Raw genomic sequence first — 71,279 nt, 5'->3', positions numbered from 1 at the left:
GAAACCCACCCACCACCCACTTTGTAGCCACTGTCGATGATTTAACCGACATGCTCGACTTTGACGCCGAAGACATCGACGGTATGGACGCCGATGAAGGAGACGACCAAGAACCAGCACCTATAGGGAACTGGAAAGCCACCTCATCACACGATATATACACGGTGGACACACCCAAAAGAGATAACAACGAGGATCAAAAGGGCGCAAACAGGGATCGTTCTCTCGAAAAACAATCAAAGCAGCGACGTAAGCGCCACGCAAAGCCCCACCTTGACAAAGACCCAGCCATAGAGCAGGATGAATCAACGGAAGACGAACATGCCATTGAGCAACCGTCCAAGCAGGACAGGCAATCCAAACAACCAATCCCCGGAAAAGATAATAGTCCGGACGACCTCACGCCGGACAAATTGCTGGAACATCAGAACCTCCACCAAAGGCTCGTCGCCACTGCACGTAGCCTGAAAAGCAGAAGCGGAGGCTCAAAACAGCAGAAGATGCACTCAGGATCAGATGGAACAAAGTACTCAATACTGCACACAAGTACGGCAACAGTCGTCACAAAAAGAGCTATCCAAAGCGGAAACTACTACCGGAATTTGATGAAGAGGTCATAAAGCCCCCACAGCCGAAAAACAAGGAAGCCACCAGATCGGATAGACAACCCAACGATCGATCTAAAGCGACAGAGGGCGCCGCACTCAATACGGCGAGCGATCCGCCTAAGGATTCGCATCAAACAACCGGCCCAACCAGATCCATCTATGGCCCAAGAAAGCAAGCTCCAGCAAGCAATACAATGCAAAAAAAATTTGAACATCGCGGCACACCTGCATACAGGGGCGCTGCACATCCCTTATGTTTTACCGATGAGGTGTTGGATCACGAATTTCCAGTAGGATTCAAGCCCGTGAACATAGAAGCATATGACGGAACAACAAACCCCGGAGTCTGGATAGAGGATTATATCCTCCACATACACATGGCCAGAGGAGATGACCATCATGCCATCAAATACTTACCCCTTAAGCTCAAAGGGCCAGCCCGGCATTGGCTTAAAAGCCTTCCCGAAAACACCATGGGAAGTCGGGAAGCGCTCGAGGAGGCTTTCCGGGCAAATTTTCAAGGGACCTATGTCCGACCTCCGGATGTAGATGATTTGAGCCATATAACTCAACAACCCGGAGAGTCAACCCAGAAACTCTGGAACAGATTCCTCACTAAAAAGAATCAGATAGTCGACTGTCCGGACGCTGAGGCCCTAGCAGCTTTCAAACATAGCATCCGAGACAAATGGCTCGCTAAACACCTCGGCCAAGAAAACCAAGAACGATGGCCGCATTAACAAGCCTCATGACCCACTTTTGCGCAGGAGAGGATAGCTGGTTGGCAAGAAGCAGCACCAACGACCCGAGTACATCCGAACCCAGAGACGGAAACGGGAAACCGCGCCGTAACAAAGAACAGCACCGAATCAAGGACAACAGCCCAACGAGCACGGCAGTCAACGCCGGATTCAAAAGCTCTCGGCAAAATCAGAAAAAGCCGCCGCCCAAAGATGACAGGGACGAGCTATCTAACCTCAACAAAATCCTGGATAAAATATGTCAAATCCACAGCACCATGGGAGGCCTGCAAACCATACCCATAGAGATTGTTGGGTTTTCAAGTAGTCCGGCAAAATCAATGCCAAACACAAGGGGCTCGACACACCAAGCGAGGATGACGATGCACCCCACAAGCAGAACACCAGAGAACAAAAGAAGTTCCCACAAGAAGTCAAAACAGTAAATTCACTTCATATGACAAAAGGGCAAAACAGAACGGCGCTTATGAAGACACGCGCCATACAGCCAGCCCCAGAGGAGCACCGCCACTGGTTGTTACAACCAATCACCTTTGACCATCGGGATTACTCCAGAGGGGCCCGGAACGCAGGCTGGACTGCCTTGGTCTTGAATCCGGTTATTGACGGACTACAATTTACACGAGTCCTTATGGACGGCGGCAGTGACTTAAACCTGTTATATCAGGACACAATCCACAAACTAGGGGTAAACCCAGCGATAATCCGCCGTGGCAAAACTTCCTTTCGAGGAGCCACGCCGGGTCCAGATACCCAGACTATGCGTTCCCTTTCGTTAGAAGTCAAGTTCGGCTCACCCGACAACTTCCGAAGCGAAAAGTTAACCTTCCACATCACCCCATTTGTAAGTCGCTATCAAGCGCTACTGGGACGTGAAGCTTTCGCCCGCTTTAACGCAATACCGCATTATGCATCCCTTACACTTAAAATGCCCGGCCCACGAGGCATCATCTCATCACAAGGGAATGACAATTGACCCCCAAAATACGGGTAAGGGTGCGGCCGCCTGGACAGCCGCACACTAATCTAGCCCTACTATTCCGGACACGGCTAGACAAGTCTGGCGTCAACACACCTGGACTTAATAGACGCACAACCCTGTACAAGGGGATCCGCGTGTTTACGCCAGGAGACAATGTGGCTCCCTTCTTGCTCCAACTATATATTGTTTATTCTAACATAGATCTCTCGCACGCTTATTTACTAAAGTTCCTCTTTTTCGCAGACGAACACCATGCTACGCCCGTCCAAGATACGGCACAACGGAGACACAGGCGCAGACATGCAGTAGGGACCCGTTCCAAGAATTCTTTTCAGATTAAGACCCTGCATAAACCTTTTTTATTGTCTCTTGTTGAAAACATCCCCCGGTTTCGTCATAACCGAGGAGTAGGCTGGCGTTTTGGCATGTGGCCACGCCAGAATTTTGCGCGTACCTGGACACCAGGGGCTTTTTTACCAAGGGCTCTGTTTCGGCCCATCTTCATAAAGACCGAATACCTTAGGAGTGTTCGGCGTCGCGAGTTAGGCCTTATATGCATCAGCTCCGAATCATGTCTTTGGTCAAATGTTGGGTTTGCTCGGCTCCTGTGTTTTGCTGCCTTATGTTCCGTTATATCAGCTAACGGGGCACCAGGAGAACTACTGCGATTGTGCCCCGGTTCGGCCAGGCGAGCACCTCAGTAGAGAAAGCCGAAAACTGACTGTCATGATATAGTGAGAGACTGGTCAACCACTCGATGACTCTCGGAATCTCTAGGATTCCTCCGCATTAACGAAGGACCACTTCCCGGTCAGGCACACACCCGCCCCGGATTCGGGAGAGCGAGGTGCATCCAGGGGCTATTGAGTAGCCCCAATGTCAAACTCCTATGGCTAAGTGAAAGTGATAAAGCATTATAGTCCGGTTGCCTCGTTCGCCGCACCATCACCTCCTTTGTAGGACCAAGACGTTGGATTAAGTGTGAAAAGGCGCATTTTTTGCGAACACCCCCGCATTATATGCGTGGGGGCTGAAGCCAACGACTGCCATCTTTCAGGTTATATACACATATACATTAACGGCTGCACAGGAGGCGTTATAATTCTTGCAAGCACAAGTATAAAAAGCTTTTATATTCTATCAAAATATTTCTTTTACAATAGCACATGCTATTCGAACAAAACATCCTTCGAGAACTGCGCTTCTATTAAACGAGCGCCCGGAAGAACTTCCTCAAGGTAGTGCTTGGCAGGTACCCGGCCTTCGTCCGAATCCGGGGATGCGACAACACTGGCTTGCATATCCGCCCAGTACGTCTTGACACGGGCAAGAGCCATTTGTGCACCCTCTATACACGCCGACCTCTTCATTTCATCGACATGCGGCACAGAACCAAGGAACTGCTGCACCAATCCAAAATAACTTTTTGGCTCTGGCTCCCCCGGCCACAAACGACTCGCAACATACTTCATGGCAAGTCCGAATAACCTATGCAGCTCCGCAAAGGCGGCCAAACGGTCGGGTACCGAAAGTGGGCGCTCTGGCTTGTGGAATTGCGACCAAAACAGTTCTTCCAAATTATGGTCGCCCCGACCTCGGAAGTGTTCGGTTGCGTCCGCCGCACTCGCTTCCAGATCCAGATAAGTGTTTTCCGCACTCCACTGCCGGTCTAATGGAGCATACCTAGGATCCCCGAACTTCATCCACAGCATATAGGGCTTTCCAGATGTGATATCCCCGGCCTGACGCAGCTCCTCCTTCATAGCTCTCATCGCAGAGCGAGCATCCTTGGCCTCGGTAGTGATCTTCTCAAGGTCCTTCTGAGCCGCCCTTTCTTCTTGTTCGAGGAATTTACAGCGGTCGGCAGCATCCTTCAATTTTACAGCCATCTCGGCTATTGCCTTCTTACTCTGGCAGTGAGCAGCCTGTTCGGCTTTCAGCTCTTCAGTCGCCTTAACGGCCGCTGTCGGTGTCAAAACCGGCAGATCTCAGGTAGGGGGTCCCGAACTGTGCGTCTAGGCGGATGGTAACAGGAGACAAGGGACACGATGTTTTACCCAGGTTCGGGCCCTCTTGATGGAGGTAAAACCCTATGTCATGCTTGATTAATATTGATGATGTGTGTTACAAGAGTGGATCTACCACGAGATCAAGGAGGCTAAACCCTAGAAGCTAGCCTATGGTATGATTGTTGTTCGTCCTATGGACTAAGGCCATCTAGTTTATATAGACAACGGAGAGGGCTAGGGTTACACAGAGTCGGTTACAATGGTAGGAAATCTACATATCCGTATCGCCAAGCTTGCCTTCCACGCCAAGGAAAGTCCCATCCGAACACGGGACGAAGTCTTCAATCTTGTATCTTCATAGTCTTGGAGTCCGGCCGATGATGATAGTTCGGCTATCCGGACACCCCCTAGTCCGGGACTCCCTCAGTAGCCCCTGAACCAGGCTTCAATGACGACGAGTCCGGCGCGCATGTTGTCTTCGGCATTGCAAGGCGGTTTCTTCCTCCGAATAATTTATAGAAGATTGTGAACACCAGGATAGTGTCCGGCTCTGCAAAAATAAATTCCACGTACCACCATAGAGAGAATAACATTACACAAGTTCAATCTGCTGACGTATTTTGTGGCATAATGTCACACCACTACCAAGCTTTTACTCAAATTGTTTCTATTGTTCCACCTCAGCGCGTTTAGCGAAGCGGTTTCCTTGGCACGTCTTGTCGAAGCAGAGATCGTGTTCCCCTTATTCCGGGATTCCCATTAATACGGACGTGGGTAACCCAACCGCGCCATTGATTGTGACAATTGGGAGATAAGCGAGTTTTACCAGGCCGGTGGGGACACATGTTTTTGTCCGCCCATATAAGGGGATAAAGATCCAACCCTTTTACCTGCGCCTTCTTCCTCCTTGGCTTATCCATCTCCGCGAACTCGAGCTCCAGCGCCCAAGTCCGCACTTCTCACCTCAACCTTCTCCAACTATGTCCGGAGCGGGAGGCAAGTGGATGGCCTCCTCCGTCACGGAGGGGCAGATCCAGAAGCTGCGCGACGCCGGATATTTGTCCAGCGACATCGCGCATCGGCTCCCCGACGAGGGAGAGCTCATCCCCACCCCCAGGCCCCATGAGAGGGTAGTATTTCTTCCCCATTTCCTCCGCGGACTGGGCTTCCCACTTCATCCCTTTGTCCGGGGGCTCATGTTCTACTACGACCTAGATTTCCATGATCTGGCCCCGAATTTCATCCTCAACATCTCGGCGTTTATCGTCGTGCGCGAGGCCTTCCTCTGCATCCAGCCCCACTTCGGCTTGTGGCTCAAGACCTTCATTGTCAAGCCGAAGGTTGTGAAGGGCAGCCAAGCGGAGTGCGGAGGCACCATGGTGGGCAGGATGTCCCACGTTACGTGGCTGGAGGGCACTTTCGTGGAAACCATTAAGGGGTGGCAATCGGGGTGGTTCTACATCACCGAGCCGCGTGACCCTGATTGGGCAGCGGCCCCCGAATTCAGATCCGGCGTCCCTACACGGCTCACCTCCTGGAAAGAGAGTGGCCGGATCTGGGGGAATTCGGAGGAGCTGACCGGACTCCAAGCCTGTATCCAGAAGCTAGTGGACAAGAAGCTCAAGCTTGTCAACATAGTCCAGGTCATGCTCATCCGCCGGATTCTCCCGTGCCAACGACGGGGTTTCAACATGTGGGAGTTTGATCCGGCGCAGCACCAGACCCTGAGCGGGCTCTTCGACACTACGTACGAAGATGTCTGGAAGGTGCTGTTCAAGGGCACCGAGGCTCCCGCATCCGCTACCGAAGATCGCGGATTCCGCTCGCAGCGTCCAGCTGACGAGGTAAGTGATTATGCCACTTGTTTTCCATAGTTTGACTCTATGCGGGATATAAGCTCCCTTTACCTTTGACAGGACTGGCTGGCGAAGGCCGAACAGACTGTCTGTCCGGCCCCATTGCCAGAGGACCTAGCGGACGCCCGCCTAACGGGGCTGCTGGCTCCGGCACCCCACGTGGTGCCGGAGAAGAAGGCCAAGAAGAAGGCCACGGGGACTCAGAAGAGTTCCTGTTTTCAGGTGCTATCGGATGATGAATCCGATGCCGACTCCTCCCACCAAGGCGAGGAGGAGAAGAAGAAAGCCTCTCCCCCAGTGGGGGGAGGGAAGAAAAGGAAGGCCTCCCCAACAAGGGAGGCCGAAGGGTCCAAGAAGGGAAAAACTCTTCCCCCGGACTGCTCCGCCAATGCCAGTGACGACGACGAGGACTGGCCTCCATGGGCCAAGCCCCTGGCGAGATCGTAAGTATCCAGACTCCCGAATAACTTGAAGGTTTTTTTCTTTTCGCCACATAATGTCTTTCTAATGTCGCATACAACCCTGCAGTCCGCCCAAGGATGATCTTCCCGCTTCGTCGAGCGGGTCCTTAGGTGCGTTGGATATGGATTCTCTTCCGACTGCCTCCACCCCTCGTGATGCGGACGATGCCGAGGTGGGATCCCAGGAAAGGACCCACCAGGAGGGGGAGGCCCCGGAGGTGTCGCAGGACAACCTCCCAGACTTTGCACCGGACTCAGCCCCGGAGGCCACAGTGGCTCCGGAGTCCGGCGGGCGACCCCTTCGTAAGAAGGGCAAGACCGTGATGCCGGCTGCCTCCATCCAACTAGAGGCATCGGATAATTTGCTGGAGGCGCTCAATGGCGCCTCCATTGAAGAGGAACACCGCACTATTATGAGTGCGGTGATTCAGAAGGTTCAGCTTGCCAAGAGCGGACTAACCGAAGCCTGCAGCAGCCTTCTAACAGGCTTTGAGGTAAGAATTTCAATATATGTAAAATGGTACCGCATAGACAGTAGCCCCTGATGCTCGGTTCGGTGTTCGGAAAGAAAAGCCGGACTGAGGATCTTTAAAAAGATATTCGCAGGAGTCATAAAAAATATGTCAATATGGGATTGCAGGCTGCACTTCTGACCTCTGCCGCACTGACTGCGGAGGTCAATAATTTGAAGGAAAGCCTCGAGCGGTCCAAGAACAAGCTCGGCCGTGCCAAGAAGCAGCTCGAGGACAAGGAAGGTGAGTAACACCTTATTAAAATTGTACCCTACAGAAAAGGAATTTGGTTGCAAAAAGAATGACAAGGATAACGTGGGTATTGCAGGGGCCAGAAACGACGTGGCGACCCTGAAAGAGGCGGTGGCCGCGGCCAAACACAATGCGGCCACGGAGCGCACCGAGCGAGAGAAGCAGGAGGCGCGGGTGGCGGAGGTACAGCCAGAGCTCCCAGATCTCGTGAAAAAACATGAGAGCTTGGAGCGTGACTCGAAGACTCGAGAGTCTGAGCTTGCAACGGCTCTCGAGAGTGCCAAAGCCGCTAAGGCCAAAGCCTACAAGGCCCTCCAGGAGATTGAGGCAGTGAAGTAAATAGCAGCGGGTAAGGCATTTTTCATGCAAAGTAAGCATGTGAGTGTTAATTACCTGTTGCTTACCCGAATTCGAAGCTCTCCAGGAGCGCTCACAGATCTTCCTCGCAGCGTGTCCGATGCTGCCACATTCTACCATGCCGAGGAGGGGAGCTCGACGGAGAAGGTCTTCTGGTCTCAGTATGCTGAGGCCGGACATCCGGTGCCCCTTAGCGACCAGCTGAAGCAGCTGGTCGAGCTCCACAAGGCGGCCGAACAGGCAATGAAGGGCCTCATAGTTCGGCTGTGGCCTAAGGAGGCCATGCCTGGGAGCTACTTCGGCCTGGTGCGGCGGCTGGTGGATGCGTCCCCGTGGGTTGAAGTCATCAAGCACTCCGCTTGCATTGAGGGTGCCCGTCGGGCCCTTGCCCGCGCAAAGGTGCACTGGGGCAAGATTGATGTCCAGAAGCTCGTGACGGACCCGCCACCAGAGGGCAAGGAGCATCGCACACCCGAGATGTATTATAAGAGTGTGCTGGAGGGCGCCCGCACTATTGCGGGTGAGTGCTCCAAAGATGAAATATTTGAGTAGACTCGCATTTTGTTATCCTGTGCGCTGAAAACTTAGTTCATATGCGCTAAGCAACACTTGTTAATTTAAAATATTACCTTCTGTGCGGTTGTTTATCAAATCTGAGAGATGGCAAGTCATCGGCTTCAGCCCCCATGCCACGAGTGCTGGGGTGTTCGGGATAACTTGAGCACTCTTGTTCCCATTTTTGGGTCCATCTAGGGAGGCGCTTAACACAGCGAACAAGGCAACCAGACTTATAATGCTTGAACACTCACTTAGCCATAGAATTCTATAATTTTAAATTTCGGCGAAGCCCCTAGTCTTCGGAAGGCCGAATTTGTGGCGCTATCCACGCCCGGGCCGGACAGGATCCGGCTCCTCGCTCTAAGCGGCATAAGTCTTTAAGGACTCGCAAAAAACCTCTCGAACAGCGACCGGCTCTCGCCTCATCATGACGGTCAGTTTTAGCTTTCTCCACTGAGGCATTAACCCAGCTCAACTGGGGCGCAATCGCAGTGGTTATCCCAGTGCTACCTTAGCCGATATAACAGAACGTAAGGTACCAAAACATGGGAGCCGGGCAAACCCAACTATTGACCCAAGACATGATTCGGAGCCGATGCATATAGTGCTATAAGTTTGGGGTGCCGCACTTGTGAAAGTGTTCGGACTTATCACACCATAATGCGGGAAACATAAGCCCCTGGTGTATATTAGCCGTACCAAAGTGTACGGATGCAACATGCCGTAAATGAACATATGTAGAAAAAAGAAATGCAATTATAAGCAAGAAGGTGTTGCATTGTTTTATTCAATAAGTGCTGCTATGAATGCAGAACGATACAAATAGTGCGATAAGCAAGGGGTGGGACTGTTAAACATGTCCCCCTCCAGGGGTAGGCTGCGGATTGGTGTATAAAAATGCTCGTAATGGAGACCACCTGGATATTCGTTGTAGCCTTTATCCTTCCCTGGCTGTTGCATCGTGAGTTCGGCAGTTCTGCTGCCGGACAGGGCCTCTGACGAACGGAGTCTTGTGGGTAAAAAAGAAAAGGTAAAAAGAAAAAAAGAACGACACACTTGAGAGCCCCTGGTGTGGTTGAGCCGCCATCTGGGCTTATCATGGTTGTGCCCCTTTCCCCATGCCCATGGTATCTTCAGAGCGTAATGGTGTACGCGAAGGACCTGCTTTGCCGTTTTGGAGGGGCTAGGGTTGGGGCCGCACTGCTACGCGTGCTCGGAACGTGCCAGGTGGTCTTGTTGTAGGTTACTCCGGGCGTGCTTAGCTATGTCCGGCCGCTTAACGGCCGGACTCGAGAATTGCCTTAAGAGGCTGCATTGTACTTCTGCCGCGAGAGCCGCTGTATGTTCCTCCGTTCGGAGAGAACATTCAGTGTTTCCGTTGACCGTGATGACTCCTCGAGGGCCTGGCATCTTGAGCTTGAGGTATGCGTAGTGCGGCACCGCGTTGAACTTTGCAAATGCGGTACGTCCGAGCAAGGCATGATAGCCGCTGCGGAACGGGACTATGTCGAAGATTAACTCCTCGCTTCGGAAGTTATCCGGGGATCTGAAGACCACTTCCAGTGTAATTGAGCCTGTACAATTGGCTTATACACCTGGTATGACGCCTTTAAAGGTCGTCTTGGTAGGTTTAATCCTTGAGGGGTCTATGCCCATTTTGCACACTGTATCCTGATAAAGCAGGTTCAGGCTACTGCCGCCGTCCATCAGGACTCTGGTTAGGTGAAATCCATCAACGATTGGGTCTAAGACCAATGCGGTGCATCCATCGTGGCGGATGCTGGTGGGGTGGTCCCTTCGGTTAAAAGTGATCGGGCAGGAGGACCATGGATTGAACTTCGGGGCAACTGGCTCCATCGCGTAGACATCCCTGAGTGCACGCTTCCGCTCCCTTTTGGGTATGTGCATTGCGTATATCATGTTCACCGTCCGCACCTGTGGGGGGAAACCCTTCTGTCCTCTATTGTTCGGCGGCCGGGTCTCTTCCTTGTCATCGCTATGCAGCCCCTTGTCATTGTTTTCGGCAATTAACTTTCCTGCCTGCTTGAATACCCAACAGTCCCTGTTGGTGTGGTTAGCTGGCTTTTCGGGGGTGCCGTGTATTTGGCACAAGCGGTCGAGTATTCGGTCCAAATTGGACGGACCCGGAGTAGTTCTTTTGAATGCCTTTTTCCGCTGACCGGGTTTAGAGCCTCTGAATCCGGCATTGACTGCCGTATCCTCACTATTGTCGCCGTTAATGCGGCGTTTGTTTTTGTTACGACGCGGCCTGCCATTTCGGTCCTTGAAATCCGGACTGCCAGAATTTTTGCTGAGGTTGTTGCTGCGTGCTAGCCAGCTGTCCTCACCCGCGCAGAAGCGGGTCATGAGTGATGTGAGGGCTGCCATGGATTCCGGCTTTTCCTGTCCCAGGTGCCGGGCAAACCACTCGTCGCGGATATTATGCTTGAAGGCCGCGAGGGCCTCCGCATCCGGACAGTCGACGATTTGGTTTTTCTTGGTTAAGAACCGTGTCCAGAATTGTCTGGCCGATTCGTCTGGCTGCTGAATTATGTGGCTTAGGTCATCGGCATCTGGTGGTCGCACATACGTGCCTTGGAAGTTATCGAGGAATGCGGCTTCCAAGTCTTCCCAACTCCCAATTGACTCTGCTGGCAAGCTATTAAGCCAATGCTGGGTTGGTCCTTTAAGCTTGAGGGGGAGGTATTTGATGGCGTGAAGATCGTCACCGCGGGCCATGTGGATGTGAAGGAGATAGTCTTCGATCCAAACCACGGGGTATGTTGTGCCATCATAGGATTCAATATTGACAGGTTTAAACCCTTCGGGGATTTAATGATCCATTACTTCATCTGTGAAGCATAGTGGGTGTGCGGCGCCTCTGTACTGGGCGATATCACGACGGAGCTCAAGGGAGCTTGGTCTATTTTGTTCGGCCCGGCCGGACTTACTGTGTCCGGTGCGACGGTTGTCATCACGTATCATGGGGCGCCCACGCGATCCATAGATCGATCTTGATTGTCTTGCCTTATCCTCCAATATATCTCGCAAGTCTGGAGCGTTCCCTGTGGCCTTGTGCTTTTCGAGCGATGCCGGAGTATGGGTCTAGTGAAGGGCCTAGAGGCCTCTCTGTCGCGACCACGGGGTGGTCGGTCAGCCGTATTGTCTCCTGGTGATGCGGGTTCATACGCCTCCTCCTCTAATCGGGGGAGCAGCTTGCGTTTAGGGTAGCTTTTGGAGGGGCTTTCGAGCTCATGCTCTTCGGCCGCGAGGACTTCAGTCCATCTGTCGGCTAGCAGATCTTGATCAGCTCTAAGCTGTTGCTGCTTTTTCTTGAGGCTGTTCGCCGTGGCCATAAGCCTACGTTTAAAACGCTCTTGTTTGACGGGATCCTCAGGCACGACGAATTTGTTGTCGTCGAGGCTTGCCTCGTCTCTGGAGGGAGGCATATAATCCTCTACCTCTTCCTCTGCCGCTCTTTCATAAGGGATGGCGTCAACGTCCTCCTGCGCTGCATCTTGCTGGAGTGGGTTGTCTTCGGCACTGTCCGGTGTATTATTATCTCCGGTGCCAGAGTCTTCATTCTTGCTGTGGCGGGATTTAGAGCGGCGCCGCTGACGCTGGCGCTTGGGCTGATTTTTGGAGGGGTCATCCTCCTCTGTTCCTTCGCCATTCTCATCTTTTGGGATATCCACCATGTATATGTCGTATGATGAGGTGGTTGTCCAGTGCCCAGTAGGCGCTGGTTCTTGGTCGTCTCCGGCATTGTCGTCCATACCGTCGATGTCTTCGGAGTCGTAGTCTAGCATGTCGGTTAGATCGTTGACAGCGGCTACCAAGTGGGTGGTGGGTGGGCTTTGAATTTCTTCGTCGTCCGCATCCCAACCGTCCTGACCGCAGTACGGCCAGGGCTCTCCTGATAATGAGAGATACTTTAGCGAACTCAAGATGTCGCCGAAAGGTGAGTGTTGAAAGATGTCCGCTGCGGTGAACTCCATGATCGGTGCCCAATCGGATTCGATCGAGGAGGGCGCAGGAGGTTCAGAGTCCGGCAAGGAGTCCGGCGCCTCGGAGTCACGAGCTTTATGAGGGACAAGGTCAGTGTTCAGCTCTATCGCCGCAGAGGTTGCAGCCCCCGAGGCGGTGTCTAGGCATCCATCCTCGATCTGCGCAGCTGGCTCCGAATTGAAGATCGGAGCGGGTTCGAGTGCGGCCTCCAGGGTACTGTCCGGTTGCAGAGCTAAATCATGCTCGCCGTGACAGTGTGACACGCTCGGCTGTGGCTCGAATCCATCGAGGATCAAGTTCCCGCGGATGTCAGTCGTGAAGTTCAAACCTCCAAATCTGACCTGACGGCCAGGGGCGTAGCTTTCGATCTGCTCCAGTTGGCCAAGCGAATTGGCCCGCAGTGCGAAGCCGCCGAATACGAACATCTGTCCGGGGAGGAAGGTCTCACCCTGGACTACGTCGTTGATGATGATCGAAGAAGCCATCAAGCCTATCGGTGACGGCACAGAGGAACTCTCAATGAAAGCACCAATGTCGGTGTCAAAACCGGCGGATCTCGGGTAGGGGGTCCCGAACTGTGCATCTAGGCGGATGGTAACAGGAGACAAGGGACACGATGTTTTACCTAGGTTCGAGCCCTCTTGATGGAGGTAAAACCCTACGTCCTGCTTGATTAATATTGATGATGTGTGTTACAAGAGTGGATCTACCACGAGATCAAGGAGGCTAAACCCTAGAAGCTAGCCTATGGTATGATTGTTGTTCGTCCTATGGACTAAGGCCATCCGGTTTATATAGACACCGGAGAGGGCTAGGGTTACACAGAGTCGGTTACAATGGTAGGAAATCTACATATCCGTATCGCCAAGCTTGCCTTCCACGCCAAGGAAAGTCCCATCCGGACACGGGACGAAGTCTTCAATCTTGTATCTTCATAGTCTTGGAGTCCGGCCGATGATGATAGTTCGGCTATCCGGACACCCCCTAGTCCGGGACTCCTTCAGCCGCCGCATCACTTTTTCGTGCTTACTCCTTGGCTCAGGCAAGTTCCGCACAAAGGTTCTCCACGGAAGCAGCACTATCTGCAATAAGCATATATATATATATATATATATATATATATATATATATATATATATATATATATATATATATATTGTGAGAAATGAGCATCGAACTCCTCTTATCAGATATCTGTGGAGTATACCTTGTGCCTTGTCTAGCCGCTTATCTACAAGCACAATGTCGGCATCTGCCACGTCCAGTTGCCGCTTTAACTTGGCAGGTTCATTAGTCGGGCTAGCCACCGAACACCTCGCCACCTTCATAAAAAGGTAACATTTTATACCTGGGGTTTTGATCCTCTGTGCGCCATCAATCTTGACGACACACAGAGTCTCAGGGGCTACTATTTATACAGGGCGCATTCTATGCGGCTCTACCAATAGGTACACCTTTTCACGTACCTCAAAGTCTGTCAGTAAACTCCTGGCGGCCTCATACAATCCGCTTTCCGCGGATGCAACCCTTCCTATCACCATGTTTATCAACATACGGTGTTCTTCTGAGACGGATGCACGCCCGAGCAGATCCCTCAGCCTCTCCGACCGCGCACCAGAGGGCACCGGACGAGCCCGACGACCTTTTTCAGGATCCGGACTTGGAGAAACCCGCCGGGACGACACCTCGGGGTCGCCTGCCTCGTAAGTCAGTGCAGCTAGGGGAGGCGTTTCGCTCTCTATCATCTCCGGACGGAGATCCCCTGAAGACGAGCTCTGCTGAGAAGGGTTAATATCCGAACTGCAAGGTAATATTTCGGTTATCTTCCTCAGAAATAAAACATGGATGCCACTAATTTTTGAGCCCCTCTCTTTACTTACGCCTCGGAGGAAAACTGATCCCTTTGAGGGTGCAATGCGGCCGGGGCAGTCTCCGGCGCCGGATCCTCTGACAAAGATTTCTTCCCCCGTTTCGAGGTCATCTCCTCCGGGTCTTCAGAGGCACTCCTTTTCTTTCCCGGGTTGGGGGAATTCTCGATTCCTCCCTTCTTGACAGTCTCCTTCGTGGAGGCGGTAGCTCCTTGGTTCCCCTCTTTGCCCTCTGCCGAAAGCATAATCTGCAGCATCCTGGTTAACACAGGATCCGGCACGGTCTCGGGCAGGGGGCTGGACACCTGATAAGCTTTGCCTTCGCTATCCACTCCTATTCAAAGGATAGCTCTGTTAAAGGGCCGCTTTATGATAAAAATACGGATGGTGTGTCCAAATATGGGGCTGCTTACCTTAACATCTTGGCGATTGCAGCTCAGACCTGCGTCCTCGGATAAGTCCGGACACCTTGCTTGTGGTCCGAAGAACAATTTGTACATCTCCATGGGCGTTGCACCCATAAAATGCTGGAGGACTCGCGGTCCCTCCGGATTAAATTCCCACAGGCAGAGAGGGCGACGTTTGCAGGGCAGCGTGCGGTGAATCAGCATAACTTGCGCCATTACGGTCAGGTTAATATCACTTGCTAGGAGATCTCGAATGCGGTCCTGCAGTAGGGGCACGTCTTTGGACGGCCCCCAAATAAGCCCTTCATTGACCCATGACGCTCGCCGTGGTGGGGGACCCGAGAGAAAGGCAGGAGGCGCCACCCATGTGGTGCCCCTGGGGGCTGTGATATAAAACCAGTCCCGTTGCCATAAGCCGAACTCTTCTTGGAAAGTGCCCTCGGGCCATGGAGCGCCGGCTATCTTGCTTATGATAGCTCCTCCGCACTCAGCGCGCTGCCCCTCGATCGTCTTCGGCTCTACTTTGAAGGTTTTAAGCCACAATCCGAAGTGAGGGGTGATATGCAGGAAGGCTTCGCACACTACGATAAACAATGAAATTTGGAGGATGGACTCAGGAGCTAGGTCGTGAAATTCCAGCCCGTAATAGAACATCAGCCCCCTCACAAAGGGATCAATTGGGAAACCTAACCCCCGAAGGAAGTGAGATGTGAACACCACGCTCTCACCGGGCTGAGGAGAAGGAATGGCTTGCCCTTGAACAGGCAGCCTATGTGAGATTACGCCGGTTAGATACCTGGCATCTCTCCACTTTCGCATGTCTTCTTCCGTAACGGAGGAAGGCACCCACCAACCTTGAAGGTCCGAGCCGCACATCGTCGGAGGTCCGAAGCGCCTAAAACTAGAAATCTTGAGTGTTGGAACTCGAGGCGAGGGGCGGATTCGATTGGATTGAAAGAAGAGGGGATCGAGCCTTGGTCTCTTTATAAAGGAGTTGAATACCATGAGCCCTCCCCGTAACCATTTGGGACTCGCTTTCAATTAGAGAGTCATACCAAAAGGCGCGGTTGGGTTACCCACGCCCGTATTAATGAGAATCCCAGAATAAGGGGACACGATCTCTGCTTTGACAAGACGTGCCAAGGAAGCCGCCTCGCTAAACGCGCTGAGGTGGAACAGTAAAATGAATAAAAGCCTGGCCGTGGCGTGAGGTCACGCTACGGAATGCGTCAGCAGATTAGATTGGTGCAAATGTTATTCTCTCTATGGTGGCATGTGGAAATTATTTTGCAGAGCCGGACACTATCCTAGTGTTCAACATCTTCTATGAAGTATTCGGAGGAGGAACCCGCCTTGCAATGCCGAAGACAACTTGTGCGTTGGACTCGTCGTCATTGAAGCCTGGTTCAGGGGCTACTGAGGGAGTCCTGGATTAGGGGGTGTCAGGATGGCCGGACTATGACCTTTGGCCAGACTCCCGGACTATGAAGATACAAGATTGAAGACTTCGTCCCGTGTCCGGATAGGGACTTTCCTTGGCGTGGAAGGCAAGCTTGGCGATACGATATGAAGATCTCCTCCCATTGTAACCGACTCTGTGTAACCCTAGCCCTCTCTGGTGTCTATATAAACCGGAGAGTTTTAGTCCGTAGGACAAACAACAATCATACCATAGGCTAGCTTCTAGGGTTTAGCCTCTCTGATCTCGTGGTAGATCAACTCTTGTAATACCCATACCATCAATATTAATCAAGCAGGAGTAGGGTTTTACCTCCACTGAGAGGGCCTGAACCTGGGTAAAAATATCGTGACCCTTGTCTCATGTTACCATCCGCCTAGACGCACAGTTCGGGACCCCCTACCCGAGATCCGCCGGTTTTGACACCGACACTCCGCATCAGCATGAGCCATGAGCCAGTAAAAACCATGACGGAAAGCCTTGGCCACAAGAGATTTTGAGCCGGCATGATGACCACAATCTCCTTCATGAATCTCACGAAGTATCTCTTGTCCCTCTGCAGGCGACACACAGCGTTGAAACGCCCCTGTTACACTGCAATGATGCAACTCACCGTTAACAATTGTCATGGATTTGGATCGTCTGACAATTTTTCTTGCCAAAGTTTCATCCTCCGGTAACTCTCCCCGGGTCATGTAGGCCAAATATGGCACTGTCCAATCCGGATAACATGAAGAGCTGCCACCAGCTCGGCCTCCGGGTCTGGCACCGCTAGTTCTTCCTCGGTAGGCACCTTGACAGAAGGGTTATGCAAAACATCAAGAAAGGTGTTAGGTGGCACCGGCTTACGTTGAGATCCCAGCCGGCTTAAAGCATCAGCCACCTCATTCTTCCTTCGATCAATGTGCTCCACTTGATAACCCTTGAAATGTCCAGCCACAGCATCTACTTCACGTCGATAAGCCTCCATGAGAGGATCCTTGGAATCCCACTTGCCAGACACCTGTTGAGCCACGAGATCTGAGTCGCCCAGACACCTTACCCGGCTTAAGTTCATCTCCTTGGTCATCCGGAGACCATGGAGTAAGGCCTCGTACTCATCTGCATTGTTAGTACATGGGAACATAAGCCGGAGTACATAACGAAATTTGTCACCTCGAGGGGAAGTTAAAACAATTCCAGCCCCCGAGCCTTCTAGCTGCCTGGACCCATCAAAGTGAATAGTCCAATATGTGTTATCTGGCTTCTCCTCAGGTGCCTGCAACTCTGCCCAGTCATTGATAAAGTCCACCAAGGCCTAAGATTTAATAGCAGTACGTGGCATGTACTTCAAACCATGAGGCCCAAGCTCGATAGCCCACTTGGCGACTCGTCCTGTGGCCTCCCTATTCTGGATGATGTCTCCCAAAGGGGCAGAACTTACCACAGTTATAGGATGACTTTGAAAGTACTGCTTCAACTTCCGGTTGGCCATGAACACTCCGTAAAGGAGTTTCTACCAATGTGGATACCTTTGTTTAGACTCAATGAGCACCTCACTGATATAATAAACTGGCCATTGAACCGGATGCTCCTTGCCACCTTCCTTACGCTCCACCACGATGGCAACACTGACCGCTCGTGAATTAGCAGCCACATATAACAGCAACGGCTCTCTGTCAATGGGAGCCGCAAGAACCGGTGGTTCAGACAATTGCCTCTTCAAGTCTTCAAAGGCAGCATCTGCAGCCTCACTCCAGACAAAAGTGTCAGTTTTCTTCATCATCTGATATAATGGAAGGGCCTTCTCACCTAAACGGCTTATGAACCGGCTTAAAGCGGCAACACGACCCGCCAGTCGCTGAACATCATTGATGTACGCCGGCTTAGCCAGAGAGGTAATCGCCTTAATCTTCTCTGGATTAGCTTCAATGCCTCTGTTTGACACCAGAAAACCTAAGAGCTTGCCCGCGGGTACACCAAACACACACTTGGCCGGGTTAAGCATCATCTTGTAAACCCGGAGATTATCAAAGGTCTCTTTCAAGTCAGATATCAAGGTTTCCTTTTCTCTGGACTTCACCACAATGTCATCTACGTAAGCATGAACATTACACCCAATTTGATCGTGCAAACAGTTCTGCACACACCGCTGATAAGTCGCCTGGGCACTTTTGAGTCCAAATGGCATAGATACATAACAGAAGGCTCCAAACGGAGTGATGAAAGTTGTCTTCTCCTGGTCCTTAACTGCCATCTTGATCTGATGATAACCAGAGTAAGCATCCAAGAAGCTCAAACATTCACAACCCGCCGTAACATCAATGATTTGATCAATATGGGGGAGAGCAAAGGGATCAGCCGGACAAGCTTTGTTTAAGTCCGTGTAATCCACGCACATCCGCCAAGTGTTGTTATTCTTGAGTACTAACACCGGGTTAGCCAACCACTCTGGGTGAAAAACTTCAACAATAAATATGGCCGCTAAGAGCTGGGCAACCTCTTCCCCAATAGCTTTCCGTCTCTCCTCGTTGAACCATCGGAGAAACTGCCTGACTGGCTTATACTTTGGATCAATATTGAGAGTGTGCTCAGCGAGTTCCCTCGATACACCCGGCATGTCAGAAGGTTTCCATGCAAAGATGTCCCGGTTCTCACAGATGAACTCAATGAGCGCGCTTTCCTATTTAGGATCCAAATTGGCACTGATACTGAACTACTTAGAGGCATCTCCTGGGGTAAAGTCCACAAGCTTTGTCTCAGCGGCCGATTTAAACTTCAACGCCGGGTCATGCTCAGTAGTGGGTTTCTTTAGGGAGGTCATATCCGTCGGGTCAACATTGTCTTGATAAAATTTGAGCTCCTCCGCAGCACAGGCAGACTCAGCGTAAGCCATGTCGCCTTCTTCACATTCCAAGGCCACCTTTTGACTCCCATGCACAGTGATGGTGCCCTTGTAACCCGGCATCTTGAGCTGTAAGTAAATGTAACATGGTCGTGCCATGTATTTAGCATAAGTCGGTCGCCCAAACAGAGCGTGATATGGACTCCTGATTTTAACCACTTCAAACATCAATTTTTTCAGCCCTGGAGTCGTACTCATCTCCAAAGGCCACCTCCAATTCAATCTTACCAACTGGGTAAGCCGACTTACCCGGAACCACCCCATGGAAAACAGTGTTGGATGTTCTCAAATTCTTCTCAGTCAACCCCATGCGCTGAAAGGTCTCGTAGTAGAGGATATTGATGCTGCTACCACCGTCCATGAGTACCTTAGTGAACTTATATCCACCAACTTGGGGTGCTACCACCAAGGCTAACTGACCCGGATTATCGACCCGTGGAGGGTGATCCTCTTTGCTCGATATAATGGGCTGTTCTGACCATCTCAAATAACGAGGAATTGCCAGCTCAATAGAATTCATGGCCCTCTTCTGAACCTTCTGGTCACGTTTGCATAAACTAGTGGTAAACACATGATACTGCCCACCACTCAACTGTTTTAGATGGCTTTGATAACCCGGCTGTTGCTGCTGTTGCCCTCCTTGACCAGACTGATGCTGACTACTACCTCCTGGATGCCCCTGAAAGCCGGAATTTGAACCACCGTCCGGTCCATGAAAACCGCCAGCCCCTGAGCCGCTGCCAGATCCATGACTGCCATCAAAGGTGTTGGAATTTTTAAATGCCTTCATGATCGCGCAATCCTTCCATAGGTGTGAAGCGGGGCGCTCCCGGGTGTCGTGTCTCGGGCAGGGCTCATTGAGTAGCTGCTCAAGAGATGGGTCTGACCCGTCGGATCGAGGCAGCTTACCCTTATGTCTCTGATTGTTACCTTGCGCATTGGCATTGGCCACAAACTCCGGGTTACCGTCCGCCTTACGCTTATTGCCGCTTTGATTCCCCAGGTTATGTTGTTGACCCTTTCCATTGCTGTTCCTTTTTCCCTTCCCTGTCTTCTCATCGTCAGACGCGGGATCCTTGGTACTATCAGAATCGGCATATTTGACTAAAGCCACCATCAGCGTACCCATATCCTTGCAGTCACGTTTAAGGTGCCCCAGTTTCTGCCTCAGCGGCTCAAAGCTGCAATTCTTCTCCAACATAAGGACTGCAGAACCGGCATCCATCTTGTCATATGAATGAATTATCTCCTTGACCCGGCGCACCCAATGGGTGGTGGATTCACCCTCCCCCTGCTTACAATTCGTCAAGTCCACAATCGACATAGATTGCTTACAGGTGTCCTTGAAGTTCTGGATGAACCGGGCTTTTAACTCCTCCCATGAACCAATGGAATTGGGTGGCAAACCTTTTAACCAAGACCGAGCCGTTCCATCTAACATCATGGTGAAATATTTAGCCATTGTCGCGTCATTGACTTCCAACAGCTCCATGGCCATCTCATAACTCTCGATCCATGCTTCGGGCTGTAAGTTGGCCGTGTAATTCGGCACCTTTCGAGGTCCCTTGAAGTCCTTGGGCAGGCACACGTTGCACAAAGCCGGTACTAAACAAGGAACACCACCGGTTCTAGTGGCTACTCCCGCCTCAACAGAAGTCGTTGGATACTTTGGGATATCCTGATGAGCCGCCTGTTGAGCCGCCAGCTGAGCCGCCCGCTCGTTCTCCTGACATATTCGGTCTTGCACCGGGTTATAGCCACCATGTTGGTTATGGCGTTGGGCGTTGCTTGACAAAGCTTCGGACTCCATGTGCCTGCTGTAACTCGGGCTCCGGTTCTGACGAGGCGGTGCTAACCAAGGCAGAGGAGTTGAATGGATCATGTATCTGCTGTAAGAATAGGTCTCTTGCTGAGCCAGGGCCGTCTGGAGAAGCTCTTTGACCCTCCGGGTCTCCACCGCTGTCGGGTCATCACCGTCCATGGGCAGAGCCACCAAGAGCACCGAAGCCGCGATTAAGTTCTCCATGGGGTTGGAAAAGTGACCCTCCGGTATCGGCACATAACGCGGTGGTGCCATGCTCACATGAGGAGGTGGCATCTCTCGAGGCTGAGCCGGTCCTCCTGCTCCGGCTGTCATAAACTGATTGGCATCTGGCGGGTTACTTGGGCCGGCTCCGGGTGTAGTGAAAAGAACCCGAGGGTCGTAATTCGGAGGTAAACGGGATTGGGTTTTCTGGTGTCTCCTCCTCATTACCTCATTGGACGCGTTTAAGCTCATCGTGAGCTGGTAAGCTTCTGACTGCAATCGCTGTGCCCGGTCGTCAAGAGCCGCCCGCTCTGTAGCTAGTCTAGTATCCTCAGCTGCCAAGGCCTCCTTGGCCTGAGCTATCTCCTCATGCACCCGTGACACCTCCGCGTCATGCTCATCTTTGTTCGCAGGGATAACCGTGGCGATTAACAGGGCCGTAAGCTTGTCCATGAGGTCTATCAGTACCTGAGCCGGTGGGCGCACAGGGCCACCTGCCCCGGCTGTCCCTATCCCGGATGTTACTGTTGTAGCAGTTGTAGAGTTAGAGCCGGGCTGAGTCCCAGCCATAAAGATTCCTGCCCATCTTGGCGGCTCATAGGGGTCCGGAATACTGATGCCATCGGAATAGCCCCTGAGCACACCGTCTTGCACCTGATACAACGAATATGTTGAACCGGCGGACGAATCACCGTCTGAGAGGACGGCCATCTCACCACCATCTTCAGATCCTTTAGAAAGTTCCTCTTCGTGGATGCAGCCCACGAAAGCACGCTTCATGACGGGTTGAGCTCTGGTCTCCCTCGCACGCTGAGTCGTCTCGATGAGGTCGATGCTGCTGTCCGGCTCAGGTTCTGGCTCTCTGATCCGGCCGATGAAGACGTGGATTCCGCCGAAGGGGACCCGGTACCCGTACTCAATTGAGCCGGCGTCGGGGCCCCAGCCTTCGTCGTTGATGTAGATCTTGCCGCGACGACTCTTGGTCATCCGGCCCGTTACGTATCCCTTGAGCCCTTCAAAGTTGCCCTTCAAGAACTCAAATCCACCATGCGCTGGCCCCATAGTGGGCGCCAACTGTCGTGGAATTGTCACGTCAGATGTCCTCGTGAAAGGACTTAGTTGTGGAGCCATCGCAACTAGGAAGCTTGAAGGGGTTAATCGGGACAAAGGACACGAGAGGTTTTATACTAGTTCGGCCCCTTACGGTGAAGGTAAGGCCTACGTCTAGTTGGGTTGGTATTGATGTTTTGATGACCAGGGAGCGAGATACGTTATGACTGGCTCTCGATGAGTTGTTTCTTGCCTTAAGCCGCCAGTAGGTCGTCCCCTTATATACACGGGTTGACGCCCTGCGGCTTACAGAGTCCCGGCTGGCTTATAACAGTGTCCGGCTCGGTGACTAGTTAAATCTACCTTATGATACAAGTCATACCATTACAGCGGGTTACTACAACGGGCCTTAAGTCGCCTATGGGCTTAAGCCCTTTATTGAACCGCCATCTTCATGCTTGGTCTTAGGCTTCTTTCTGGTGAGTCTTCTTTGCGTAACCCGGCCCCTCCTGGGCGGCTTACACAAATAGTTATATCCCCAACACAGAGGGAAGCAGGGATTTGTAGAGGTGCTGGAGCTCGATTTTAAAACAGAGATTGAATAACATTTTGAGCGGCATACTTTCGCTGTCAATGCAACAACTATGAGATGGCTGTATCTTCCATACTACATGCATTATAGGCAGTTCCCAAATAGAATAGTAAAGGTTTATACTCCCCCAACCACCAACAAGCATCAATCCATGGCTTGCTCGAAACAACGAGTGCCTCCAACTAACAACAGCCCTGGGGAAGTTTTGTTTAATTATTTTGATTTGCTTTGATATTTTTGGATCATGGGACTGGGCATCCTGGTTACCGGCCCTTTCTCGTGAATGAGGAGCGGAGTCCACTCCTCTTGAGAATAACCCACCTAGCATGGAAGATATAGGCAGCCCTAGTTGTAACATGAGCTGCTCGAGCATACAAAACAGAATTTCATTTGAAGGTTTGGAGTTTGGCACATACAAATTTAGTTGGAACGGCAGGTAAATACCGCATATAGGAAGGTATAGTGGACTCATATGGAAAAACTTTGGGGTTTAAGGATTTTGGATGCACAAGCAGTATTCCCGCTTAGTACAGGTGAAGGCTAGCAAAAGACTGGGAAGCGACCAACTGAGAGAGCGACAACAGTCATAAACATGCATTAAAATTAATTCACACCGAATACAAGCATGAGTAGGATATAATCCACCATGAACATAAATATCATGAAGGCTATGTTGATTTGATTCAACTACATGCGTGAACATGTGCCAAGTCGAGTCACTTAATTCATTCAAAGGAGGATACCATCCCATCATACCACATCATAATCATTCTAATAGCATGTTGGCACGCACGGTAAACCATTATAACTCATAGCTAATCAAGCATGGCACAAGCAACTATAATCTCTAAATGTCATTGCAAATATGTTTACTTCATAGTAAGCTGACTCAGAAACGATGAACTCATCATATTTACAAAAACAAGAGAGGTCGAGTTCATACCAGCTCTTCTCATCCCAATAAGTCCATCACATATCGTCATTATTGCCTTTCACTTGCATGACCGAACGATGTGTATAATAATAAGAGTGCAGGTGCATTGGACTAAGCTGGAATCTGCAAGCATTCAATTCAAAAGAGAAGACAAGTAATATGGGCTCTAAGTTAAATAAACAATCATGCATATGAGAGCCACTAAACATTTTCAATATGGTCTTCTCGACCCCCAAAGGAAAGAAAAGAAAAGAAAACTAATTACACGGGAAAGCTCCCAACAAGTAAGAAGAAGAAATAGAAATCTTTTTGGGTTTTTATTTTAATTCTTCTACAAGCATGGAAATTAAACTAACTAATTGTTTTTGGTTTTTCTTAAGGTTTATCAAACACACAAGAAGAAAACTAGAAAAAGAAATTTAAACTAGCATGGATAATACAATGAAAGAGTATGAGCACCGACGACTACTGTGTGAACATGAATGTAAAGTCAGTGAGAAATACGTACTCCCCCAAGCTTAGGCTTTTGACCTAAGTTGGTTTAGTACCAAGGACCGCCTGGCTGATATCCATAAGTGAAACCGGGGTCGTACTGAGATGCAGCGGCAACCGCCTCCTGAGCTGCAGCGTGTTGACGAGCTGCCTCCACTCTCCTCTCGTGTTCAGTTGCTTCCTCCCTAGTGACAACATATCTTCCTTTTGCCTGATAATCAAAAAGGTAGGGAGCAGGAAGAGTAACATGGACGACGTTGCGTCTGTCATAGGTTAGTTGATATTGGAGGAATTGTTCATTCCTCCCAAGAACTTGATGACTGACCATAGCTTCATAATCCAAATAAACAGGAGGTATTATCATATCTCCCTCTCGTGGGGCTATACCAAGATAATTAGCCACACGGGTTGCATAAATTCCTCCAAGTAAATTTCCCTTTCTACTATTATTCTGCAACCTACGTGCAACTCTTGCCCCCAAGTTATAACCTTTATAACCTAACACAGCACTCTTGAGGACACATAGATCGGGGACACACTTGTGGCGTGCTTCATCCTTACCGTTAATACATCTACCAATGAAGAGAGCAAAATAATGTATAGCGGGAAAATGAATGCTCCCTATGGTAGCTTGTGCTATGTCTCTAGATTCTCACATAGTAATACTAGCAAGAAAATCTCTAAATTCAGATTTGTGAGGATCATTAATATTACCCCACTGCGGGAGTTTGCAAGCAGTTGTGAAATCCTCTAAATCCATGGTATAAGATGTATCATAAATATCAAATAGGACACTAGGAGAATTACGCGTACAGTTATATTTGAACCTCTGCACAAAAGAATTAGTCAATTGATAGTACTGCGGACACTTATCTTGTAGGAAGTCCTCCAGCTCGGCATTACGCACATACGTGTCAAATTCCTCCTTAAAACCTGCTCTGACCATAAAATCATCGGATGGCCACTCACAAGCTCGTACATTCGCGTCCCTCGGCAATTCAACATCTTGGTCACGTATAGCAATCCTGGGCCCTTTCTTTACCGAGGAACCACCTTGGTACATTCTTCTAAGCATATTTCTTTTTTCTGAAATAAATCTGAAATTTTAGTAACTTCAAAATAAAAGTGAATAAAACTAAACAAGATTGGTAGCAACTACTCCTACAAGTACCTAGAGCCTATATCATGCATTAGAATTTCTTGGGACCTCATAAATTTAACATGCAAGCTCAAGAACATGGTCACCTATGCAGCAAAAATTTGCAATGAATAAAGCACTAGAACAAAAACTAATTGGACCAATGGAGGAGTCACATACCAATCAACAATCTCGCAAAGCAGTTTTGTGAATGGAGCTTTGAGCAAGGAGATCGAAAATTGCAGCAAAACGAGCTAGAACTCGTGATTGAGTTGGACGGGGATTTTTTTGGGTAGAAGATGAAGTGTGTGGGTGCTGGCATAAGTGGAGGGGGGCCACCAGGGGCCCACGAGATAGGGGCGCGCCCTATAGGGGGGCGCCCTCCACTCTCGTGGCCTGGTGCTTGCCCCTCATGCAGTGTTTTCAGTTCCTAAAATCCTCAAATATTCCATAAAAAATCATACTAAATTTGCAGGGCGTTTGGAGCACTTTTATTTTCGGTATATTTTTTAGGGACATTTACATCTGTGCCCCTAACTCGAACCCACTACTCAGATTTGCCCCTAATTTTGAAGCATGCTCAAATTTGCCCCTCCGCCGTTAAGTCACTACTCAGAAATGCCCTTCCGTACAATACTGTAGCACTTCCCGTCCAATACTGTAGCACTTTCACATGGGCCTTTGACGGTCAAAGGCCTTTGACTGGACGGAAGGGCATTTCTGAGTAGTGACTTAACGGCAGAGGGGCAAATTTGAGCATGCTTTGAAATTAGGGGCAAATCTGAGTAGGTGGTTCGAGTTAGGGGCAGAAATGCAAATGGCCCTATTTTTTATTCCACGGATAATTCAGAAAACAGACGGGTAATACTATTTTTGCTTTATTTATTTAAAAAAACAGAAAGTAAAAAGTGGGTACAGAAGGTTTATAATGGGTACCCTAAAAAAACATATAATAGGTAGTATGGTCATTTCACATTAGGTATAGGAATACCCACCCGATGCCGTACGTCCGCACGCGACATCGTATGCCTGCCCGCGTATGCTGCACCCGTCGTTGTACGTACGCCCGCCTGCGTACCTGCACCCGTGCCTTCTAGTTTCATCCATCTCATGATCATCAAAATGAATCCACTAACAAGGTTGATTAAGTCTTGTTAACAAACTCATTCCGAATAACACGGAACCAGAGAAATTTTGAATTACACTAAGTTACCTCAACGGGGATATGAAAATCCCCAACAATAAGAATATCATACTTTTTCTTGACAGTACGGAGAGGAAATTCAAAACCTCCAAAAATAATAGTTGGAACTTTTCCAATAGAATTGATGTTATGAACTTGAGATTGTTTCCTCGAAAGTGTACCATATGCTCATTACCATTAACATGAAAAGTGACATTGCCTTTGTTGCAATCAATAACAGCCCCTGCGGTGTTCAAAAAAGGTCTACCAAGGATAATAGACATACTATCCTCCTTGGGAATATCAAGAATAACAAAGTTCGTTAAGATAGTGACATTTGCAACCACAACAGGCACATCCTCACAAATACCGACAGGTATAGCAGTTGATTTATCAGCCATTTGCAAAGATATTTCAGTAGGTGTCAACTTATTCAATTCAAGTCTATGATATAAAGAGAGAGGCATAACACTAACACCGGCTCCAAGATCACATAAAGCAGTTCTAACATAATTTCTTTTAATGGAGCATGGTATAGTTGGTACCCCCGGATCTCCAAGTTTCTTTGGTATTCCACCCTTGAAAGTGTAATTAGCAAGTATGGTGGAGATTTCAGCTTCCGGTATCTTTCTTTTATTTGTGATGATATCTTTCATATACTTAGCATAAGTATTTACTTTGAGCATATCAGTTAAGCGCATACATAAGAAAATAGGTCTAATCATTTCAGCAAAGCGCTCAAAATCCTCCTCATCCTTTGACTTGGATGGTTTAGGAGGAAAGGGCATGGGTTTCTGAACCCATGGTTCTCTTTCTCTACTGTGCTTCCTAGCAACAAAATCTCTCTTATCATAACGTTGATTCTTTGATTGTGGGTTATCAAGATCAATAGCAGGTTCAACCTCTACTTCATTGTTTTTGCTAGGTTGAACATCAACATGAACATTATCATTAACATTATCACTAGGTTCATGTTCATCACCTGATTGTGTTTCAGCATCAGAGATAGAAATATCATTGGGATTCTCAGGTGTGTCTACAGTAGGTTCACTAGAAGCATGCAAAGTTCTATCATCTTTCTTTTTCTTCTTTTTGGAAGAACTAGGTGCCTCTAAATTATTTCTCTGAGAATCTTGCTCGATTCTCTTAGGGTGGCCTTCAAGATACAAAGGTTCCTGAGACATTCTGCCAGTTCTAGTAGCCACTCTAACGGCAAAGTCATTTTTATTATTTAATTCCTCAAGCAAATCATTTTGAGCTTTAAGTACTTGCTCAGCTTTAGTAGCAACCATAGACGCATATTTGCTAACGAGTTGGAGTTCACCTTTAACTCTAGCCATATTATCGCTCACGCGTCCTATCTCGAAAGCATTATTCTTTAACTCTCTACCAACATAAGCATTAAACTTTCTTGTCTAGCCATAAAGTCATCAAATACATCTAAGCATGGGCTATGAAATTTAGTAGAGGGGATTTCAACTTTACCATATCTATAGAGAGAACTTACCTTTACTACCTATGTCAGGTTATCAAGACAATGTGGTTATTCAACAGGCGGTATATTAAGACCATGTATTTCTTCAATATGTGGTAAATTCTTAACATCTTCAGCTTTAATACCTTTTTCTTTCATTGATTTCTTTACCTCTTGCATATCTTCAGGACTGAGAAATAAAACACCTCTCTTCTTCGGAGTGGGTTTAGAAATAGGCTCAGGAGATGGCTCAATTGGTTCAGGAATTGCTTCAGGAATTGGCTCAGGAAGAGTCCAACTATTTTCATTAGTCAACATATTATTCAATAGTAATTCAGCTTCGTCGACTGTTCTTTCCTTGAAAACACAACCAGCACAACTATCCAAGTAGTCCTTGGAAGCATCGGTTAGTCCATTATAAAAGATATCAAGTATTTCATTTTTCTTGAGAGGATGATCAGGCAAAGCATTGAGTAACCGGAGAAGCCTCCCCCAAGCTTGTGGGAGACTCTCTTCTTTGATTTGCACAAAATTATATATTTCCCGCAAGGCATCTTGTTTCTTATGAGCAGGGAAATATTTAGCAGAGAAGTAATAAATCATATCCTGGGGACTACGCACACAACCAGGAGCAAGAGAATTATACCAAGTCTTAGCATCACCCTTTAACGAGAACGGAAATATCTTTAGGATATAAAAATAGTGAGATATTTCATCATGAGTAAACAGGGTAGCTATATCATTCAACTTGGTAAGATGTGCCACAACAGTTTCAGATTCAAGGCCATAAAAAGGATCAGATTCAACTAAAGTAATAATCTAAGGATCAACAGAGAATTCATAATCCTTATCAGTAACACAGATACGTGAAGTAGCAAAAGTAGGGTCAGGTTTCATTTTAGCATTAAGAGACCGCTGCTTCCATTTAGCTAATAATTTCTTAAGATCATATCTATCATTGCAAGCAAAAATTTCCCTAGCAGCTTCTTCATTCATAACATAACCCTCAAGAACAACATGCAATACATAATCATTGGGAGAACCTTCATCATCACTATCATCAATAATAGCATCTTCAATATTTTCATTCCCCCTAACTCTAGAAAGTTGTTCATCAAGAAATTCACCTATTGGCAAAGTAGTATCACGCACAGAAGTAGTTTCATCATGCATAGCAGAAGTGGCATCATCAATAACATGCAACATATCAGAATTCATAGCAGTAGCAGCTTTAGGTGTCGCAAGCTTACTCACAACAGAAGGAGAATCTAGTGCAGAGCTAGATGACAGTTCCTTACCTCCCCTCGTAGTTGAGGGATAGATCTTGGTTTTAGCGTCTTTCAAGTTCTTCATAGTGATCAACAGATATAAATCCCAAGTGACTCAGAGAATAGAGCTATGCTCCCCGGCAACGGCGCCAGAAATTAGTCTTGATAACCCACAAGTGTAGGGGATCGCAACAGCTTTCGAGGGTAAAGTATTCAACCCAAATTTATTGATTCGACACAAGGGGGGCCAAAGAATATTCTTGAGTATTAGTAGTTGAGTTGTCAATTCAACCACACCTGGATAACTTAGTATCTGCAGCAAAGTATTTAGTAGAAAAGTAGTATGATAATAAAGGTAACGGTGGCAAAAGTAAAGATAATAGTTTTTGGGTTTTTGTAGTAGTTGTAACAGTAGCAACGGAAAAGTAAATAAGCGAAGAACAATATATGAAAAGCTCGTAGGCAATGGATCAGTGATGGATAATTATGCCGGATGTGATTCCTCATGTAATAGCTATAACATAGGGTGACACAGAACTAGCTCTAGTTCATCAATGTAATGTAGGCATGTATTCCGTAAATACTCATACGTGCTTATGGAAAAGAACTTACATGACATCTTTTGTCCTACCCTCCCGTGGCAGCGGGGTCCTAGTGGAAACTAAGGGATATTAAGGCCTCCTTTTAATAGAGAACTGGAACAAAGCATTAGCACATAGGGAATGCATGAACTCCTCAAACTACGGTCATCACCGAGAAGTATCCCGATTATTGTCACTTCGGGGTTGTCGGATCATAACACATAATAGGTGACTATAGACTTGCAAGATAGGATCAAGAACACACATATATTCATGAAAACATAATAGGTTCAGATATGAAATCATGGCACTCGGGCCCTAGTGACAAGCACTAAGCATAGCAAAGTCATAGCAACATCAATCTCAGAACATAGTGGATACTAGGGATCAAACCCTAACAAAACTAACTTGATTACATGGTAAATCTCATCCAACCCATCATCGTCCAGCAAGCCTATGATGGAATTACTCACGCACGGCGGTGAGCATCATGAAATTGGTGATGGAGGATGGTTGATGATGACGACGGCGACGAATCCCCCTCTCCGGAGCCCCGAACGGACTCCAGATCAGCCCTCCCGAGAGAGATTAGGGCTTGGCAGTGGCTCCGTGTCGTAAAACGCGATGAAACTTTCTCTCTGATTTTTTTCTCCTTGAGACGGAATACATGGAGTTGGAGTTGAGGTCGGTGGAGGTCCAGGGGGCCCACGAGATAGGGGGCGCACCCTATAGGGGGTGTGCCCCCCTGTCTTGTGGACAGGTCGTGGGCCCCCTGGTGTATTTCTTTCGCCCAGAAATTCTTATTAATTCCAAAAAGTGCCTCCGTGGATTTCCAGGACATTCCGAGAACTTTTCTTTTCTACACATAAAACAACATCATGGCAGTTCTGCTGAAAACAGCGTCAGTCCGGGTTAGTTTCATTCAAATCATGCAAGTTAGAGTACAAAACAAGGGCAAAAGTGTTTGGAAAAGTAGATACGTTGGAGACGTATCAGCTGCTGCGTTTCCCCTCTTGGCCCATTAGGCCCATATCTCTGTCGAGGGTGCCCGGAACCCCTTTCTGGTGACCCAATACGTACCCGGTACCCCCGGAACACTTCCGGTGTCCGAATACTATCGTCCTATATATCAATATTTACCTCTCGACCATTTCGAGACTCCTCGTCATGTCCATGATCTTATCCGGGACTCCGAATAATATTCGGTCAGCAAATCACATAACTCATATAATACAAAATCGTCATTGAGCATTAAGCGTGCGGACCCTATGGGTTCGAGAACTATGTAGAAATGACCGAGACACCTCTCCGGTCAGTAACCAATAGCAGAACCTAGATGCTCATATTGGTTCCTACATATTCTACAAAGACCTTTATCGGTCGTACCATAATGACAAGATATGTTATTCCCTTTGTCATTGGTATGTTACTTGCCCGAGATTCGATCGACGGTATCTTCACACTACAAGAAATATGTCAACTTATGACCACCACTATTGGTCACTAAAAGGTCACAAATTTCCATTTATGACCTTTTTGTGACCAAAAACATAAGGTCAAAAGCTGGGCGTCGTAAACTGACTATAGCGACCTTTCTTCTGGAATGGTCGCAAACGTTTATGACCAAAATACGTCTACTGTGGCGTTTTGGTCACTAGCAACCTCCCCAGGCCACGTAGGCATCCAGCGTGGCAATCTGACGTGGCACAAGATTCATCCCGGTCCAATTCGATTTTCTACATGGGTCGAGCCCATTAATTCAGCCCATTTATTTTTTTTCTTGCAATTTGAGTAAGCTACACGGGCCAGGCCCTATAATTCGGCCTTTTTATTTCTGGGTTGTGGCCCTTTTTTTCCTTTTTCAAATGGGTCCCAATTGTCAGGTTCTGATAAGCAGGTCCCAATTTGTGGAACTTTGTTGTCATGCCCATGTTCCTCATATTTCAATATGCCAATAATTAAACAACCAGTATTTAAATCAAAATAGACAGAAAACAGGTGTAACAAGCCGATTCTAATATACAAATGCGATCAATCTGTTACATCAACAAGAAGCAACAATCTGTTACATCAACAAGAAGCAACAATCTGTTACATCAACACATACAAATGCGATCACACATACAAATACAATCTATTACATCAACAATCTGTTACATCAACACATACAAATGCCATCACTCTACAGGTGTCTTTTGACAGCTTCAAGTGGCCCTTCATGGCGGCAGGAAGATGGTTCCTATCACCCTTCATGGGCATCAGAGTGATGCAGCTGAACGTGGCAGGGAAAAGGATTACCTGCAAAAGCCAAATTTATACAAGATATCAGCCTTTCAGTCATGCAGAATATCAGAGACACATGCTTCATCACTACAGGGCATGGAAACGTAAAATGCATTTTTTTACAAAGGGCTTACAATTGCAAATTTACTATCCACAAAATTAAATTAGAAAAAACAAATAAAAGAGTGAGGTGCAAAAGATGTCAGCCTTAGTGTTTCTACTTTTGTAGAACACACTGTTCTCTAACAGTATATATTGAGCATGCTACAGCAGAAGCTTGAATTTATGGTTTCTATACTTCTACATTATACATCCTCAGTAATATAGACCAGTTTGTTAAACTTCAGAGGTTGAGATCAAGGCCTGTCAACTAAATCATATATATGCATTAAAAAACAAGGCCATATGGACCAATGCATCATAATTATTAGTTTAAACATCAGCAAAGGAATTAAGTAAACTATTGTGCTGGATCACTATCATTATTGTTCCATAGAGTTTATCTGTACATTGTCCACTAATTCATGAGGATTGATGCAATGGATGCTGGCTTGGCAACCATAGTAGTTTAGGCACAACAGTGTAAACCCACACAAATGCTACTAATTCCATCATATCAAGGACCATTTTATCAGGTCCATGTGTATACTACTCACTACAAGAAGCAACATGACAGCAGTATCACCATGATCATCAAAAAGGAACAGCTTTTCTTCTGCTCAAGCCAGCCTCAAACAACACCATAGCAATCAAATTTTCAAATAATGAACCAAGACATGTCCAGAACAATCCAAAGTTTGTTGTGCACGTGAGATGAGATGAGATGACATGACATGAGCTCACCACACCAAGTCATGTGGTTGGAGGAGTAGGGAGCAGCCATGAGGCCTCGTCATCCACCTGCTGGAGCAGCAACAACTCGTCCAAATCAGATCTAAGCAACCTGCACAAAAAACAAAACAAATCAAACCAAAGGCAGGAATCACAATGAGACAGGAGAAGGGATTCTATCCCAAGATAGCAACCCGAAAAACAAAAAACATGATTAGGGAGCTGGTACATAAGAAAGGAATTCATGCATGAATGACATATACAACTTAAAAATCAGGATACGAAATATTATTAGAATTGCATATTAGATGGTTGCAAGATAACTGTTGCTTCATATAAAGTAACTAGTGGAACTCATGTAGTATTGTTTCTGTTCATTCAGTTAACAATGGCAGAGTAATTTTAGGCAACCTTGAGTACCAAATGACATTGTCTCTTAAAATTTATCTAATACCAGTTAACATATGCATGCAACTGTAAACATGACCACGCAGAGCTACTAAACAGGCATGGAATGGGAGAGGCAACGCCAGTTGGTGTGGTCGTCGATGACGAGGCCGGCGGCGGCCGTTGGCGTCGATAGTAGTCAACCCGACATCCTGGTGCTCGAGTGACGACGGATCTGGGAGGGAGAACGGACGAGGTGAGTAAGAGAGCGGAGATTTGGGATTATCCAAATGAGGAGAAGTGGAGGGACTCACCTGAACCGGTGGAGCAAGTGACGAAACTGAACCGGTGGTGCTCCTCCTAGGCCGCCATGGATGATCTGATGCCCGCGGGATCTTCTCCATGGCCGGCCCCTTCCTTCACAAAACCAGATCGGGTCTCTTCACGAACATGCAAGAAAATGGGCGCATGCATCAGATTTAGGGAGGGGGGAGGGGGCGAGATGCAGGAGAAGAGAAGGAGAGGAGCAGGGATGCATACCACTGCCTTGCTCGATCTGGGCCGCGTAGAAGCACGCGTAGGTCATCTCCCGATGCTCGAGCCTGCCCTCCGTCAAGGACCGAGTCAAAGAAGCCCTTGACCTCGACGACGGCGCTGCTGGATCTGGGAGGGAGCATTGTCGATGCTGGCCTAGGGCCACGGGGAAGCGAAGGATCGGCGGGGAGGATCGACGAGGCGGTTCAGGCGGGGGAAGGCGGGGAACGAGCGCATCGGCGTCGGGGAGGAGGAGGAGGGGCGGGTGAGCTGCTGCGGGTGGCCTAATGGGGGATGACCACCGGCCGTCGAGGGAACAGAGCAGGGGAGGGGGTGGATCTGGCCGCCGCCATGGCCATGGCCGTGCCATGCGGCTAGGTCTAGGTCATGAGCGAGGGGGGAGCACGGATCCGACCGCAGCCGTGGGAGAGAAGGGAAGGTGAGGGGTTGATGGCGGCCGGGGTTGGGGGAAAGGAAGGAGGATGGTGGCGGCGGCGGCTGGGTGGTTGGGGATCGAGAGATTGAGAAGGAGTGAGAGGGTTGGGGGGTGGCGGCTGTGGGACGAGAGGGGAGAGTGGATCGGGGGAGAGGTGGGGATCCAGAAGTTAGGGTTTGGGTGAGAGGGTAAGGGGGCGAGGGCTGTCGTTGGATCCAGAAGCATCCAACTGTGGTTGACGCATGATCCGCGTGATATACCTATGGACCAATCAGAGCGCACCAAATAATTTGAAGATCTTTTGACCATATAAATTGGTCATGATTGATTACATACAAATTTTTCATTCCATTTTTCAATGCTCAAAATGAGTTTTTTGGTGAAAGACATATAAGATAGTTGTTTAAATGATGTCATATTTTGCACAAGTTTACATCTTAGATTGGCCAACAACATTGACAAAGGGAGTTTTCATTTTCTATGCACAGAAAATTCCATTTCCATTTTCCGAGTGCCCGAAATGAGTTTTTTTGTGAAGGACCTACCATATATTTGTTGCAAAATTGGACCGAATCATTTTTATAAAATACTAGGCCATATTTAATGCACAATTGACAAAATGGTTGGGTGTAAAAAGTTTTGATCCACCTCTCGTGAAAAAGACAAATTTCTGCCGATTCAGTTGGAAGCGGGTCAAATTTGAACTGCAGCTGCCTCATAGTTTGCTATTTATTTTTTACAAAAAATCATTTCTAGGTACATAAGTATCTATTTAATCAGAAAAACACCAAAAGTTTTCCAAGATTCAACCACTAGCAAGGAACGGTCAAGCCCTCCGTTTTGACCGCATTTTGGAACGGGCATAAAAAATTCAAAAAAAATCAAAAAATTGGGAAACCTTCGCATTGTGTCATCATATGTGGCCAAGTTCGTAGGAAAAATAACAAACTTGTAATACGGCAATTATTTTAAAAAAGTGTTCTTAGAAACGAGCTATCACGTGTGGAGATCAATGGCTTTCAAGCCAAAATGATCAATCTTATGGCCACATTCATGGCATAGTTTGTTCAAATGATCTCATATTGTGCACAAGGGTGCATATTGGAATGGCAAACAATGTTGCCTAAGGAAGTTTTCATTTTCGTTGGACGAAAAAACCATTTTCCATTTTTCGAGTGCCCGAAAGGAGGTTTTTTGTGAAGGAACTACCAAATAATTGTTGCAAAATTGGACCGAATCATTTTTATAAAATACTAGGCCATATTTAATGCACAATTGACAAAATTGTCTGGTGTAAAAAATTTTGATCCACCTCTCATGAAAAAGACAAATTTCTGCTGATTCAGTTGGAAGCGGGTCAAATTTGAACTGCAGCTGCCTCATAGTTTGCTATTTATTTTTTTTTTTAAATCATTTCTAGGTACATAAGTATCTATTTAATCAGAGAAACACCAAAAGTTTTCCAAGATTCAACCACTAGCTAGGAACGGTCAAGCCCGCCGTTTTGACCGCATTTTGAAACGGGCATAAAAAATTCAAAAAAAATAAAAAAAATTGGAAAACCTTCGCATTGTGTCATCATATGCGGCCAAGTTCCTAGGAAAAATAACAAACTTGTAATACGGCAATTATTTTAAAAAAGTGTTCTCAGAAACGAGCTATCACGTGTGGAGATCAATGGCTTTCAAGCCAAAATGATCAATCTTATGGCCACATTCATGGCATAGTTTGTTCAAATGATCTCATATTGTGCACAAGGGTGCATATTGGAATAGCAAACAATGTTTCCTAAGGAAGTTTTCATTTTCGTTGGACGAAAAAACCATTTTCCATTTTTCGAGTGCCCGAAAGGAGGTTTTTTTGTGAAGGAACTACCAAATAATTGTTGCAAAATTGGACCAAATCATTTTTATAAAATACTAGGCCATATTTAATGCACAATTGACAAAATGGTCTGGTGTAAAAAAATTTGATCCACCTCTCGTGAAAAAGACAAATTTCCGCCGATTCAGTTGGAAGCGGGTCAAATTTGAACTGCAGCTGCCTCATAGTTTGCTATTTATTTTTTTTTAAAATCATTTATAGGTACATAAGTATCTATTTAATCAGAGAAACACCAAAAGTTTTCCAAGATTCAACCACTAGCTAGGAACGGTCAAGCCCGCCGTTTTGACCGCATTTTGAAACGGGCATAAAAAATTCAAAAAAATCAAAAAATTGGAAAACCTTCGCATTGTGTCATTATATGTGACTAAGTTTCCAGAAAAAATAATAAACTTGTAATACGGTAATTATTTTAAAAAAAGTGTTCTCAGAAATGAGCTATCAAGTGTGAAGATTCATGGCTTTCAAGCCAAATGATCAATCTTATGGCCACATTCATGGCATAGTTTGTTCAAATGATCTCATATTGTGCACAAGGGTGCATATTGGAATAGCAAACAATGTTGCCTAAGGAAGTTTTCATTTTCGTTGGACGAAAAAACCATTTTCCATTTTTCGAGTGCCCGAAAGGAGGTTTTTTTGTGAAGGAACTACCAAATAATTGTTGCAAAATTGGATCAAATCATTTTTATAAAATACTATGCCATATTTAATGCACAATTGACAAAATGGTCTGGTGTAAATTTTTTTGATCCACCTCTCGTGAAAAAGACAAATTTCTGCCGATTCAGCTGGAAGCGGGTCAAATTTGAACTGCAGCTGCCTCATAGTTTGCTATTTATTTTTTCCAAAAATCATTTCTAGTTACATAAGGACCTATTTAATCATAAATACATGGTTTGGTGGCGATACGTCGAGGTTTGGGCGGTGGGCGAGGGCCCCAACTCTAGAGCGCGTAAACCCGCATGCCCGCCGCGTGGTCACCGCGTGACCGTGGCGTTCCCATGTGTTCTGGGCGGCCTAGGCATGTCTAGTGGGTTGGGCACTCCCCAGATTGGTGCTAGGAAGAAAATTACAACATAAGATTCTCACGAGGAGACCAATCGATGCTCAAACATGAATTAGTAGCCAAGTGTTTGATTAGCGGTACGGGAAATGTACATGGCTAATGGGCGTGAGTTTTGGCTGAGGATGATCAGTTACTAAGGAGACCGTTTTCACAAATTTTCAGCTCAAAAGGAGGAGCCTAGGTGGTACTTGCTTTGCAAACCACCACACTGGACATAAATACGAATGTTGAAGCTCGGCTCAAAATAATGAATGGATTGAGCTGGCATTTGGTGGAGGATGGTTATTTGGGCATAGGAAAGCACTGTAGAAAATGGATACTATTTGGACATGCCAAAGTGGTACTTCCTTCACAAACTGTTACTCTGAACAGAATAGGAAAATGAATATTTTTTAATTATTTTTGAACTAGGCAAGGAAGGTTTTTACATATTTGACGAAGATATGACCCAAAGAATTTATGAGATTTTTTGGGAATTTTGAAGCAACCTAGGGCAAAAACTACCACATGGACATGACACATAGGCAAAACTGATGAGGTGGCGCCTAGTCATAGCAACCCACCACAATTTACAAGGCTATGACCATCTATATTGGTCGTTAACAACTAGAAATAAGGCAGCGGACTAGCGCTGTTAGCTTTATGACCATTTCATGTAAGGAAATTATGACCTTTCTGACCAAAATGGTCGCAATGGTTTAGGGTTTGGAGCCCCTCGAACAGCTTTTGACCAATTGGTCTCAAATGGTCATAAATCTATGACCAATTCTTCCAGGGTCACTGACAGAAGGTCATAAGTTGACATATTTCTTGTAGTGTCATACCTAGTTCAATCTCGTTACCGGCAAGTCTCTTTACTCGTTCCATAATACATCATCCCGCAACTAACTCAGTAGTCACATTGCTTGCAAGGCTTATTATGATGTGCATTACCAAGAGGGCCCAGAGATACCTCTCCGATACTTGGAGTGACAAATCCTAATCTCGATCTATGCCAACCCAACAAACACCTTCAGAGATACTTGTAGAGCACATTTATAATCCCCCAATTACGTTGTGACATTTGATAGCACACGAGGTATTCCTCCGATATTCGGGAGTTGCATAATCTCATAGTCAAAGGAATATGTATATGACATGAAGAAAGCAATAGCAATAAAACTGAATGATCAATATGCTAAGCTAACGGATGGGTCTTTTCCATCACATCATTCTCCTAATGATGTGAGAATGATGTGATCCCGTTCATCAAATGACAACACATGTCTATGATTAGGAAACTTAACCCTCTTTGATTAACGAGCTAGTCTAGTAGAGGCTTACTAGGGACACGGTGTTTTGTCTATGTATCCACACATGTATCAAGTTTCCGGTTAATACAATTCTAGCATGAATAATAAACATTTATCATGATATAAGGAAATATAAAATAACAACTTTATTATTGCCTCTAGGGCATATTTCCTTCAAACATTGACTCTTCTCTCTTTTTCTCTCATTTTTTGGGCTCTTTTTGGCCTATTTTTTTATTTCCTCACTTGGGGCAATGCTCTAATAATGAATATGATGATCATCACACTTCTATTTACTTACAACTCAAAATTACACCTCGATACTGGAACAAAATATGACTCTATATGAATGCCTCTGGTAGTGTACCAGGATGTCCAATGATCTAGCGTAACATCTATAAAAATTGATGAACGGTGGTTGATCCACAAATACTATGTCAGCTATATGATCATGCAAAGCTATATGACAATGATAATGTGTGTCATAAAAATGGAACGGTGGAAGTTGCATGGCAATATATCTTGGAATGGCTATGGAAATGACATAATAGGTCGGTATGGTTGCTGTTTTGAGGAAGATATAAGGAGGCTTATGTGTGATCGAGTGTATCATATCATGGGGTTGGATGTGCCGGCAAAGTTTGCACAACACCTCGAGGTGAGAAAGGGTAATGCACGGTACCAAAGAGGCTAGCAAATTGCGGAAAGGTGAGAGTGCGTATAATCCATGGACTCACATTAGTCATAAAGAACTCACATACTTATTCCGAAAGTATGTTAGCCCTCGAAGCAAAGTACTACTACACATGCCCCTAGTGGGATAGATTGGTAGGAAAAGACCATCGCTCGTCCCCGACCACCACACAAAAGGAAGACAATCAATAGTAAATCATGCTCCAACTTCTAAGCATAATAGGAGACTATACATGCATGCTTCAGGAGTCACAAACCTTAACACATCAATATTCTTACTAAACCACAATTACTCACTAGCACAACCCACATATTACCACCTTTATATCGCAAAACTATTGCAAGGAATCAAACTTATCATATTCAGTGATCTACATGGAAGTTTTCATTATATCCCTCTTGAATGCCTATCATATTAGGTCCAAATTCATAACTTGTGCTTATTGTCATTACTATTTATCAAACTCTCAAAATAATATAAGTGAAGCATCATAGTGCAACTATTTCTTTAAAATATAAAAACCATCGTGCTCTAAAAGGTATAAGTGAAGTACTAGAGCAACTGCCTAGCTCAAAAGATATAAGTGAAGCACATAGAGTATTCTAAAAATCACGAATAATGTGTGTCCCTCTCAAAAAAGTGTGACCAGCAAAGATGATTGTGGCAAACTAAGAAGAAAAGAAAGCAAAGACTCATATAATACACGACGCTCCAAGCAAAAATCATATCATGTGATGAATAAAGATATAGCTCCAAGTAATTACCGATGGTTGGTAGACGAAAGAGGGGATGCCATCCAGGGCATCCCCAAGCTTAGATGCTTGGGTGTCCTTAGATATTATCTTGGGGTGCTGTGGGCATCCCCAAGCTTAGGATCTTCCCACTCCTTATTCCTTCATCCATCATGATCTCACTCAAAACTTCAAAATTTCAACACAAAAAACTCAACAAAAACCTTCTTGAGATCCATTAGTATAACAACCAAATCACAAAATTTAAGTACTATTGTAAACCCATTAATATTTTATTATTGCATAATACCTACTGTATTCTAACTTCACCATGGATTATATCCCTTGATACAATCCATAGATTCATTAAAACAAGCAAACAATGTAACGAAAATAGAATCTGTCAAAACAGAACAGTATGTACCAATCCGAAGAATGACTATACTTCTGTAACTCCAAAAATTCTGAAAAATTAGGACAACATGGGAAATTTGTATATCAATCACGTGTAAACAATTCAGAATTTTATCACGTTCGAGTGCATGTAAATAATTCTTTTATTGGGCGAAATAGTTTCTATTTTTTCACAGAATCAAGCAGCCATCATCCAAATCATCCCAATGGCTTTACTTGTCACAGACACTAATTAAAACACTAAAACACAACCATAACATTAGCATAATTGTGTGCACACAAAAAAACAGGAAAAGAAACAAGAAAAATAAGATAACCATTGGGTTGTCTCCCAACAAGTGCTATTATTTTACGCCCCTAGCTAGGCTAATGTATAGTTTCAAGTGTTGTCATCTTTAGTTTCCAACTCCTCAATCACACATTCATACTTCCTAGGAATTCTAGCATTCTTATTTCTAATAACACTCCTAGGTACAAAGTTGAGGAATTTATTCTCACGGATTGGTTCCTTTATCAAGTTAACAAAATCAGGGTGAACATTAATCATTTTAAGATCTTCATTTCCATTACTAGATGTAGCACCCTTGTTTTTAGGAACATACATAAACTTGCAATTCTTGCTAGGAGGAGTCCTTTCAATAGTTTTAGCGGAAGAAAACGCGGAATCCAAATTATTAATAGTTTCTTCAAACTTATCAATCCTAGCGGGACTTTGCTCCATCCTCTCATTAATCATTGGTTCTTTTTCCTTTAGCAATTTTAAGGTGGTGCGTACCTTTGATCCAAATTGAGTAATATGATTATGAATATTTTATCCAAATTTTCAACATGCTTTACGGTAGGCATTTTATTTTCAAGAACTTCTAACCTTTGCATAACGTGCTCCAAAGTCAATGATGTTCATTAATAGTGTAGGTGGTGATCCCGCTAAATTTCCCATAGCATTGAAAGCATCCATTGGGTGGCTACTCAAGAAATTCCCTCCAGTAATAGTGTCTAGTACAAATCTTCGAGAGTAGGTGGTGGTGGAGGGGTATAAATAGGCAGCACCAACAATCCAGCTCTTACAAGTCTTTGACCGGACTCGGTGACATCGATAAGAAAATCTCAGTGAGACTGACTAGTGCAAAAGACTTGACCATTAGGCTTTTCAGTGAGACCAATCATACAAGCTCAGTGGGACCGAAGTGCAATGGCTAGGGCAAGACCTCGTTTCAGAAATTCTGATAGGTTCTTATTGGTGATTCCTAAATGAAGCAACTTCATCACAGAAACTTGGCGAGGCCATCTCGGTGAGACCGAGATCCATTTCAGTTGCACCGAAGTATTAGGGTTTGGCATATGGTAGTGTATATGGTAATCTCGGTGGGTCCAGATGAGAGCTTTTCGGTGGGATCGAGATCAACTTTAGGGTATTGGATAGGATGGAAGTGGAGAAATATTTGAGAGTTTTGGAGCAATATCACTAAGCACTTGAGCAATTGAGTCATGATCAAAACCTCATCCCCTTTTAATAGTATTGGCTTTCCTATGGACTCAATGTGATCTTGGATCACTTAACCAAAAATATAGTCTTGAAGCTGTGCCAATCTTTATCCTTTGTATTTTAAAGGGGTCCACATCCTCATGTCCTTGACATGCCACTGTTGAACTTGTCTGAAACATACTAGATAAAAGTATCAGGCCCTGTTTGTTTGGGCTTTTGCTTTTGCAACTTTTCCACGTTTGCCAAAAAGTCATAGAAGCTCCTAAATAGGTGCTTTTGGAGATAATATTATTATATTGATTCTCTGAAAGCCATAAAAAGCACCAAAAGCACCTATTTAGGAGCTTTTATGGCTTTTTGGTCAAAGTGGAAAAGCTAAAAAAGCAAAAGCAAAAGCCCAAATAAATATGGCCTTAGTAAAACAATATGTGTGTTGTCATTGATTACCAAAACCACTCAGGAGCAAATGTGCTTGCAAATTGAAATCGGACATTCAACCATGCCATGCTTGGTAACCATGCTGCTTCATGAAATCATGGGTTGAGTAATTAAGACCGATTCCACGGCATGTGACGCTCGGATGGGAAACTCCCATGTTTTTCAGGCATTGTTGAAACAACTAACTAAAACTCATATTCTGGCATACAAATCATACCCATACAAATAATATAGCTAGAGCGGAGGCTTTTCAAATTGGTAAACAAGGAGGGGGAATGTAACACCTGGTGGCTTGAAGAATATGATCGGAGGGCGCCTGCTCCTTTGGCCTTTGGGCGAATTTAAGCAAGAAAATGAAAGGGGATGCGCCAATGTGGTAATGTGGTGAGATCGGGAGTGGAGTTCTACCGTGATGGGCAGGATGAGGTTTGGGGTATATTAGAAGGGGGGGATGGAAGGTGGAAGGTGAAGAGGCGCTTCTGTCGTTTCATATGCATTCGTGATTTTTGGCCAGGAAAGCTCACCGGTTGTGGAGGCAGGTGAGAGAGAGAGAGAGAGAGAGAGAGAGAGAGAGAGAGAGAGAGAGAGCAAGGATCGGAATGGAGAAGATAACCAAGCCATGACCGAGTAAGCAAGTTATCCTACTCCGATTGTTGGCATCGTACAACACAGGACCCAGGTGGAAGAAACTCAGTCGGGAAAATGCATCGACTACACCCCGCAGGGCGGCAATAGCATGCTGACATGGAAATTGTTGATGTGAATAGCTTGCATGTTAAGATATCAGGTAGTGGGGGTGTCCTATTTACATCTAGTAGATTAGTAACAATATCGAAGTGATTCTCTTGGAATATCCGATCTAAACAACAATGAAACTGAGTGTAAAAATACACTCATCAATGGTGTACCTCAATTTGCTTACTACTATTTGTAATGTCTGGCCTATTGGTATGCGTGCTCATCCCGAGACCAAGAGGTATGTTGCGATTGGCTTCATGTCGGAAGGCCGCCAGAGGTAGCCATCTACCAATGTCCATTGGGTGTGATCCAGGGTTGTCTACGATGGTACCCGAGGCTGGAGGGTGGGGTGTCGGCAAATGCCTTGCCAGAGCATGGTCTAGCCACCGCCATCGCCGACCGCAGACACCGTTCTCCTCCTTGCAGGCATCGTTTACCCTGCCCCTCTCCCCCTTCAAACGATTGCTACCTAGTTCCGCATGGCCCATTGCTAGTTGTGTGCCTTGCGAAGGGTGGCCTACTTGGGGAGATGCCTCGAGGCACTCCGGGAAGACTTGTGCTGATTGCCAGGACCAAGCGAGCTCCTTTAGTTCCCGTGCTTGCTTAGTTTTGCTTAGTCCCTGTGTTTTTGGGTCCCCCGCTTAGCTGTTTCGAGCTTCTCTTCTATAGCTGGTATCCCAATAGGGCTGGTGTGTACGCTATCTTCGTATATTGCTTGATTGTTGCTTTATATATAAACAATGGGGCGAATACCTATTCGATACCACAGTAAAAACGAAACAAAACAAAACACACGGAGAAGGGGGAGAGAACGGACAGGAAGCAACCCGAACCGAAACGAAGACGCCATTGGCAGTACACTCGCTAGTCAACAAAACAGAAAAAAAAAGTTTGACAATAGGCGCAGCACACGACCAACGAGAGCGCAGCGCGTCCACCCATCCCGATTCCACGGGAGCCCCAGCCCGCGGCCGCAGCTGCTCTCCCCGCTCTCCCCCCACTCCCAAATGGCCGCCGCCTGCTTCCTCTCCGGCCCCTCCCCGCTCGCCCGCCCGCCGCCGCGCCCGCGCCACTCCCTCAGGCGCCTCGCGCCCGCCGCGGCCGCCGGGCCCCCGGCCGGCCCCCTCGCGCTCCCCGCCTCGTCGCGGAGGCCGCTGCGCGACCTGGTGCCGGGACCCGTCGCCGAGGCCGCGCGGCGGGCGCTGGCGGCCGCCGCCGGGCCGCTGGTCGTGGCGCTCGCCTCCGCCGCGCTGGTCCTCGGGGACGCCGGGGCCGCGTCCGCGTTCGTCGTCGCCACGCCGCGGAAGCTGCAGGCCGACGAGCTCGCCACCGTGCGCCTCTTCAAGGACAACACCCCCTCCGTCGTCTACATCACCAACCTCGCCGTCAGGTACGCTGGGCCGATCCCTCTCCCCCCCTTCCCGTTCGCTGTTTCCATTGCTCTGGCCTTGGCGCCTGACGCGAAGCTTGGGGCCTCTGTTTCGGTTCGGTGTGTAGGCAGGACGCCTTCACGCTGGACGTGCTCGAGGTGCCGCAGGGCTCGGGGTCCGGCTTCGTCTGGGACAAGCTCGGCCACATTGTCACCAACTTCCATGTCATCCGTGGCGCCTCGGACCTCAGGTTGGTTAACACTTGACAGAGCCGCTCGCTGCCGACATATTCTTCAGCAAAATTCAAATCACAGCATGCCCATTCTGCTAGAATCAATGGTTATCCACAGGTTCATTGAATGTTGTAATTGATGGGTTGCTGTAAGAACTCGTACGAAAGAACGAACGAATGAACACTAAACTGGGGAAATGAGAGTCGCAGAACTGCAATTGATGTTGATAAGCATGGGCAATGTGGACGTGGCTGCTTAGTTTTAATACCAGAGCACAGTGAACCGTTAACGCTCGCTGCTAACGACTCGTTATCATTTGGATTCAGTGTGCGTAGCAAATGGGTCCATAGGCTGCAGGCTGTAGGTTAGTTATAGTAGATGTTTAACCTGACACATCTCTGAAACTTTAGAGTGACTATATTTTGCATCCCATTTTTCATAATTTCATCCAGTACTTGATGCTAGATCCGAGACTAGAATGCAAAATGCTAACAATGACCTATGCACTTTGGTTTCGTCTAAACATCATTTACGTGTTAGTCATGCTTTCTTTGCTTCCTTGCTAATGTCACATGATGTCAATTTACGCAGATATGCAGATAGTATGCTACCATCTTGTTGAATATTTATGATAGTGTTGTCTTGAATTGTATCATGGCGAAGTGAAATTACCGTTTTAGTTTTATGTAGGGTCACGCTTGCTGATCAGTCGGTGTATGAAGCGCAAGTTGTCGGATTTGACCAGGACAAGGATGTTGCGGTTTTGAGTATCGAAGCACCAAAGGATAAACTAAGACCTTTACCAGTTGGTGTGTCAGCGGACTTACTGGTTGGTCAGAAAGTGTATGCCATTGGGAACCCAGTGAGTGCTTCTTACACCAATTGTTCTATGATTTATCTATATAAGTCGGCTATGTACACGCTTGACACCAATCGTCCAGTGTTTTTGTTTTCATTCCAATTCCCAAACCTGAGTTCAAATTTCAGTAGGGCCGGCCTGTTTCTGATCCTGATTATGTTGAGGTAGCACTAGCATAGGAAATGAAAATGTGCTACACAGCATCACAAACAAATAATAACACAATTAACCATGACCAAGTGTCCAATCACTGGTATGCGGAACAGATTCTATGCTAAGCAACTATGTATGGCATATTACTTTGTAAATTTTCAGTATAGTTCATGGATTTGAAGAGTTGATTTAAACACTTCAGTTATTTGGCCTCTTTCGATTATGTGCATATTACTTTAAGCAACTAATGATTACTGTCTAACATTTTTAATTTATATATTTGCAGTTTGGCCTTGACCACACTCTTACAACAGGTGTTATCAGGTGTAGTATTATTGATTGGTTAAATTGACTCCACGTTGGCTGATTCTTTTTGCTTGATTTTTTGGTAAACTGAGACACTTTTCTTTTGCTCTCTGCTGACTTCTCCCAGTGGACTGCGACGAGAAATTAGTTCAGCTGCAACTGGACGTCCTATACAGGATGTAATACAGACTGATGCTGCTATCAACCCTGGTAACAGCGGAGGCCCACTTCTTGATAGTTCTGGAAACCTGATAGGTGTAAATACTGCTATATACTCACCTTCAGGAGCATCATCCGGGGTTGGCTTCTCCATTCCAGTTGATACAGTATGTCACTCAGCTTAATTCATAATTTTGGATTTGTTCTGGGTCTTCTCTTCTTATAAATTTCTTGCTTCATGTATTTCAACCATATTCAGGTTGGTGGTATTGTGGATCAGCTTATACAATTTGGGAAAGTGACGAGACCTATTTTGGGGATAAAATTTGCCCCTGACCAATCTGTGGAGCAGCTTGGATTGAGTGGAGTGCTTGTCTTGGATGCCCCCCCGAACGGGCCAGCTGGCAAAGCGGTACTGTCCATCTATACTATACACATGTTTGATGCAAATTCAATAAAACTTGATTGGAAACCACCAAATATTTTTACAGTAGTCAAATTCTTATTTTGTTTCAGTTTCAGTTAACAATCTTTTTACACCTAGCATGAGAAAACCTTGTACTGTTGTCACTCCAGTACATTATAGCATCTGTTGAACAATGTTCTCATGTGCCTTCTCTGATTGTCGGAACTAAGAATACCTTAAGAAACAGAGCAGTAATTCATTTGATAAGAACCAAACTTATGTGCAGAATAAACTTGTCTTTCCTGTTCCTTCCATATAATTATAAAATGCATTTGTTAGACACGTTTCTGCGGTACAGGACTTGTGCAGCTAAATATTTCTGCTTGCTATGTCGTATGCAGGGTCTGCAATCAACGAAACGGGATGCCTACGGACGACTTATCCTCGGGGACATAATTACTTCTGTTAATGGTACTAAGGTTGCGAATGGAAGCGACCTGTACCGTATCTTGGATCAGTGCAAAGTCGGAGAGACGGTAAGCTCTCACCCGTGTTACAGCAACACTTTTTTTTTTGCCGTTGATGGCTGCTAAGGTACTCGCTTCTGTTCTTTTAAAGGTGACCGTGGAAGTATTGCGCGGAGATAAGAAGGAGAAGATCGCTGTGGTCCTTGAACCAAAGCTCGACGAAACATAGTGAGTGGTGTCCTTCTCGGGTGTATTCTCACGTAGGTACAAGGTATTAGCATGTTGGCCTACCACGGAGCTCCTTGCACATAATTGATGTTTGTAAATTGTCTGGTGTACAAAGAAAGGAAAGAAAAATATCAATTTGGTTCATCGATCATGCCTTATGTGCGCTGTTCCAGTACATGATCTATCTGCTTACATATGCTACTCTTTGATACCGCTACATAGTGTGACAATAACATCAAATGTCAGCCGTTAGATATGCTCCATTCATTGGATAAAGTTTTCATCTCAGAGGATTTCTGACACGTGATCTTTTAATTGAACCCCCATTCTATCATCCATTGTATTCTAGAAGCATCTTTTTCCCATGACAAGGATCTGATTCTAAAATTAGAGGAATTTGGATTTTAGAGAGTTGGGCCCTGCATTCTTCGCATAGAAGGAAATAAAATATCGAGAATGCATTCCCCCCTGCTGTCATATATTTGATGACTTGCTTAGCATGTACAATTTGCTGCTCCCTCCTACCCAAATTAATTGACACTGACAAAGTACAACTTTATACTAAAGTTGTACAAAGTTATCATCAATTAATATGGATCGAAAGGACTAGTAGTTTCAAGAGATTTACCTTGACATTGGAAATATTCTACTCTCTCCATTCACTTATTATAAAATGTTTTGAATATTTCAATATGGACTACATACGAACTGAAACGAGAGAACAAACACACTACAACGTGTCTACATACATCTGATTTATAAAAAAAGTTAGAACATCATATAATAGTGAACGGAGAGTAGTTCTGAGAGAGAGAGAAAAAAGTGAACACAACATAATTCTCCATATCTGGACCAACTCATGACATGGTGTTATTGCAAAGATAACATAATTCTAGATATACTTATGTCACAACTGCTCCACGGAGAAATCACACAAAGGACGCTCCGAGTTCAGTGCGGTCGAAGTAGGCGCCGGTGACGCCCCCCTTCTCCGCCAGTGCAACTGCAACCGCGGCGGCGGCGCCCTCCGCGGCCGTGAGGACGCCGGTGTAGTCGTTCATCCCGGTGAGGACGTAGCCGGGGTGCACGCAGTTGACCCGCAGCGCGGCGCCCTCCTCCCTGGCGATCACCCTGGTGTAGGCGCACACCAGCGCCTTGGAGGCCATGTAGGCCGCGTAGACCGGGTCGGCCGGCCACCCGCGGCGCTCCAGCGCGCCATTGCCCTTGCCCAGGTCCTCGAGGAACAGGTCTGACATCTCGTCGAGCCGCTGCGTCGTGAGGTTTGCGACGTCGTCCAGCTCCCGCCGGAGCTCGTCGCCGCTGAAATACTGCATTTTTGCAACATTAACAGCAGATGAGCCTCTGTTTTGAGAGATGGGACTGTCCTACTCTGCAAGTGATTTTTGTGCAGCAAATTGAACTGATTGCCAAATATATATGGATGACGTACCCTGAGCAGCCCCCAGGCTGAGGTTACGTTGACGATTCTGCCGTCGGAGGATGATCGGAGGAGCGGGAGGAGGGCTTCCGTGACGGTCTTGTTGCCGTGGTAGTTGATCCTCAGGCAGTCCTCTGCATCCTGGGTGGTCTGTGTGGTCCGTTGCCTCAGCCATTCGGCTCTCTCCATCCCATCCTTGCCTGCAAGCTGTTATTAAGTGATGGACATGGATGCAACCAAACAACCTTCAGTAAGTAATTTAGCTCCAAACGTTGGAAATGGAAGCAAATTCGCCCATTTACCGTTTCCTGAAGGGTCGCCGGGTCGCCGACGTCCGTGGTCACCCCGAGCACTCCGGCATTGTTGACCTGCGGTGCGGTGCGCGTGAGTGCAATGATCACCAATTTTGTTGAAATTGCCTTCTTTATCACAAACCCATTGCAAATTCAAAACTTCATTTGAAAATTTAAGCAGCTGTACCAGTATGTCAAGCTTGCCGAACTTCTTCTTTACGAAAGCAGCCAGACGAGCGGCACTGGCGGGCTCGCTGATCTCCAGCTGATGAAACGCGACGTCCGATAGCCCCTCCTCCCGGAGCGTTTCGGCTGCCTCAGCGCCCCTCTTGTCGTCCCTCGCCGTCAAGACGACGGCGAGCCCGTGCCCCGCAAGCTGCCGGCATATCTCCAGCCCCATCCCCCGGTTCCCTCCGGTCACCACGGCAACCCTAAGAGAGAAATATAACGATGAGAGTGTAACTAATCAACAAACAGGTGGTTGTCTCTAAACGAGGTATCAATCTGCTATTACTCAGACAGAAAGTTGCTTGCCTTTTCTCTGACGGACCGCTGATGCTTCCTTCCATTGTGGCTTCTTCTAATCCTGTAGGTTTTGCTTACTACAGTATAATTTGCAATAGCAACTACAGTTTAGAGTTTATCAGAGGTTTTCAGTCCATGATCTTCACAATTTTCAGTCCATGATCTTCACAATTTTCATTTTCTATCAAGTTTTTTCCTCTGTCAAATCACTTGAGAGGCTGCTCTACAAAAATATTTCTAATGGCTATACGGTACAACACAACATACACCACAATAATTTCAGTACAGATTGCAACACTAGGATAGGATAAGAAGCAGAGCAGCAAGCAGCGGCAGCAATGAGCAACAAGCAGCGGCAGCAGCCAGAACAAGAAGCAGAGCAGAGCAGCGAGCAGCGTCCCAGCTCTCTCGCTCGACCGGCGCCTCCCCCCATCGGCCGGCCCTACCTCACCGGCGTCGGCGAGGGTGTGCCATCTCAGAGAGGACGCGCCGTCGAGCTCCTCCTCGCTCCTCACAGACCACCCCTACTAACCAACCCGTCGTCGAGCTAGGGCCTAGGAGGGAGGAAGAAGGGACCAACCTGGCACGGACGGAGCACTCCGGGACGGCGCGGGGAGAGAAGATCCGCCGGCGCCGCTGCGCTGCAGTTGGCCGATGCCGCACGCCCTCCTCGTGCACAACTTTGCCTCTGCGCTTGGAAAAGATGGCCGGTCTTGCTTACTTTCTCCACTATTTTTATCACTGGGCCATGCTGATACTCGGTCAATGTTGGAGGCTGCAAGGAACATGGACGAGCTAGCTGGTCGTCGCACTGAGGCTTACTTCAGTGCTGACGTGGACGTGTGACAAGAAATGGTCGCGCGATGGGATCAATCTTGCGACAGCTGAACTCGGAATAAAAAATGTTCGTAGAGTGTCCATAACCGGAGCGGGCAAATCCGGCTCCCTAAATGTCCGCGGACGTGTCGATGGCGCCGACCCGCTTCTCATTGTTCGCCACAACAACCACACCCTTCATATTCAAACTCTCATTTTCATGCAAACTCATGCACGATAGATTATATAGCATACGCAACCAAATGTCCAAATCATCACCAATTCAGTGATCAGCACAACCGAAATTAAAGCACGGTTTAACAATTTCAACACAACCCAAAATAAAATTCAACAACTCATTTATAAGCCTCTTTCACAGCCTCGCGGACGAGCTGCCGAGCAATTAGTTAGGGTTGCCCGCAACATCTGGAACTTCCCTTTGTTCATACGACCATCCAGGGTTGGTAAACCGAGACATTTCCATCTCAAATTCAGAATTTTGAACTTGCAACTCCCGCTTAACCACTATCTATGTCTCCATAAGGCAGTTGTATCGAAACTTTATATAACATTTTTGTGGGTTTATTAGCTGGTCTGTTGCTCTTCTATATCAATGAATGACACCCTGGACATGCTATGCCTAGGCTAAATTAGCTCTGAAAAAAGGATATTGTCATCCACAAATAGTAGTTGTGATACTCCTGACGCCTCACTACATATTTTTACATGTTGAACATCATGTGCCTCCACTCCTTGTTGAAGCAGCGCACAGAGCTCCTCGGCAACAAAACAAAAATAAATCGGGGATATGGGTTCACCTTGTCGAAACCCACACGGCCGTAGTGGTACGTACTTCTTGTGTCTACGTGAGTCGGTGAGTGCTTGTTCCTGGAATCAATCCAGTAGGTATGTAGGTGCGTATTGTATCCAAAAGAGCGTTCTATGCGTCTCGCGAGCGACGCTCCGGCTCCTTTCCTTGCCGCTTCCGGCGCCAATGCCCTGCTCGTTGACGACCTCGACCGCTCCACCTGTTTGCCATGGAGAGCTTGAGTACGAAGCCTCGCCGCACTCGATTGGCGCGTACGGCGAGGGGTCGCCAAAGCTAGAACTTGTGTCTGTTGGCAGGTTGCGCTGCACGCCGGTGCGGCCGCCGCATCCGTGCAGCAGGGAGCCCAACGGTGCAAACGGCTAGACCGATCCCACGAGCCCCGGCGGCATGTGCTAGGCCGGAGAAGTAGCTTCGACCATGCAATATTCGCCTGACCCAAGGAATGCCTTTCAAGTCTGGCGTGGGTGGAAGACGTTGCTATCGTGAAGGCTGCATGGTGACCTGGAGACTGGGAAGTTCACGAAGCTAAAAGAATGTGACTCGGCGAGCTACGTGCTAATTAATGTTAGGCATCCACGCATTGCACCTCAAGTTGTATGATGCTGGCTCGTGCTTGGATGAGGGCCAAAACCGCCTTCAAAACCACTCCAATCAGGGGAAGGGGGCAATCCACATGGTTTGGGAAAGCTTGGGGGGTTAAATACCTGGTTCTAGACCTTGGGAGGTAAACTGACCGGTTTGTGACACTTCAGGGGGTTATGTGGACTTCTTTCCACGACGGTGTAAATGAATTCAAGATTGCCATTGAATTTAACATAATTTCTTACCGAGGTAACACATGTACCCACTAGCGAGCGAAGCCTAAATTTGTCATTGTCTACTTCAAGAAACCCCAGTCCACCTTGTCACAAGCCTTTGAAAAGTCCAGCTTATAGGCGCAAAAGCTATTCTCCAAATTCTTCTCATGTTGAATAAAAGTGATCAAAGTCATTCAATTGTGAGCAAAGCATTATCAGTGATTTAGTGATTAAGCGCCATGGGACAAAGACACTTTGATATGGTGCCACTGCCATGATCTCATCAAGCAGTGCTCAAAGTTTAAATTGGATTTTTTTTTCCGCGGAAAGAATTTAAATTGGATTTGATTTGCAATGTAGAAGGAAAAAACAGGGGAGAACAATTTTGGCGGGGAGACAAGTGTTGTTGATTATTCCGGCATGGATCATTGTTACCATATTGCTTTCAAGACTGACATAACAGGTGCCAACAAGTAGGAGTAATTCAGAATATACAAAACCACCATGGATATTCTGCTGAAGCGAAGACAAGCTAATTCTGTCACCGGCTCGTAAATACTCCCTCCGGTCTTTACTCTGCATATAAGAATTGTTTGAAGTCAAACTTCATAAAGTTTGACCATATTTATATGGAAAAAAAATCAACATCTACCATGCTAAAGTTATACAATATGAAAATTTAAGTCATGACGCATCTATTGACATTGATTTTACATTGTGAATGTTGGTATTTTTTTCTATAAAGTTGGTCAAACTTTATTATGCTTGACTTTAGACAAATTTTATATGCGAACTAAAAAGGACGGGGGGAGTAAATTAACAAACCAACCAGGAGTGGGCCAACAAATTATTATTCAGGGTCCATTGGGCCGCCTTTAGAACCACAGTGGAGTGGGCCGTCAATTGTGAGCAGAGTGACACACACTGGGCGCACGGGATCCCAGCCTCCCCACTCCTCTCGCACTCACGCACGCTCCCCATTCCCCCTCACAAACCCTAGCGCCGGAGAGCAGCAGCACCCGGCGCCGCCAGCCGGAGAGGAGCCGATGCCGCCAGGAGGAGGAGGAGGAGGAGGCGAGCATGGCTCTACCGTCCGCCGCGGCGACGACGACGCTCCGTCTGATTCTACGCCGCCGCTCCCCGCCATTGCCCCGGTGGCTTCCGAGGTTTGCTCCAAGCTTCTTTCTTTTCTTTTAGACCAAGATCTTCGATTGGCCCCGTCGTCGATCCAAGAAAGAAAGGGGATCGGGAACGACCTGAACCAGCCGTCGTTTCTGTCATTCACACTTTCACAGGATGCGAAGAAGAAGCAGCGGGTGGAGGAGCAGCAGGCCGCGCCGAGCCTCCCCGAGGGCGCCATCGTCGAGATCCTTTCCCGGCTGCCCTACAGGTCCCTCTGCCGCTTCAAGTGCGTGTCCAAGCCCTGGCTCGCCCTCTGCTCCGCGCCAGACATCCGCAAGAGGTCGCCACAGACCCTCTCCGGCTTTCTTCTACCATGATGAAGGCGATGCTCTCAGTTTCTGCAACTTGAATGGGAGAGGTCCGCCTCTGGTCGACCCATCTCTCCCTTTCTTGCGCAGAACGTACCGCCAAATTTCTGTCCGGCAGGTCTGCGCCGGCCTTCTCCTCTGCAGCTGCTCCAATTCTTCGCGAGACCAAAGCTACTGGAACTGGGATTCTTCGCGAGACGAAAGCTGTTATGTTGTCTGCAATCCTGCCACAGAGGAGTGGACTGTGCTGCCTCCTGTCGGATATCCAGACGGCGATCCAATCCCTTTCCTAGGCTTCGACGCTGCTGTTCCATCCCGCTTTGTGGTGTTTGCGCCCCGGCCCAATACGTTTAGTGTCGACGGTTCTGCGCAAGTGGCAATCTACTCGTCGGAAACTGGACGGTGGACTCATCTGCAGAGTGGGTGGTCACCGGATCCTACCATTATTCATAGCAGGTACACCCAGGCCTTCCTGAATGGCACTATCCATTTGCGTAGCATTGGTCATAAAATAGCCACAGTCGACGCTGAGGGGAAAGTTTGGAGGGTCATTACAATGCCAGGCGACTCGTCAAAAATCTGTGATGTTGGGCAGTCTCAAGGACGCTTGTATGCATGGAAGATAGATAATTCTCATGACTGCCAGCTCTATATTTGGGTCCTTGAGGATTATGGTACTGGAAAGTGGACCCTACAACACACTATTAATGTTTTGGAGCTGTTCGCAAGGAATCAGCGCGAAGATGGAGATTCTTATGCGATGTTTGCAGTTCATCCGGATTGCAACATGATCTTTCTTACTGACGACAAGAACATGACATTGTCGTATGACATAGATAATCGGAAAGTGACTGTTATCTGCACTGAAGGAATGAAGGGTCTGCCTTATACTCCCTGTTTTGCGGAATTGCCCTCAGCTGGTCATTGAGATTCACTGCAGCATCACGTGTTTAGCATATGAGACAGCACCTTTTGCGAAAATTAGTGGTTGACATTTACCTACTCTCCTAATTTCCCTGGCATTGTGTGGAGAAGTCCCAACTCCTATATCTACAGTGTGGTGTTCCTATCTGTTGGTGTTCAGGTTCATGCCTTTGTTGCTTCGAACAATCTTTGTTAGCAAAGATTTTGTAAGAGTAATAAGTAGTTGTATGAATGAACCTAGTCCTTTAATCTATTTGCTGTCATGTAGTACTAAATTATTGTGGCCACTCGTTAACTGTTGATGTGGGATGATAATATAAGACATTCAGTGAGAGTACATTATCTATGTTTGACATTGTTTGCATTTTCACCTCCTTATTTTCACTTGTTTATGCAAGTGAATATCTGCAATCTATAGCTTGTTATCCATCGGTGCTGGTTCTGTTTCTATGCATTTTGTAAGATTTGAGAAGATTATCTGTGGATTGTTTCTTCTATATTGCACCATATACTTTTCTGGTAAAGAAATATTAGTTTCTTTTATGTAACCCACATGGACTTCCATGTTCCATTAGTGGTGTCCAGAAATTTGTGCAGCTAAACTGGCCTGGAAGACAGTTCTTTCATATTCCTTTGATCAGGGGAATATGACCTTTTGTGGGGAAGCACTCACTCATAGTCTGAGACTACCATCTTTAAATTATAGTTTTAGAAGTGTGCAAAAAGATGCACAGATGCCGTAATAGTAAAAAATCTTATCAGGGTATCTCCATGGTAGTTACCGTAGTTCAACACGTGCACTAGTGACACGTATTGACCATAATGTTGAGGAGTTTGATTGTAGACATTGTAATTCTCAAGATCAGTACAAAATGCGATCAGATGATTTTTCTCCCTATAATTTAATTTGGAGCCATCGATGTAGTGGGTTTTGTCTACCATCTTCCGCACATTCTTTAAAGAATGAAAATAAGTTGTCAATGGAAATAAGATGTCAACTATTTTGAAATAAACAATATAAATTACTTAATAACTATGTTAAGCTCACATGGGGGAAGAATTGGAGGTGTATCCAAAAAGACCCAAATTGAAGGTCTGTCTTACTCGATTGTAGGATCACCAAGATCCATGGTGACAAGCATACCCTCAGCAAAACCATACATCTTGCAAAGTGCTTCCCAATTTTTGCAACCAAAATGGGTTACACTCTCAGCATTGTACAGTTTTACTTGAAAATCCACACTATGATGGGTCCTTAGGAGAATTTTTTTGGTTTTCATACTTTCATGGCCTTCAAAACCCATCCTCTCCAAGACATAGCGTCTTGCGTAGCATGGGATAAGCTAGTCGAATTGAAAAAAATGAAAAATACACGTTAAAATAGTTGAAGTCGTGCTTAATTACGAAAAAAACTATTATCGTCATTGCGTACCGTAAGAACATCGAAGGTCTCCTCGAGCTTAATGCTGAAGCGTCGATCTTCGTCCAGCTCAATGAACCTGTCGCACATACCTCGGTCGTTGTGGCACTAGTCGCACTCCCCCGGGCGGTCTTCATCGTTCGAGTACGACATTTCCGGCCTATGTTCATAATTCAAATATTAAACTAGATCATTATTATTAATCATGGGTTGACTATCGGTGATGGTACGTAGCTCATCCTTTCATTCCCGAGTGCATTATTACACCAAATTGTCTGGCACACGGGAATGAAGGAGAACTTTTCCAATATGAGCATTCAATAAGCAAAACCAAATCATAAAATAAGCAAAACCAAATCATAAAATAAAGTAGTATTCAAATTAGCATGCATTCAATTATAAGCAAAAGTACATCATCTATTGGTGTCCGTTCATCGTCGAATATTATCACTAATATAGCATCACTAATACAAGTAGAACCTAGCGCCCGATGGGTATCGTCGCGGGCGGTGGACACCCAAAGATAAGGAACCATCACAGGATCATAGCTCTAGTGAGATCCCTGAAGAATCTGCCAGGTATTGTCGAACCTGCCCTCCAATGCAACCATGTAGCGATGGACGTGCTCGTCCTCCTCGCTGACACGGTGACGTACCACCTCTGCGGTGTCCGGAAGCCTCGGCACCGTCACTGGCCCACGCGACCGCCATCAAACAAGGATCGGGTCAACAACGGGCTGCTTCCTCACCAACCTACGTCCCCCGGAAGGTAGCACCTCCCAATACCAGCCCGGCGGAGCCCAGTCCCGAGCATGGCCCTGATCAAGCAGGCCTCCACCGCCGAGTCGACGACGAGGAGGATGCGGGATAGGCATCGCCGACGTCGATGCGGGAACTACTTCTATATATAATTAAATAAAGTAGTTTTATTAATTAAATCAACTACTTCAACTACTAAGCACTTACTATAAATAAATAAATAGAATATGGATGCCGAGATCAATTGCTCATATATATGTTTGGGCAGGTCAATTGCTTGCCTCCTGACAGGAACGCCAACAAAAGGCAAACAAAAGAAGGTAGGCAAAGGCAAAAGTGGCGCCATAGGCAAGGCGTCTCTTGCTGCTTGATGGATGATCTTCGGTCTCTCGGCCCATCCTCTTCGATTGGGTTGTCGTTGTGGGTTGGGAGGTGCGTGATGTCTTGTGTCGAGGTGTTCTTGTCGGGGTTACTTGGCGTAGGAGCAATATTGGGGTTTGTGGATTTTGTGTTTTCGAAGAGTCTGGCGGTTGCCGCCCGTGCGGTTGTGGGTTTCTTGCCATGTGAGTAGTTCGTCATTGCTCAGTTTGTATTGGTTTTCGCCCGATTTTCTATTAATTAACTGGGCAATTCTCTTCTTCTTAATTAATCGATGAGGCAAAACTTTTGCCTCCATCTCGAAAAAAAAATCTATTAACAGAAAAAAAATCTAACACAATATGAACAAATTAATTACACAATATGAAAAAAATCTAACAAAAAAATCTATGAACTACGCATCTAACAAAAAAAATCTATGAACTAAAAAAAATCTAACAAAATTAACTACACATCTAAATTAACTACTACTAACGTCAAATTTAATTAGTTGCTCACGGCGACGGCGACGGCGACGGCGACGGCGAGGTGCGGCGCGGGGCGGGGCGGGGCGGCGACGGCGTCGGGGCGGCGCGGGACGGGGCGGCGCGGGGCGAGGGCTGGCTCGGGCAGCCTGCCGGCGTCGTGGATGGATTCGCCGCCGTCGGAGGAGAGCAGAAGAAGAGATTGAAGTGGGGATGGGCGGTTCTGAAATTTTCCTAAATGCTACTTATATAGCAAAGGCATTGGTTCCGGTTCGTGGCACAAACCGGGACTAATGCCCCCTTTAGTCCCGGTTGGGGCTACCAATCGGGACCAAAGGCCTCTTTTCAGCAGCCCAAAGGGCGGGAAACAGAGACCTTTGGTCCCGGTTGGTGCCACAAACCGGGACAAAAAAGGGCATTGGTCCCGGTTGGTGCCACCAACCGGTACCAATGCACCCCTTTAGTCCCGGTTTGTGGCACCAACCGGGAACAAAGGTCGTGCGCTGGAACTGGCACAGTGCGGTGCTACGTTTAGTCCCACCTCGCTAGCCGAGAGGGGCTCGGAGTGGTTTATAAGCCCTGCCAAACCAACCACTTCGAGCTCCTCTCTACTGCAGACTTACGGGCCTAAAATCACTCTCTGTGCTTGTGGGCCTATTGCGGGCCTGCATCCTGGCCCTAGTAATGGGTTTCTAGTCGTATGCAGGCCGTGGTGGCCCTGTAGGTGGCACTTTTTTAATTTTTCCCCTGTTTTTTTGCTTTCTTTTTTGTTTTTAATTACTTATTTATTTTCTTTTACGATAATTCTTTTTGCTATTAAAGTTTGTAAAAAAATTCTAATTACTTATTTATTTTCTTTTATGATAATTCTTTTTGCTTTTAATATTTTGAACAGAATTCTAATTACTTATTTATTTTCTTTTATGATAATTCTTTTTGCGATTAAAGTTTGTAATAAAATTCTAATTACTTATTTATTTTCTTTTATGATAATTCTTTTTTGCTTTTAATGTTTTGAACAGAATTCTAATTACTTATTTATTTTCTTTTATGATAATTCTTTTTGCTATTAAAGTTTGTAACAAAATTCTATATAATTTTAGTTTCAATAATACTAGAGGTTTATAAAAGCTTTTTAGTTGATTCCTTTAGTACTAGTTCTAAGGCTGTTACAAAGGCATTTTATTTGGTACAGGTTTTAAGGCTGGTGCCCCACGAGCACCTTTTAATACCGGTTCGTGGCATGAACCAGTAAAAGAGTTTTTTAGTTGATTCTTTCTGCAGCTGTTTTTTAGTCCCACCTCACCAAGCGAGAGGCACTCGCAGCGGTTTATAAGCCCTGAGTGCAGAGATGGTGCAGAAGAGGCTCAATGCTAACCTGCACGTTGCTTAGCTTCAAGCCTTGAGGAATAGGGTAGATTGCACGGAGCTATGTGCAGTGCAGTTTACACTATTCCGAAAGGCTTGAAGCTAATTAACGAGCATTGTGCCTCTTTTTTATTTTTAATGACTTATTACAACTCAGAAATAAATAGAAAAAATAAATATAGCATAAAAAAACTATATAAAAAACTACTCAGAAATAAATAGAAGAAAAAATAGTTGTGATTAATTTTACTAAAAATGAGCATAGATGCGCTTATAGAGAGAATTCAACCTAAATTCATAATAAATTTCTACTAACTTCAGAGAAATTCAATATGAATTTAGGTCAAATTCCCTGTATAAGGGCATCTATTTTCACTTTGAGAGGAGCTCAACAAGGCAGAGAGGGAGGGGCTTATAAACCGGTGTGAGCGCCCTTCGATTGGTGAGGTGGGACTAAACTCGGACCGCAACGAGGACCAACCCTTTAGTCCCGGTTGGTGGCACGAACCGGGACTGAAGGGCTTCCTTTGGTCCCGGTTCCAGCCACCAACCGGGACCAATGGTGGTGGGCCAGGAGCGAGGCCCATTGGTCCCGGTTCGTCCCACCAACCGGGACCAAAAGGTCCAGACGAACCGGGACCAATGGCCCACGTGGCCCGGCCGGTCCCCGGGGCTCACGAACCGGGTCCAATGCCACCATTGGTCCCGGTTCTGGACTGAACCGGGACTAATGGGCTGACCCGGCCTGGACCATAGCCCCCTTTTCTACTAGTGTTGTGGTGAGCTTAGTCGGGGAACGACAAATATGACCTTAGGAGAATCTTCCTCTTCGGGAGGCTGCAGGTCGTGTCCCAGCCCCACCGTCGACCCGTAGACTCGGCATCAACTCAACGCCGCCGGCGGATCGAGGCTCTCACCGCCTCCACCCTCGCAAAGTGTTCGACGAATTGCATAGGTAAGATTTTTGGCTTTCCATTGTGTTTTTTGCAGTGAAATTAAATATAAAATATTGGGTAGTGTAGATCAAGAGGTTAAGAGAGATGTTCTTCAACGACTCTTCTCCGAGGAGGAAGAAGGCGATGATTGTTTTGAAATGGACAGTATCGTGGTCGTCAATTAGGACATTAGGCGACCAAGACTAGGATCACAATTTGGCCGATTGTAAATCAATCGGGATAGAGAAGAGGCCCATGAGAAGATTATGAAGGATTACTTCGCACCCAATGCAACTTATCCGGAGAAGTGTTTTCCACAACATTTTCAGATGCACCAAAGTATCTCCCCGACCATTGCAAAACTTGTGTCACTCTTGCAGATGGCATTTATCCTCGATGGCCAATATTTTGTGAAGACAACCCCGCATCCTCAAGGAAACCAGATATCCCACTTTGCAAATGCATCAAGAGTCGACAGGAAAGGATGTTGAGACAGCTTTTGGTCTGCTTCAAAAGCTCTTTGACATTGTTCATGCCCATGCCAAGTATTGGAACCCACATGTCCTCTTGCAAATAATGGCATGTTGTGTCAATCGAGAAGTTCATACCCAGCTCCAAGATGATCTTGTTGAGCACTTGTGGGTACTTCATAGCAGTTGATTGTTGTGATTCTATATTGCTCTTTATCTACTTCATTTGGACCCTTTCGTATGTTTGAATTTGAATAATTAAACTTGTAAACTTTGAATCCGTAATCTTTATGAATTGTGTGAACCTTAATTATTAAGTTTGGATTTAATATGTTTACAAATAATTTGCTGAAATGGAGTATGTAAATCAAAATTTAGAAAATTGGCAAAGATTTTTTTTAGGGATTTAGGTTTTAGAAGTTCTGCTAGGAACTGTTTTTATCTAGCTCCTCAAAATTGAGGAGTTAAGGGTTGAGGGGATGTTTTTAAGGGGCTAAATTATAGGCGGCAACTCCAATTCGCTAGATCGGTCGCGCACCACCCGTTGGATCAAGCCGAGCTGCATCGTTGGATCAAAATTCAGATGGTTTTACTCTTTTTCTTTAGTTGTTGCGAAATTAACCTAATCTGCAAACATATCACAAACACATGTCAATTTTCAATTAAGCGACGTGTCATACTACGCAATAGTTGTCTGAATTTCTATGGGTATTTCTTGGACTTGGAGTGCAACCGTATCAAATAGTATGTGTGGGTAGCATTCCATGTCTAAGTCAAAGTTCAGCACGATGGCCCAACCAGACGTTAGTTTTATTGGCATGAGATATGATATTACTGGCGTGAGAACTCGGCCTCCTCCCCCCCCCCCTCCCGCGCCGCGTGCCGCTCCGGCCGCGGCGGCCACCAGCCTCCGTCTCTGCCCGGCCGGGCCGAGGCGCCACCAAACCCGCTGGCCATGGGCCCCAACCCCCGGCTGGATCCCATCGCCCGGTCAGCTCCCCTCGCCGCGTGGGATCGGTGCGGGACGCGCCGCAATCCGCTGCGGATCCGCCCAGATCCGCTCCGCCGCCCCCTCCCCCTCGCCCTCAGGGGTCAGCGGCCCGACCCGGCTCCCCGGCGCGTTTTCTGCTTCCTGGCGAAAGCTCCAAGGCGGGTGCCGCGTGCGGGCCAGCGGTCCATACGGAGCTCCCCTACCCCGGTGGAGGCCGGCTTAAATCCATCGTGGTTGTGCCCTCCCCTGCATCGTCCATTTCCTCTTCGAGCGACGAGGGTGGATGGACAGAGGTCAAATCGAAGCAGCAACGCCGTGCGCTCAGTAGATCTTCGGGCAACTCCAGGCGCCGCCAGCCTAGGCGGATGGGCAGGCGCCCCGCCATTAAGGAAGACGCGGGTCGCGCTGCTTTCTTAAGACAGTTCGACGGCCGCTGCTTCAGATACCTCAGTAGCGAACACCGCGCGCATAGGCTGCCGTGACCCTCTCCGGTGCATCATCTGCAAGCTGCAAGGCCATTTTGGTAGAGAGTGCCCACAAAACCCCAAGAATAAGAGGGGGCCGGTCGGCGCCACCCGCGGCCCTGTGAGAGAGCGCCTGCGCTGTCCTACGCCGCGCAGCCCGCCGACATGAGTCGCCAGGCCCTCCTCACCGACCCCTCGCGTCACCCCAGATCGAGCCACAAGGTGGTGGTCTCCACCCCGGCCACGAAGCACCAGGAGTTCCTGCTCCGGAAGCACGTTGTGCTCCTTACGGCCGCGTCGTCGCAGCACGCCGCCAACCCCATGTCGGTTGGCCGCGCCATCGAGGAGCAGCTCCACACGCCGCCACACCTGCTGCGCATCACCAGCCACGACCCTGAGGATTTCCTGGTCCACTTTGAGCTCCCGGCGCACAAGGAGAACGCGGCGTCATCAAGGTGGACGGCGTCGAGTTCGCGGTCAAGGGGTGGCATGAAGACGAGCATGAGGCGTCGGACAACTGCACCCTCCACGTCCGCGTCGTCATCGAGCGCATGCCCATGCAGCTGTGGTCGCTGGAGGGATGGAGGAGGTCCTCGGCGATCTCTGCATCGTCGATCGCCTTGATAGCCGCACCCACGAGCGTGGACATACCAAGTCCTTCGCCTGCTGGGTGTGGACGACCGACACCGCGCACATCCCCACCAAGCGTGAGATTTGGCGCGCGGCTCGCGGGGCGGGGCGGGTCGAGACCATGCTCGGGTTCTCGCCGCCGAGCCGTCAGGTGGCGCCCCCGCCCGGCATTAGGCGCCGTGAGCTGCTGGTGCATGTCGACAGGATCGAAGACTGGACCCCCCCGCACGTCGCAGTCCTCCCGCTCGCGCCAGAGCGGCCTCCCCTCGTCGGAGTCAGGTGACGACGCTCCTTTTTCGGCGGTGTACCCGGCGACTTGGACCTGGCACGTCGAGGACGGGCAGGGACGCCGCCAACCGCCTGCGGTGGCCCCCTCGGGCTGCCATGGGCTGCAGCGCGGGGCGGGCCGCCGGGACCACGACGGTCGCGATGGCGAGCGTGGTGGACGGCGCTCGTGGGCGGACACACTACTGGGCCGCGGGCATTCCAGCCGGGCCCCGCCGGCGGCGAAGGAGCGCTCCCAGCAGCCGCGACAGCGTAGCCGCACTCCCACCAGCAGGCGCCGCGACAAGGGCTGCAACAGGGCGGAGGTCACCATCCGCGCCACACCCCCTCTGCCGCTGCGTCGGGCGCCCTCACCGCCCCCTCCCCCCTCCAACCGTGCAGCGGAACCACGACGCCGTCGACCCCATCACCGCGTTCTTCAGCAGCAGCGACACACAGCTCCCTACCCCAGCACGCGCTGAACCTGGGCAGGCTGAGCTCGAGGAGGCCGTCGCGGACGCCCTTGCCGCCCCGCTGGAGTTCGACATCGACCACGCGCATGCCAGCGGGGCGGAGGCGCTGACCCCCGGGGGGCCCGCAGGAGGCATGCAGTCAGCTTCGGTGCATGCATGCAAGACCTCGGCCCCCTCGGCCGAAACCATGACGGAAATCGGGGCTGTGATGCACCAGGTGCAGCAGATGCAGATCGAACTCGACGGCTCCGCCGCCCGGCTCCTCTTCCGCAACGCCCCGGAGCCGCTCATCGCTGCTGCACCTCCGGCCCGCAGGCCATCGGCACAAGACGCGCACCCCTTCGGCCCCCGTCAGGCACAGCGCCCGCCAGGCGGCCAACCCCTCCTCCACCCCGGTTGCGCAGCGGGCTACCCTACGCCTGGTCAAGGAGATCGGCGTGCTCGGTCCAAGGGAGCGGATGACGGTGAAGGCGGCGGAGACGCTGCTGCGGCGCTTTGACGAGCCGCTGTCGGAAGACGACATCGACTGCATTGCCAGGCTCACGCGCCTCGACATCCAAGCGCTGCACACCATGGCCAGCCTGGCCGGCCCGGACGATGCAGCGCAAGAGTAATCCATGTTAGTCGTCAGTGTAGTTAGCCTCCAGCGGCATCTGCCCTTCAGGCAGCCTGAGCTAGGTTTTTACTTCATGATTAGTGTAGGGACTCGAGGATTAGCTAGATGCCAGTGTAATTTGGGGCCTATTGGTGGACACTGGCTCTCCCCGATCGTTCGGTGGTGTAGTTGTATGGGATGCAGTTGTACCTGTTTCTTCTCCGAGATAGTAGAAATTTGGTCGCCGGAGCACCTCTATTTGCATTATGAATAGCACAACCGTCCCAATTATGAATTGGAACGTCCGTGGATTGAAATCGCCGGCGAAGAGGGCCACCATTTGCGAGGTTGCAGATGCACACAGCCTCGCCCTGCTGTGCTTGCAAGAAACGAAGATCGACGCCTGGACACCAGAGCTAGCCAGGGAGGTTGGAGGCCGCAGACTTGACAACTGCGCCGTGCTGCCAGCGCTGGGCACCCGAGGCAGTGCCGCCATTTTCTGGGACTCCACCAAGATCACTATAGCCACGCAACTTGTAGGGCAGTTCTCCATCACTGCAAGAGCGCTTCTCCCCCACGGTGGCATCGCCTTCTGGATCACCACTGTCTATGGTCCAACTGACGACAACAGGAAAGATGATTTCCTCGCAGAGCTGAGCGGAAGCAGGCCACCCCTAGGCGAACCGTGGCTGATCAACGGTGACTTCAACGTCATATACGAGGCTAGAGATAAGAGCAACCATAACATCAACAGAAGGATCATGAGCTGATTCAGAGATGCAATTGACCGAGCTTGCGTGCGAGAGATAAAGTGCAAAAACAGGCGTTTCACTTGGAGCAATGAGAGGGAGAACCCCACCTTTGTCGCCATAGACAAAGTCTTCTGTAACCAGGAGTGGGAGGTGATCTTCCCCTCCTACACACTCATGGTTGCATCCACTTCCTGCTCCGATCACTGCCCCCTGTTGCTCACGGATGCAGCGGCGCCACCAAGAAAAGCAGTTTTCAAATTTGAATCCTTCTGGCCCAAGTTCCCGCACTTTCAGCAGACGGTCTAGAGGGCATGGCAAAGACCAGTTAACCATTGTTGTCCCTTCACCAGGATGAAAATCAAGCTAAGACGTACAGCGGCGGACCTGAAGATTTGGGCAAAGAACTTTTTCAGCAACACCAAAATGCAGTTCCACCTTGCGTCTGAAGTGGTGCTAAGACTCGATGTGGCACAGGAGAGACGGCAGCTCACGCCAAGAGAATTCTGGCTGAGGAAGACCCTGAAGCTGAAGATTGTGGGACTCGCAGCTCTCGAGCGAGTGCGGAAGAGGCAGGCAGCACGGACCACCTGGCTCAAAGCGGGCGATGCAAAGACAGCATTTTTTCAGGCCAAGATAAACTCCCGTAGAAGAAAGAACTACATCCACTGTTTGGAGTCAGAGAGCAGACAAGCCACGGATCACAAAGATAAGGCCAAAATGATCCATGACCATTTCACCAAGCTCCTGGGCAGCAAGGAGAGAAGAACGAAGATGATCGACTGGGACAGGATACAGCTGCCCCGTCTGCAGGCCGGTGCAGGCCTCGACAACCCATTCACAGAAGACGAGGTCTGGGCAGCAATCTGCGCGTCACCGGCCGAGAAGGCACCGGGGCCGGATGGCTTCAGCGGGGCTTTCTTCCGAGCATGCTGGCAAACGATCAAAACGGACGTCATGGAAGTCTTCCATGCTTTCTATCATCTCGCTGGAGGAGACTTTGCTGCTCTGAACCACGCCATGATCATTCTCCTGCCAAAGAAGGATGGCGCAACAAAACTGTCTGATTTCCGCCCAATTAGTCTCATCCACTCGGTGGCAAAACTGGTTGCAAAAGTGCTTTCAATCAGACTCGGAGGTGTGCTTGATCAGCTCATTTCGCCGGCCCAGAGTGCTTTCCAAAAGAAGAAGGGCATCCACGACAGTTTTCTTTACGTCCAGAGCGCGCTGCGACAGTTCAAGAGGAAAAGATCACCGATGCTCCTACTGAAGATCGACATCGCCAAGGCTTTCGACACGGTGTCATGGGAGTACATCCTCGAGCTGCTGCAACACATGAACTTCCCGGCGCGCTGGAGAGACTGGATCGCGCTACTCCTCTCCACCGCGTCTTCCGCCTGCCTGCTAAACGGAGATCCGGGCCCTGCGATTCTTCATCACCGAGGGCTGCGGCAAGGCGACCCGCTCTCGCCGATCCTCTTCATCCTGGCGATTGACCCCCTCCACCGACTGCTAGAGGTGGCGCAACAGGCCGACACCATCGTGCCACTGCCGACCGGCGCCGCGCGCATGCGCATCACGCTGTACGCGCACGACGCGATCTTCTTCGCAAATCCGGTGCGTCAGGAGATCAACGCCATCATGCAGCTGCTGGAGGGGTTCGGGGACGCGACGGGGCTGCGCCGCAACCCTCAAAAGTCGTCGGCGGCAGCACTAAACTGCGGCAGCGTGGACCTCATAGACGTGCTCCGAAACTTTGGCGGCGCCACAGTGGGCTTCCCGATCAGATATCTAGGCCTCCCACTATGCATCGGCAGGCTACGGCTAGTGAATATTCAGTACCTACTCGACCGCATCCGCGCAAGATTGGCGGCTTGGAAGGACCGGCTCCTGCCGATCGCCGGGCGCCGCGTACTCGTCAGGTCCATCCTATTAGCGCTGCCAGCCTTCGCCATGGCGGTGCTGCGAATCCCAAAGAAATTCTACAAGGATGTAGACAAAGCGCGGCGTCGGTTTTTGTGGGCACAGGACGAAGAGGTCACCGGAGGGAAATGCAAAGTGAGCTGGCAGCTTGTCACATCTCCGGTCGAGCACGGCGGCCTCGGCATCCACAACATGGAGCGTCTCGCCGCGCCCTGCGCCTCCGCTGGCTTTGGCTCGCGTGGATGGACCCGGCCAGGCCATGGACGCAGCTGGAGATGCCCTGCGACGACAAGGATAGAGCGCTCTTCGCCTTGGAAACGAGAGTGACAGTGGGCGACGGCAACAGAGCGCTCTTCTGGCACTGCTCCTGGCTCGGTGAACAGCCATTGCGGCAGGTCTACCCCGACCTATTCAAGCGCTCAATCAGGTAGAACCGCACTGTCGCAGAGGCGACTCGCGATGACAGATGGATCACGGATCTCAGGCGTGACAACAGCCTGGAAATCATCCACCAGGCTGTGCTGCTGCAGCGACGCATCAGAGAGGCAAACCTGGCGCTGCATGGAGGGACCGAAGACAAGATCACCTGGAAAGCCGGTGGAGATTACACGGCGAGGTCAGCGTATCTCTCCCAACTCCCCCCGCAGGCCGCGACCAACCTCGGCCATGAAAAGCCGGGTATGGAAGATATGGGCGCCCGGAAATATCAAGTTCTTCCTTTGGCTGCTGCACCAGAACCGGCTCTGGTGCAACGATCGCCTACAGCGCAGGGCTGGGAGAACCCCTACTTCTGTCAGCTATGCTGCCGTAACCTTGAGTCCTCCTTCCACCTCTTCTGGGAGTGCAACATATCAAAGGAGGTTTGGGTAATGACAGCCACCTGGGTAGGCTGCGCGACACTCTCCCCAGCATCCTGGAGAGCATGCAACACCACAACGGAGGCCATCACCGCAATCCTCAACTCCGCGGCGCCACGGTAAAGAAGAGGAGTCAAGACGATGGTGGCATTGGTCACCTGGCAAATCTGGCTTGAGAGAAACAGATGCACATTCAGAGAAAAGACACCAAGTGCACGCAGTATAATGGAGGCCTGCCGGACAGATATCGAACAATGGAGACTCGCCGGAGCACATGCCATAGCGCCCCCTTTCGGGGATACAACGCGAGAAGTAGGCTAGTTCTTGCTAGGCAGTGGAGGGAGTAGTCCTGCTCACTCCTACTACGCCTCTGTATACCTTTTTCCTTACTTTTTTGTGTCTGATCAGTTTGATCACAACACTTTTGTAACTCTCCCCTGCTAAGCCAATGAAAAGCCAGAAAGTCCGGATCTTTCAAAAAAAAAAGTTCAGCACGAGCAAGTTTGCTGAATTGATGCGTTTGGAACGACTCAAGAGGCTCACCTTGTGGTGAACATGAGGATCTGGCGTCTGTTAAATTAGTCGCGACGCCTGAGCAATCAGATGGATCAGCAAAAACGCTTACAGAAGACTGCATCCGCGACGACAGATACGTCCATCTCCAACCACACTGCTGCAGCGTGGTTACCATCTTAACACTTTTTAGAAAAAAAATCATGAGATTGTTATCCTCGTCAGCGAAATGTGATGGCCAATTTTCAGAGACAGCAGTACAGTGTCGCGTCCAACAGTTGGGGATAAATACAACTTTTCCTATGATTTGAAGTGAAGGTTGTTGGGGATGATACAGGATGTAATGGAATCCCATCTCTAAATGATCTTATATTTAGTGTCAAAAATTATCTTAAATTTTGGGACGGAGGGAGTACATTCAGCAAAAAACAAACCTTCAAGCAACAAAGCAGTGACAAGAAAACCACCATTATCTTTTTGATTATCCTTTTGAGTATATAATAAAAGTTGTTGTCCTAAACTTGTAGTAAAGACTAAAGAGTAGGACCGAAAATCAAAGTTGGGCAACCTAGAACACAAATTTGACAGTCTAGTTAGGATTCAGGTAAGGGAATGGCGAGCTATATCAGAACCAGAATTAATAACACATGTATTGAGAACCAGTGCTCCCTTCGTCCGAAAATACTTGTCATCAAAATGGATGAAAAGAGAAGTACCTAGAACTAAAATACATCTAGATACATCCCTTTTTTATTCTTTTTGCTGACAAGTATTTTCGGACGGAGGAAGTATTATTTAGTGTACTAAGTTCAGCTAAAACTGCACTTGCAACCAACAAAGCAGTGACAGGAAAACCACCTTTATCCTTATTACCATTACAAACAAAGAAAGTTTGCCGTGCTCAACCTCAACTAAAGAGCAGGACCCAAATCAAATGAACAACTTACAACAGAAATTTAACAGTCTATTCAGGATTCATCCAAGGGAATTGTGAGCTATATCAAAACCAGAATTAAGAGTGCACAAGTACTTTAGTGATGAATGCTGAACCTGTATGTATGTTATCACCTCGGTCTTACTACAAACATACAAGTATCAACGAGTGAATCACGTCGTTTGCTGCCCCTCAAAAGATCATCTTTCCCCGAGCAAAAAAGAAGATGAATTGACTGTGTCGTCCAGGTTTGTTTAGCTGCACATTTCTCGATGCCATCAATTGAAGGCCACGCGGGTAACATACATGAAACTAATATTTCTTTACCATGCCTCTACCCCTATATGCTGCGATATAAAAGGGACGATCCACAAATAAACATACCAAATCTTACAAATGCATAAAAACAGAGACAGCGTTGGTGGATAACAGACTGCTATATGTTGAGAAGAGATGGTCCACAGATAATCACATCAAATCTTTAAAATGCAAACTGTAGACTGGAGATATTTACGTGCATAAAACAAACGGAAATAAAGAGGTGACAATAACACAGATAATGTAGTCTCAATATCTTATATTACCCACATCAGGGGCTAACGGGTGGCCAGAATAATTAGTGCTACATGACAGCAAATAGATTAAATAGGTAGGTGGATTCTTACAACTAAACAGTACCATTGGCCTTACAAAGTCTTGGCTAACAAAATCGTTCAAAGCAACAACGGCATGCACCTGAACACAAGACTGTTAACATAGGAGTTGGGACTTCTCCACGCAATGCCACGAAATCAAGAGAGTAGGTCCATGTCAACCATTAATTTTCACAAAAGGTGTCGTCCCATGCTAGGCACGTGATGTAGCACAGGATCTCAGTGACCAGCTGAGGGCAATTCCGCAAAACAGGGAGTATAAGGCAGACCCTTCATGCCTTCAGTGCAGATAACATGCACTTTCTGATTATCCATGTCATACGACAATGTCATGTTCTTCTTGTCAGTAAGAAAAATGTTGTTGCAATCCGGATGAATTGCAAACATCACATAGGAATCTCCATCTTTACGGCAATTCCTTCCAAACAGCTCCAAAACGTTAACAGTGTGCTTTAGGGTCCACTTTCCAGTATCATAATCCTCAAGGACCCAAATATAGAGTTGGCAATCACGAGAATTATCTATCCACCAGGCATACAAGCGTCCTTGAGACTGCCCAACATCACAGACACGTCGTTGAGAGTGCCCAACATCACAGATACGTCGTTGAGAGTGCCCAACATCACAGGTGTTTGGCATTTGAATCTCCCTCCAAACTTTCCCCTCCACGTCGACTGTGGCTATTCTCTTATCAAGGGTAGGCAGATGGATAGTGCCACTCAGGAAGACCTGTGTGTATATAACATGATTCACGGGAGGATCTTTTGTCCACTTACTTTGCACATGAGTCCACCGTCCAGTTTCTGTCGAGTAGATTGCCACTTTGTCTGTAATCGTTCATAGTACCAACCATCTGGTTCTTGGGGGCAAACACCACAAAACGGGATGGAATAGCAGGGTCAAAACCTAGGAAAGCGATCGGATCGCGACCTGGAAATCCGACAGGAGGCAGCACAGTCCACTCTTCGGTAGCAGGATTGCAGACAACATAATAGGACTCGTCTCGCAGATTATTCGAGCAGATGCAGAGGAGAAGGCCCCCGCAGACGTGTTTGACAAAAATGTGGCAGTAGCTTTCGCGCAAGAAAGGGAGAGATGGGTCGACCAGAGGCGGACCTCTCCCATACAAATTGCGGAAACAAAGGCGTCCGGCTTGGTAGTAGAAGAAGCCAGAGAGGGTCTGTGGCGACCTCTTGCGGATGTCAGGGGCTGAGCAGAGAGCAAGCCACGGCTTGGACACGCACTTGAAGCGACAGAGCGACTTGTAGGGCACTCGTGAAAGGATCTCGACGAGGGCGCCCTCGGGAAGGTTCGGCACGGGCTCCAGATTCTGCTTCTTCTCCTGTGCAAATGATAGCAACGGCTGGTTCAGATTCCTGATTCCTTTTCTTGGATCCAAGATTGGTGGAAGGTCTTGTTAGAAAAAAAAAAGGAGATCGAAGTGGCGTGGAGCAACCTCGGAAGCTACATGGACAATGACGGGGAGCGGCGGCGTAGAATGGGGCGGGGCGTCCTCGTCGCCGCGGACGGTCGCCGGTGGATGGCTCTGCACCGTGCTGCCATGCTCGCCTTCTCCTTCTCCACCTCCTGGCGGCATCGCCTCCTGCCCGGCCCGCGGATCCGTGCCTCGAGGCAGTCGATTCGACGGTCACGACGCCGGCCGCCGCTGCTCGCCGGGGCTAGGGCGCGGAGTGGGGATGGGGCGGCGGCTGGCTTGAGACTGGGAGCGTGAGTCACAGGGAGTCCTGTGAGAGCGCGTGTACTCCGTGATGACGGGCTCTAGGATTAGTGTGGGCTCCACAAACGGCCCAACGGATCCTCATACCCTCTCAGCCCCTCTGCCCTTCTTTCCATCCTAAAAAAAAGCCCTCTCTCCTTTTTGTGGAAGAAAGAAAAACACCCTTGGCTTATTTCTGGAAAGAGTGTAAAAGAGCTTTGCATGAGCAGAATGTATATAGTATTTTTTTTGCAGGTTCAAAACTTGTATTACCCAGTTGATATTAGTACAATCCATCGCAACCAGTTCTAACACATCCGGAGGAGCCGAACCAATCCAGGCCATGGTTCTACCTCACTAGTGCAGAACCGGCCTTTAGTGCCGGTTCGTAACGGCCTTTAGTGCCGGTTCTACAGCCGGCACTAAAGAGTGGGGACTAAAGGTCCCCCCCTTAGTACCGGTTCGTCACGAACCGGCGCTAAAGTGCGAACAC

The 71,279-nt window shown here is 47.9% G+C and overlaps 3 protein-coding genes and 1 pseudogene across 5 annotated transcripts; 2 read left to right on the top strand and 2 right to left on the bottom strand.

The window, feature by feature from the left end:
- The first annotated feature begins 43,867 nt into the window (after positions 1 to 43,867).
- LOC123146936 (protease Do-like 1, chloroplastic) lies at positions 43,868 to 47,269 on the top strand. Its single transcript, XM_044566199.1, has 8 exons — positions 43,868 to 44,327; positions 44,435 to 44,557; positions 45,231 to 45,402; positions 45,839 to 45,876; positions 45,986 to 46,184; positions 46,277 to 46,429; positions 46,825 to 46,959; positions 47,042 to 47,269. The coding sequence occupies exons 1-8, from the start codon at positions 43,945 to 43,947 to the stop codon at positions 47,117 to 47,119; spliced, it is 1,281 nt and encodes a 426-aa protein (XP_044422134.1). The 5' UTR covers positions 43,868 to 43,944; the 3' UTR covers positions 47,120 to 47,269.
- Positions 47,270 to 47,747: 478 nt separating this feature from the next.
- Positions 47,748 to 50,180, bottom strand: LOC123146947 (short-chain dehydrogenase/reductase 2b). Of its 3 annotated transcripts, none has more exons than XM_044566208.1 (6): positions 49,955 to 50,180; positions 49,384 to 49,451; positions 49,037 to 49,280; positions 48,859 to 48,924; positions 48,569 to 48,763; positions 47,748 to 48,446 (listed from the first exon to the last, which is right to left on the bottom strand). In XM_044566208.1, the coding sequence occupies exons 2-6, from the start codon at positions 49,416 to 49,418 to the stop codon at positions 48,048 to 48,050; spliced, it is 939 nt and encodes a 312-aa protein (XP_044422143.1). In that variant the 5' UTR covers positions 49,419 to 49,451; positions 49,955 to 50,180; the 3' UTR covers positions 47,748 to 48,047. The 3 variants fall into 3 exon arrangements, with proteins under 3 accessions (XP_044422143.1, XP_044422148.1, XP_044422154.1); XM_044566213.1 differs by having other exon boundaries at positions 49,384 to 49,435; positions 49,955 to 50,121; XM_044566219.1 differs by having other exon boundaries at positions 49,384 to 49,475; positions 49,955 to 50,113.
- A 2,563-nt stretch (positions 50,181 to 52,743) lies between these two features.
- Positions 52,744 to 54,594, top strand: LOC123146928 (F-box protein At5g07610-like; annotated as a pseudogene).
- A 14,382-nt stretch (positions 54,595 to 68,976) lies between these two features.
- On the bottom strand, positions 68,977 to 70,837 carry LOC123099479 (F-box protein At5g07610). The gene is made up of 2 exons (XM_044521632.1): positions 70,526 to 70,837; positions 68,977 to 70,411 (listed from the first exon to the last, which is right to left on the bottom strand). The coding sequence occupies exons 1-2, from the start codon at positions 70,664 to 70,666 to the stop codon at positions 69,842 to 69,844; spliced, it is 711 nt and encodes a 236-aa protein (XP_044377567.1). The 5' UTR covers positions 70,667 to 70,837; the 3' UTR covers positions 68,977 to 69,841.
- Positions 70,838 to 71,279: the final 442 nt, after the last annotated feature.

The sequence above is a fragment of the Triticum aestivum genome, chromosome 1B (assembly GCF_018294505.1).
Source record: "Triticum aestivum cultivar Chinese Spring chromosome 1B, IWGSC CS RefSeq v2.1, whole genome shotgun sequence".
NCBI classification, from domain to species: domain Eukaryota; kingdom Viridiplantae; phylum Streptophyta; class Magnoliopsida; order Poales; family Poaceae; genus Triticum; species Triticum aestivum.
Note: the sequence above shows the minus strand (reverse complement) of the source record. Positions and strands in the feature narration are given on the sequence as shown.

Excerpts from the sequence above, each read along its gene's own strand:
- LOC123146936 (XM_044566199.1), top strand. The coding sequence starts at position 43,945 with ATGGCCGCCGCCTGCTTCCTCTCCGGCCCCTCCCCGCTCGCCCGCCCG. Across the intron at positions 45,403-45,838 it reads TGTATGCCATTGGGAACCCA|TTTGGCCTTGACCACACTCT; the intron begins GTGAGTGCTTCT and ends ATATATTTGCAG. Across the intron at positions 45,877-45,985 it reads CTTACAACAGGTGTTATCAG|TGGACTGCGACGAGAAATTA; the intron begins GTGTAGTATTAT and ends GACTTCTCCCAG.
- LOC123099479 (XM_044521632.1), bottom strand. The coding sequence starts at position 70,666 with ATGCCGCCAGGAGGTGGAGAAGGAGAAGGCGAGCATGGCAGCACGGTG. Across the intron at positions 70,412-70,525 it reads TTGTCCATGTAGCTTCCGAG|GAGAAGAAGCAGAATCTGGA; the intron begins GTTGCTCCACGC and ends TCATTTGCACAG.
- LOC123146947 (XM_044566208.1), bottom strand. The coding sequence starts at position 49,418 with ATGGAAGGAAGCATCAGCGGTCCGTCAGAGAAAAG. Across the intron at positions 48,764-48,858 it reads CGGCGACCCTTCAGGAAACG|CTTGCAGGCAAGGATGGGAT; the intron begins GTAAATGGGCGA and ends ACTTAATAACAG. Across the intron at positions 48,447-48,568 it reads CAGCCTGGGGGCTGCTCAGG|TATTTCAGCGGCGACGAGCT; the intron begins GTACGTCATCCA and ends GCAAAAATGCAG.